The sequence below is a fragment of the Alnus glutinosa genome, chromosome 6 (genome assembly GCF_958979055.1).
Source record: "Alnus glutinosa chromosome 6, dhAlnGlut1.1, whole genome shotgun sequence".
Classification (NCBI taxonomy): domain Eukaryota; kingdom Viridiplantae; phylum Streptophyta; class Magnoliopsida; order Fagales; family Betulaceae; genus Alnus; species Alnus glutinosa.
In genome coordinates this window covers 3143801-3208967 of record NC_084891.1, presented here as the reverse complement: position 1 = coordinate 3208967, position 65167 = coordinate 3143801, and the positions used below count along the sequence as shown (strand labels likewise).

The 65167-nt window shown below is 39.1% G+C and overlaps 4 protein-coding genes across 8 annotated transcripts in view; 2 read left to right on the top strand and 2 right to left on the bottom strand.

The window, feature by feature from the left end:
- The first annotated feature begins 31100 nt into the window (after nucleotides 1-31100).
- Nucleotides 31101-33542, top strand: LOC133872041 (small ribosomal subunit protein uS17). The gene is made up of 6 exons (XM_062309548.1): nucleotides 31101-31207; nucleotides 31326-31366; nucleotides 31649-31749; nucleotides 32759-32903; nucleotides 32988-33077; nucleotides 33255-33542. The coding sequence occupies exons 1-6, from the start codon at nucleotides 31196-31198 to the stop codon at nucleotides 33343-33345; spliced, it is 480 nt and encodes a 159-aa protein (XP_062165532.1). The 5' UTR covers nucleotides 31101-31195; the 3' UTR covers nucleotides 33346-33542.
- A 4475-nt stretch (nucleotides 33543-38017) lies between these two features.
- On the top strand, nucleotides 38018-55730 carry LOC133870389 (uncharacterized). Of its 3 annotated transcripts, none has more exons than XM_062307500.1 (19): nucleotides 38018-38490; nucleotides 39340-39994; nucleotides 40087-40175; nucleotides 40273-40371; nucleotides 42279-42981; nucleotides 43112-44146; nucleotides 44238-44358; nucleotides 46363-48173; nucleotides 49050-49179; nucleotides 49384-49504; nucleotides 49594-49677; nucleotides 51212-51679; nucleotides 52110-52205; nucleotides 52800-52964; nucleotides 53089-53268; nucleotides 53497-53610; nucleotides 53692-53874; nucleotides 54440-54484; nucleotides 55396-55730. In XM_062307500.1, exons 1-19 carry the CDS (start codon nucleotides 38407-38409, stop codon nucleotides 55528-55530), a joined length of 6318 nt encoding a protein of 2105 aa, XP_062163484.1. In that variant the 5' UTR covers nucleotides 38018-38406; the 3' UTR covers nucleotides 55531-55730. The 3 variants fall into 3 exon arrangements, with proteins under 3 accessions (XP_062163484.1, XP_062163485.1, XP_062163483.1); XM_062307501.1 differs by having other exon boundaries at nucleotides 43109-44146; nucleotides 53500-53610; XM_062307499.1 differs by having other exon boundaries at nucleotides 43109-44146.
- A 1139-nt stretch (nucleotides 55731-56869) lies between these two features.
- On the bottom strand, nucleotides 56870-61269 carry LOC133870785 (hydroxyproline O-arabinosyltransferase 1). The gene is made up of 8 exons (XM_062308005.1): nucleotides 60597-61269; nucleotides 59856-59923; nucleotides 59537-59738; nucleotides 59352-59449; nucleotides 59182-59251; nucleotides 58495-58566; nucleotides 58143-58256; nucleotides 56870-57154 (listed from the first exon to the last, which is right to left on the bottom strand). The coding sequence occupies exons 1-8, from the start codon at nucleotides 61017-61019 to the stop codon at nucleotides 57095-57097; spliced, it is 1107 nt and encodes a 368-aa protein (XP_062163989.1). The 5' UTR covers nucleotides 61020-61269; the 3' UTR covers nucleotides 56870-57094.
- Nucleotides 61270-63140: 1871 nt separating this feature from the next.
- LOC133870141 (uncharacterized) overlaps nucleotides 63141-65167 on the bottom strand; it is an 11526-nt gene continuing 9499 nt past the window's right edge. Inside the window, exons 16-19 of one of the 3 annotated variants that reach the window (XR_009900644.1) lie at nucleotides 64165-64328; nucleotides 63874-63928; nucleotides 63416-63521; nucleotides 63141-63276 (exon numbers count right to left, since the gene is read on the bottom strand). Coding sequence is in view for 1 of the 3 variants with exons in the window: in XM_062307198.1 (XP_062163182.1) it covers nucleotides 63466-63521; nucleotides 63874-63928; nucleotides 64165-64328 (275 nt within the window). In the remaining 2 variants the exon portion in view is untranslated. The other 2 variants (XR_009900645.1, XM_062307198.1) reach the window with 2 other exon arrangements.

The following is a 65167-nucleotide window of genomic DNA, read 5'->3' as shown; positions in this document are numbered from 1 at the left end:
GTCTAAGAGTTGGGAGACGTGAGAGGATAGAGGAGAGAGAGTGGATTTTTTTTTATGATTATAATATTGAATGGGAAGTGAACAGTACTTTTCAATGCATTGGGAAATACTGTTCACTTTCCATAGAATATAAAATTGTAGGGAAGCTGCTGTGAGATGGTTTTTATGGCTTTCTTAAAATTTTCCCTAAATTTTAGGGAACAGCTCCCCTTTAGAGCACTAGCACCAATTCCCAACCATTTTCCCTATTTTAGGAAAAATTTAGGGAACCAAATCACTTTTTTTTTTTCCTATACAAAAGCACCCCACAACAGTTTCTCTTTATCTTACCCTATATATTAAAATATTATTATTCTTTAGTTTCACTTTTTCTTTTCTTTTTTTTTTTTCTTTTTTTTTTTCATTTCTTTCTTTTATCTCTCAACATCTATGTCTCATCTCCGACGCTCTCATCTCCATCTCTCTCTCAGCTTTTCGTCTTCTTCCTCACTCCCATTTCCATTTTCACTTTCTGGGTTACTGATTTTTGGTTTGTAGTGGCGGCGTCACTGGAGATCGGAGCCGTGGTTTCACATTCGATGGGGTTCTCAGCGACGGAGAGGCGTTCAACGGGGTTCTCAGAGTTCTGGCCACAGATCGAACTGAAACGCCGCCGTTTCACACGCCGACAGAGATAAGAGCCGGCCGTTCTGGATCTCCGAGCCCTCCCTCGTCTCCGAGCGCCGCTCCAGCCTCCTCTGCCAGATAGGCCTCAGCAACAACCCCCTTTATCTCGAACCAGTGCGTGAAGGAGAGATGGAGATATCTGTTTTTGTTGTTTGGTGAGAAATTTGAATAAGATTTAGGAATTTGTGTTTGCAACTTTGTTTGGTTCATGAGAAAATGGAAAAGAAGAAGATTGTGCAGAGGTTCTGTGATTCGCGGGAAGAAAGAGAATGAAAGAAAGATGAAAAGGAAGAGGAGTGAATCGATATCAAGGAGAGAGAAACTTTTTTTTTTATTAAAATAACTTGTTGGGAAGCTACAGTGCTTCCCAATACATTGGGAAACATTGTAACTTCCCAAGGGTGACCATCTAAAATAGGGTAACTATTGTGGGTTATTTTTTGTGATTTTTTTCAAATTTTCCCTATTTTAAGGAATATAACTACTTATAGGGCATCTACTACTAGTACTCTTAGGAAAGCTGTTGTGAATGCTCTTGGTGTTTACAATTGCTACGAAAAAAACACCCTAAACATCCCTCTCCTTCGTGTAGGTCACTGCCCAGACGAACGCCGCCGCCCACGTGCGGGAGCTTTGAGAATCACCTTCTAAAGTGCGCATTTTCTGTTCAAATTTGGCCCGTGTGGTTATAATAGTGGGTCTTGGGTTTCAAGGGTCACCAAAGCTTTTTTGCCTGGACTTTTCATTCCCCAACTAATTTAATTTGTTTCCAAAAATTGGTGTTTGATCCAAAAGGTGAAGTGGGTTCTGCTTGTTTCACGCTGTAAGCACCAAAAAGTCCCCAATTTACATTATCAAGATAAGTTGTTCAACGAACTGTTGCCTTTCCTTTGATGGGTTGAAACATTTGTCCATACAAAGTGTGATTTTTATTTTATTTTTTGGAGAGAAAGAGATGAAGATTTAATTAGAGAGGGAGAAACAGACGTTCTGGAGCAACGACGTCTGGGCAACGGGTCTGAGCAGGGGGTATGGGAACAATGGTGGCTGTGCGAAGGAGAGTGAGGTTCAGGGTGTTTTAGCAGATGTTAACACTAAGAGATCAGATTCAGTGTTTTGAAACTATTTTGTTTTTTTTGTTCCAGGCTGACGTGTCAGCGTTTCATTAGAGGGCATAAAATATCTTGTTTAATTATATAAAAAGTTAACAGAAAATGATATCCCTATCATTCCTCCATTTTGGACCAAACGGCAAAGGCATGCATGCATGCATCCATCCTTATGTCCTTTTCCCAGGTATTTAATTCAACCGAACCAAACACGTACTGTACTGCATGTCTGTTCCGTGGATAACCAGAACTCACATTTACTTTTTGTCAGTATTAGTAGGAAAACAAATTTCAGGGGTAAAAAGTTATGGATTGATTATAATATATAATATATATTATAATAATATAATATCCCCTCCATTTTTTGTTTTCTTTGTTTCCAAACCAGTTCACCATGCACACTGAATTTGAAAGAAAATATCTAACACGTACGCTCTGAAGATCTCAAATGGTTGTTTTCTTTGACTTAGAAATCGCAGCAGAAGACAACGATATCCACACATGCAGTACTGAGGCAGCCCACCAAACTAAGAAACAACACAGTGGGATCGATGCATTCATAGGAAAAATACTGGCGCATGCAGCGGAATTCACCGGCCATTAGGATCGAAGACCGACATAAGTCAATGGCTCTCATATAAAAAAATATATATATATATATATAATTGTAGATGAAATTACAGAAAAAGGCGGAATTAAGAAAATAGACACAATGATTTACGTGATTCATTTTATAATTTACGTTCACAAAATAAAATCTAAAGAATTACATTTTTCTCTTATTCACTTAATTGGAAATGTACAATAAAATATTCTATATATAGTTGAATGGGGTCAAAAATAAAACAATATATAACGTATGAGAATAATAAGACCGAGTTACATAATCGATACGTAACATACGAAAACTATAAGAATAATGTAAGAGGGTTGCATAATCATTATATGTAGTGTGTGAGAATTATGAGATGATAAAATAAATAATACTTTAACAGATCATTGACTCGTGTACGTAAGCCGTTGTGTTGATTTTGATTTCTGCATATGATCTGTACCTATAAGGCTATATATAAGTAGCCAAGTAGGCTATTAAGCCATCGATCTTGTTTTATATAGCTAGGAAGCATATATGAGCTGGGCCAACAAGACTTTTGGACTTTTGCCTTGTACTCACAATTCACGAAATTGGTGTTTGATGTTTCAGTGATCGATCATCAGGATTCACGAATAATTTGCCTTATATACTTTAAAACCAAATACGCGAATACAGGGGGCGGAGCCGGCTTTTACGTTTTGAGGGGCTAATTTGAAAATAGGGGTAAAAATTAAATTATTATTATTTTTTTTAGATTTTTTTTTTTGGGGAGGAGACCTTTGGCTTGGGGCCCTATAGCTCCGCCCCTGTGCGAATACGAATTGACACCCTTAATCTATATGAAATTTAGTGACAATCAAATTTGTTGGGGGTGAGGTATTGAAGAGTGACAAGTGTTAAAATCAGGTGTAAACTCAGAACACAAGATCACTCCCTCAGCTAGAAACTCAAACATTTTTTTTCCTTACAAAAAAAAATTAAAAAACCAAAAAGAAAAAAGAAAAAGAGAGAGAAGTACTGTTAAATATTGCAATATTGATACTTATGGTTTCACTACAAAAAAAAATGACCGTTTCTAGACGGTTTTTAGAACCATCTAGAATTAAAGTTTTACAAACGGTTTTTTTGAAAACCGTCTGTAAAAAATAAATCAAGACGATTTCAATCAAACCGTCTGGAAAAATATAGATGGTTTTAACCAAACCGTCTTTAAATTTATATTTCTAGACGGTTTTAATCAAACTGTCTGAAAAAATATAGACGGTTTAGACCAAACCGTCTGCAAATTAAAAATTTCCAAACGGTTTGGTTAAAACCGTCTGGAATAATCCAGACGGTTTGATTAAAAACCGTCCAAAAATAGAAATTTAAAATTTTTTCCAGACGGTTCGATTAAACCGTCTGGATTTATTTTTATGAATTTTTTGAATTTTTTTTCCATGTTCTTAATCTCCTGCCCGCGCGCCTTCCTTTACTTTCCCTGCTAAATCCCTAATGTCCCTCCGACCCTCCCCATACACTCGGCCTCCTTCCCCCAACGCCTCGCTCTCTCTCCCTCTCTCCCGACGGTTCAACGACCCAGCGACCCAGGTCGACCACCATGAGGTAACTGCAGGTAAGATCTCGAGGCTCTCTCTCACGTCTCTGATCTCGAGTCTCTCTCACGCTCTCTCTTTTCCCCTCAGCAGGGTCCTACCCCTCAGTCTGCCCACCACCGATATCCGGCGTCATTTCCAGTACAAGAGCATCTAAGCACAGATCTGGGACACAGCTGGCCAAGAACAGTACCCCCGCCCAAGATCTGGGACACAGCCTACCAGATCTGGGCTCTTGTTTATTTGTATGTTGGTTTGAGATTTTGTGTGTTAATCTGATTTGTAAAAATTGGGAAATTAGGCGAAGTTTGTGAATTTTTTGGTGTTTTGAAAGTTTTTCTTGCATTTTCAACTTCGAGAATGAGCTTCGGTGCTTTTGGTTTATTTACTGCAAAGATTGATTTTTTATTCGGATTATTTGATGTCTAGCTTCTCATATTTTCTCTACTTTGTTTGGTTGCTAAGAAAATACATTTGCATGATCAGATTGTGATATATATCTTAGGTTGTTCATTTCAGGTGAAACAACTAAAAACATCTGATTTTTTTTTTTTTTACAATTTCTTCAGGAGTACTCTCATTCTCGCCGAGTACCAATGGGAAAAGGAGCGCAAGACTGGAAAAGGAGAGAAATTTGATGGAAAATGAGAGAAAATTTGATGCAAAAGAGGTTCAAGAGTGCGTGGAAAAGGAGAAAAAATTTGATGCGAGATTGATCTTCAAACCAAGAGAAATTATTATTATTATAAAAACAAAATTATAATTAAAAAAAAAAAACAGATTCTGGACGGTTTGGGGCAAAACCGTCTGGAATTGCGGACAGTTTTACCCAAACCGTCTGTAACCCGAATTAGCGACCCATTTTCCTGGACGGTTTCAAACCGTCCAAAAAAAACCGTCTGAACTGTTTTCCAGATGGTTTTTTCCAATTTCTGGACGGTTTCAAACCGTCTAGAAATCCTGATTTTTTTTGTAGTGTTTGTACCATTATCAAATCGCCAACTCAATTTCAAATTTTATCACATTTGGTACTTGTGGTTATCTTAGTATCAATTCGAGTACTTTGGTTAGTCTTCGGTCTACCTACTTAATGAAAATCCATGTCATGACCTATTAGAGTCTAACATGTGTCCCAAATGTCACATCAATTATCCTAATCACCAAAAAAATAAAATAAAAAAAGAAAAAAAAAAGTATAAAGATATAAATAAATAAATAAATAAACAAAAAAAAACTAATGGGTGGCCGAGCTACCCCCTCTAGCTGTGGCCGAAATGAAGATTTGAAATCATGGTGATGATTTGATAATGGCTCAAACCACAAGTATCAATATTACATTTAACCCACAAAAGCTAAATATATATATATATATATATATATATATATAAAAGGTCAATATTTACTTTTAGTGTGATCCTATTTAATATATCAAGATGAAAATCCCAATAAATGCTCAACAATTCGACATGTCAACAAAAGTATAAAGCAATCGTCAATTTTTTTTTTTTTTTTTTTTAAGATAAAGCAATCAATGTGTTCTAAAAAAATGTCATTATCAATGAATATGGTTAACAAAAACATATATTTGTTTGCAGAAAATTAAAAAAAAATAATAATAATAATGAAAAATGAAAAATTGATGTTAAAAATAACATCCAAATAATAACATCGAGTTGTTGCTTCAGATCTATCCAATATCCGAGCAGGCTCTTTTCGTTAACTTAAGGTGAAGCCCAACTCATGCCAACATGGTCAAACTATTGCCTTAAACAATTGGTCTTGTTCCTAATTGACTTAGGCCCAACAATTTAAATATTGCACATATGTCCCCTGACATACGAATATTATATATATATATATATATATATATTGTTGGTACAGTTTCCGGTATGGTGACGTGTCGCCTAAAGATTCGCTGCTGATTTCTACCGAATACCTCAACCCTGCAAAAAGAACACACAACTCGTCAGGGGTGCCGACCACGCCCACTCCGATGCCTAAGTCAGTCTAAATCAGTTTTCTGCAGAGTATTCTGAATCTTAATCTCAAGAGCTTAGAGAATTCGTGATCTCATACCTGGTGTGACGGTCTTTATTTATAGGCCGGACCTTCTTGACACCTAGTTGGATTAGGAGTTTGAGTCCTAGCCTGGTTGAACTTTAACTATATCTTCAGGGAATTCGAGTAGGAGTGTGAAGTCCGTAGTTGATCGCGTTTGTACTTCTTTAAACTTGATTCCGTATCAATAACCATTTTATCCCATAAATTATGGATCTGTAGTTTATCCCTGATCTTCTGGGATTCTATCCTTATCGCACTCTAAGACGAGTGTGGCGCATGGCACCTTTTAGAAGACTGTAGCACATTTCAGCCAACCTCCGAGGCGATGATATCCGAGATGTGTTCGCTCCGACCTGGAGATCTCGGGATATATTCGTACCACAACGGGGTTGTGTAAGTCCGAGATGTTTATACTCCGAGATGTTGACACATCCAATAGATATCACCCCGAGGAGATATCACACCGACTCGATATCATACCGAGGCGTTATTACTCCGAGACACAAATATCCGAGATATGCTCGCTCCATTCAGACTAGGAGATCTCGGGATGTTCCACATACCGTAACCTGGAGTGTTAAGACCGAGATGTCGTTATGCCTCCGAGATGTATTTGTACCGAGACGTCGTTATACCTCCGAGATATATTTATACCTAGGCAATCTTTTCTTTGCTGGCCGAAATAAATGTCCGAGGCATAGATCCGAGATGTTTCTGAATCCACGTGTCTCTAGGGTTAATTTTATCCCTAACAGTTGAGGTATTCGGTAGAAATCAGCAGCGAATCTTTAGGCGACACGTCACCATACCGGAAACTGTACCAACAGTTTGGCGCCGTCTGTGGGAACGATCAATTGTTCTTACGAAAAACAAATCCGCGATGGTGACGACAAGACGTTCCAAGTCGATCCAAAACGAAGTACCGCCTACCAGCCGAGACGATGCTCGTGGAGAAGCAGAATCTGCAGGACCAGAGGCCCGGATAACCCAACTGAGTCAACAGTTGGCCCAGGCGCAGAAGAATGTGGAGGATTTGCTGGCTCAGAATGCTGTGCTCCTAGCCGCACGAACTCCGCCGCCGTTCAATCATGATGCAGTCGATGGGACAAACCTTGAGGGAAACCCCGAAGGGTCAGGAGAGAGAGACGGACGGAACGAAAATCATGAAGAGAGAGACGGACGGAACGAGAATCATGGAGAGAGGAACGGGCGGAACGAGAATCATGGAGAGAGGAACGGGCAGAACGAGAATCATGGAGAGAGGAACGGGCGGAACGAGAATCACGGAGAGCCCATCAATCCGGTTCCACCCACGGAGGCAGAAAGGAGGTTGCAGAAGATGGTCTAGGATCTGGGCGCAAAATATGACATACTGTCAAAGACGATTGACCAGAAGCGTGATGGGAAGGAGTCCCTTGTTGACAACCTCTTCCAGCACAAGGAGTCCATATTCACCGAAGAAGTCTCCAACTGCGACTTACCTGGAAGATTCAAGGTACCTGACATTCCTGTCTTCTCAGGCAGTGAAGATCCAGTGGAGCACTTGGACAATTTCCGGTCCCATTTCTCCCTGCACAAGACACCAGATGCTGTGGCATGCCGAGCCTTTCCTCTCACCTTGTCAGGAAAGGCCCGAGACTGGCTCAGGAATCTCGCACCAAGGTCGATTGATTGCTTCGACACCCTTGGAAGAAAATTCCTGGCCCAGTTCGTATCTGGGAGAGCTAGAAGAAAACCCCGAGGATACTTACTCTCTGTACAGCAGGGACCGAATGAGTCTCTAAAAGACTATCTGTGGAGGTTCAACCAGGAGAAGCTGGACACAGAGAGTGCACCAGACGACTTCATTTACGGTGCGATTTTTCAAGGTTTGAAAAAAGATGGACCTCTGATGGCAGAATTGGCGTTGAAACCGCCAAAAGATCTTCAAACCTTTATGGTGAAGATGGACAGGTACATCAACCAGGAAGAAACGCTCCGAGCCCTCCTCAATAATTCCCAGCAACAACAACAGCCGTCCACCGAGAAGCCTAAGAAAAAGAAGAATCCTGAGCCCATACAGGATGCTGGACCCGCAGAGTATAAGAAGGCGAAGAAAAATTTCGGAGATTACAAGTGGACACCGTTGAACACCTCCATCACCGAGGTGCTCATGGAACTCAAGAAAGATCCGAATTACCAGAGACCGAGACCCATTCAAGGAAATCCCCCTCCGCACTTGGCTCACAAGTACTGTGCCTTCCACGATTCACGCAGTCATCTGACCGAGCAGTGTGTCTCGTTGAGGCAGTTGATCGAGAAATTCATTGAGAATGGGAAGCTAGTCCGATTCCTCGTCAATGAGAGGAATCAACAGGAGCGAGATCACTATCCGAGGGCTAGGAGGGAAGAGGATCGGGATAATAAAAGAAACTATCAACCGAGACAAGATGAAAGAAGAGAAAGAAGCCGAGAGCCAGCACCTCGGCTTCGGAGGGATGAAAGAAAAGAGAGAAGTAGAAGCAGGCCTCGGGGGGCGCAGCAAGGCAATCTCCCTACCATTCACACCATCTCGGGAGGATTCGGAGGAGGAGGTGAGTCCAACTCGGCTCGGAAAGCGTATGCCAGGCAGCTAGGTGATTTCGAAGTTTACTCGGTCCAGAAGCCCCCAAAGTCTCGGAAATATAACCCTCTGGTTATAGGGTTTTCTGATGATGATTATGCTGGAGTTTCGCTTCCGCACACAGACGCCCTTGTGGTCACTTTGACCATAGCAAATTATCAGACCCGGCGGATCCTCATTGACACTGGGAGCTCGGCTGATATTCTTTTTAAATCAGCTTTCGATCACATGGGTGTTCCATCAGAAAAGCTGGTTCCAGTCTCGTGCCAGCTGCAGGGTTTTGCTGGAGAGAAGGTGTTGCCTCTCGGTTCTATCGATTTACCTGTGACAGCCGGGACTTATCCAAGGCAGAAAGTCATTATGGTGAAATTCCTAATAGTCGATAAGGTCTCGGCCTACAATGCCATTATAGGACGTACGGCTCTCAACAACTTCAAAGCGGTGACTTCAACACCACATCTCAGCATGAAGTTTCCAACAGAAGAAGGAGTTGGAGAGGTAAAAGGATACCAGAAGGAAGCTAGGAGATGCTACAATCTGTCCTTGAAAGATACCCCGAGGCAGCACGGTCGGGGAGAGAAAACTAAGGAGGATGGAAAATAGCAATCACCGTTGGGGGAGCCTGTAGAAGCCTTGGAGTTCGAGATAGGCGACTCGGGAAAGAAAGTTCATATAGGCTCACAACTCCCTCAACCCATAAAGGAAGATCTGGTGGCGTTCTTGAGGCGCAACAAAGATGTATTTGCCTGGAGCCATGAAGATATGCTGGGTATTGATCCCTCGGTTATTGTCCATAAGCTGAATGTGGATCCAAATTATCGCCCTGTGAAGCAGAGAAGAAGAGCTTTTGCTGCCGAACGAAACATGGCTGTTGCTGAAGAAGTAGAGAAGTTGCTGAAAGCTGGATTCATCTGAGAGGTGGATTATCCCGAGTGGCTGGCCAATGTAGTGCTGGTGAAGAAGTCTAACGGGAAGTGGAGGATGTGCGTAGATTTCACCGACCTGAATAAAGCATGTCCGAAGGATAGCTTTCCCCTGCCTCGGATAGATTTATTGGTGGATTCGACGGCCGGACATGAGCTCTTAAGCTTCATGGATGCCTTCTCGGGGTACAATCAGATCTGCATGGAAGAAACAGACTAGGAGAAAACTGCTTTCATCACAGACCGAGGACTTTACTGCTATAAGATGATGCCCTTCGGGCTGAAGAATGCTGGAGCCACATATCAACGACTTGTGAACCGGATGTTTCAAAGTCAAATTGGCCGAAACGTTGAGGCATACGTAGATGACCTGCTGGTTAAAATTGTTCGGGCAAACAGACACATAGAAGACCTCTGAGAAACTTTTCGGACTCTAAGAAAATACAACATGAAGCTCAACCCCGTGAAGTGTGCCTTCGGAGTTTCTTCAGGCAAGTTTCTGGGGTTTATGATGTCACAAAGGGGCATTGAAGGTAATCCAGAGAAGGTCAGAGCTGTCCTCGAGATAGAGGCCCCGAGAATAACAAAACAACTCCAACGACTGACAGGAAGGATTGCGGCCTTGAACCGTTTCATATCACGGTCGACAGATAAGTGCCTTCCCTTCTTTAAAATTTTACGAAAAGCATTTATATGGAGTGAGGAGTGTGAGGAAGCTTTCAAAAAGTTGAAGGAATATCTAGCCAACCCACCACTGTTGAGCCGCCCAACCGAAGGGGAGATTCTTTATCTCTATCTAGCAGTCTCTCCCTCAGCAGTAAGCTCGGTGCTAGTCCGAGAAGATTCAGGGGTTCAGAGACCGGTTTACTTTACAAGTAAAGCACTGCATGGCGCGGAGGGGAGGTATCCTCGGATCGAGAAGTTGGCATTCGCTTTGATCATTTCAGCCAGAAGATTGAGGCCATACTTTCAGGCTCACGCAATCAGAGTTTTAACCGAGTATCCGATGAAGAAGGTGTTGCAAAAACCTGACCTCTCGGGAAGATTAGTCAACTGGGCGGTGGAACTCGGACAATTTGATATCGAGTTTCATCCTCGGACAGCTATCAAAGGACAGGTTCTAGCAGATTTCCTGGCAGAATTCAGCAACATTCCTGAAGCAGAAGAACTTCCTAAGGAGTCAACCTGGGTTGTGTTTGTAGATGGCTCTTCTACACAGAGCAGAAGCGGAGTAGGAGTTCTCCTCAGGAATCTCGAAGGGCAAGAGTTCGGTTTTGCTGTAAAACTGGACTTCGTTACGACGAACAATAAGGCTGAGTACGAAGCGGTGATAGCAGGTTTAGCATTATCCCGAGAGATGGGGGCAACTAATGTCGAAATCCGGAGTGACTCTCAGGTGGTCGTAGGCCAAATCCAAGGGCAATTCGAAGCACAAGAAGATAGAATGGCTAGGTATTTGGAAGAGGTACGGCGATTCCAATCCTATTTCGAAAGGTTCGCCATCACAAAAATACCTCGGGAGGAAAACATCCGAGCCGATGAATTCTCAAAGATCGCGTCGGGAACAGAGGAAGAGATTGAAGCATCAAGAAGGCAAATTATTGTTCTGACCGAACCTTCGATAGCCCCGAGGACCAAGGTTATGGAAGTAGACTCAGCACCAGAGGAGCCAGAGTGGGCAAGGGACATTATCCAGTTCCTCAGACATGGGTTGCTGCCCGAAGATAAAGTTGCGGCTCGGAGGGTGAAGATACAAGCAGCACGGTTTTGCCTTCTCGGGGAGATACTGTACAAAAGAGGATATTCCGAACCCCTTCTCAAATGCCTCTCCAAGGCCGAGTCGAATTATGTTCTCAGGGAAATTCATGAAGGTGTGTGCGGAGACCACTCAGGAGGAAGGATGCTGGCACAAAAAACCATCCGAGCAGGTTACTATTGGCCTACGATCAAGAAAGATTCAGCTCTTCTCGTCAAGACCTGTCACAAATGCCAGAGATTTGCAAGAATCATGAAAGCTAGTCACGAGAAGCTCACCCCCCTCACTTCTCCGTGGCCATTTGCGAAATGGGGAGTGGATATAGTTGGTCCAATGCCGATAGGAAAAGGTGGACGGAAGTTCTTGATTGTAGCTGTAGACTACTTTACTAAATGGGCGGAAGCAGAAGCATTAGCAGCTATAACTACAGCGAACGCCATAACTTTCCTCTGGAAGTCAGTGGTGTGCCGGTTTGGGATTCCTCATGCTTTCGTCACAGATAATGGGAAGCAGTTTGACTGTGAACCATTTCGGAAGTGGTGTTCAGAGCTCCGTATCCGAAACCATTATGCTTCGGTACAATACCCAAAGGCGAACGGTCAAGTAGAGGCGACGAACAAGACCCTGGTAAAGATCCTGAAGAAAAAGCTTGATAAGAAGAAAGGAGCATGGGTTGAATACGTTCCAGAGGTGTTGTGGTCGTACCGAACCACCAGAAGAACTCCAACGGGCGAGACACCATTCTCACTTACGTATGGAACTGAGGCAGTAATACCTGTGGAAGTGGGATCTCCAAGCTTTCGTGTGGCTCACTACAATCCAGGACTCAACGACGAGAGTGCTAAAGTACACCTGGATCTGTTGCAGGAGAAAAGAGACGACGCTCATGTCACATGGGCGGCGTATCAGAATCGAACGGCTCGGTACTTTAACAAGCAGGTGGTGCCCAAAAAGTTCCAGCTCGGTGATTGGGTACTCAGGAAGGTGAGCTTAATGACGAAAGATCCAATGGAAGGCAAAATGGGACCCGTATGGGAAGGTCCCTACAAGGTAATAGGATGCCATCAGAAGGGAGCTTATCGCTTGATGACCGAAACAGGGAAGATACTTCCTAGATCATGGAATGCCGAGCACCTGAAAAAATATTTTATGTAATTTATTGTTTTCTTTTTCAGCTTTTTACAAACAATTTCATATTCAATAAAGAATGTCTACTTCCAGTATTTATTGACAATCGCAGAAATCCAAGAATCAATCCGATTCATACTTAGGAAAAGTCTCTCGGTTTGTCAACACCGAGAGCAGGAAAAGTCTCTCGGTTTGTCAACACCGAGAGCAGGAAAAGTCTCTCGGTCATTCAACACCGAGAGCAGGAAAAGTCTCTCGGTTTGTCAACATCGAGAGCAGGAAAAGTCTCTCGGTCATTCAACACCGAGAGCAGGAAAAGTCTCTCGGTCGTTCAACACCGAGAGCAGGAAAAGTCTCTCGGTTTGTCAACACCGAGAGCAGGAAAAGTCTCTCGGTCATTCAACACCGAGAGCAGGAAAAGTCTCTCGGTTTGTCAACACCGAGAGCAGGAAAAGTCTCTCGGTTTGTCAACACCGAGAGTAGGAAAAGTCTCTCGGTCATTCAACACCGAGAGCAGGAAAAGTCTCTCGGTCATTCAACACCGAGAGCAGGAAAAGTCTCTCGGTCATTCAACACCGAGAGCAGGAAAAGTCTCTCGGTTTGTCAACACCGAGAGCAGGAAAAGTCTCTCGATCATTCAACACCGAGAGCAGGAAAAGTCTCTCGGTCATTCAACACCGAGAGCAGGAAAAGTCTCTCGGTCGTTCAACACCGAGAGCAGGAAAAGTCTCTCGGTTTGTCCAACACCGAGAGCAGGAAAAGTCTCTCGGCTAGTCCAACACCGAGAACAGAAAAAGATATTCTATTCCTCAGAGGATACGAAAAGACTACATAAAAGAAAAATGCCTAAGTAAAAGGCTTCTTCGAATGCCACGATCAGAAAAGAAAGAATTAAAAGGTAAAAGTTTCATTCAAAAGATTTCATATTCGAAGTTTTGTACAGGTTAAAAAAAAAAAAAAAAAAAAAAAAAAAAAAAAAAAAAAAAAAAAAAAAAAGGAAAAGTTCAGGACAAGGCACAGCTTCTAGCGGGCAGGATCGTCAAGAGGATCTTCTCGGGGATCTGGCGCGTCAAGACCCCAATTCGGAACATCAGGCATGAAGTCCTTACCGAACTCCTCCATCTCCTGGATGGCTTCTTCAGGAAAACCCATAAGCATCGGTCCAACCGTCTTGGGGTCAAATTTATATTGGGGATTTGTCACCAAGGTTCGAAAATTTTCGAAACCCCAATGGCAACCCCGAGCCCAACTCTGATCCCGAAGATGTGGTGCATAGCTCAACTGCTTCAAATAACGCTTGAGCTTTGCCCGATCTGCGTCATATCTAGCCCTGAGCCGAATTAAGAGACTCTCCGAGTGATCCTGCGCCTTAACAGCTTTATCTCTCTCGGCCGCAAGTCTTTCAACTTCATCTTTGAGCTTGTCCTTTTCGGCTTCGGCACTCAAAGCATTTTTGCACGCCTCGGAGCATTCGTTCTGCACGGCCGACAAACGGATAGACAATTGATCTGCGCGATCCAGCTCGGAAGAAAGACTTGCAACAGAACGCGTGTACCGATCATTGGCATCCAGTACTTCGTTCCTCAAACGAGCATTGGCAGAACGCATCTCGGATATGATCGAGTCCCGAGAGGCGAGTTCCTCGTCCTTGGACTGAAGAAGAGACTTCAGCGTCGCGACTTCGTTCTCTAAACCCGAGATACGAGCTTGCACTTCGGGGGCAGGAGTAGGCGGGGGCGCAGGACGATTCTCGTACTTCTGCCAGAGGGCGGTCATCTTCACAAGGAGCTACGTAGAGAAAAGTAAGCAAAGTCAGAAGCAAAATGCAAACAGAATGAAAATGCCTAGCTCCAGAAACTTACTTGATAATGGGAGATAAGAATGCCTTGAGCAATCTTCTCGGGAGAAGACGCCCCTGCATTTCCCAGATACCCTTCGGGGATTAGGTTCTTTATAGCCTCCATCGGATGACCCAGAAGACTCCTGCTTAAAACTTCGAAACCGGCCGAGACCCTAGAGGAAGAGCTAGGACCCACATTAGGTACAGTCCCTACACTTGGAGCCGCTTCGGACCCATCAGATCTTAATCTAGACTCGCTCCTAGTCGAAGTCTCGGGAAGCACACCAGCTTCAGGAAGGACACTCTCGGAGTCGATCCGAGACTCCTCAGGCACTCCGAGATGGGGAGTCACTTCGGGTTGACCCGCATCTTGAGCTTCAGAAGCAGAGCACGGCACCTCCTGATCAACCACTTCCCGAGAGGGGCTAAGCTCTTCGACATTGTCAGCCTCAGGTACTCCGGTATGAGTTCCAAGTTGCACAGACGCTTGGGGGGTGGCAGGCCCCGTTTCAAGGTTTTCCTCAGGAAGTGGTGGTGTTTCTGGACGTTCCGAAGAAGGAGTTCGGGGAATACCTTCAACTTCAAACTCCTCAACAAGAGGCTCAGCTCGGGGGGTGCCCACTTCTTCACCCATCTCTTCTAGAGATTCACCACTTGAAGCAATAGGCTCTTGACGCACTTCCTCGGCATCAGAAGGTCTTATAACCTCCTTGCCCCACATCCGCTCGGCCTCCAAAAGCTTTTCAGCGATTCGGTCCTGGGCTGTGAACTTCCGCTTCCTGGCTGGATGCTTCACCCTGCGCGCGACGGGAATGTCTCGGGCCTCAGGTACATTCCCATCTCCTTCTCCAGACCTCTCGGGTTCCGGGGCGTCCGTTGTCGACTCGGGTTCCGGGGCATCCGTTGTCGAAGTCCCGAGAGGAGGTTCAGCAAAAGAAGTTTCCGCACATTGTTCACCCTGGAACGAGGCCTCGGAGCCAGACTCATCCCGTAGAACAAAGGACGGAGCAGGACTAACCTCGGGTGTAAGAGAAACCTCGGGAATGAAACCCCGAAAGCTTGCAGATCCCTCTTCAACGTTCGCTCCAGACGACGGAGCCGAAGGAGGAGTTCTCCTTGCACCCAAGGCAGCCAAAGGAATTTTCTGTTTCTTTTGCACAGGGACATCCCCGAGAACTTCTTCGGAATTTTTGAACGACCTCTTCTTAGTAGCAGGCCTCGGAGATGGAGGGGCGTCATTCCTCTTCTTAATAGCTCCCCTCTTGGTAATGAGCTGTTTGTCTCTCGGGATGTCGTATCCGAGAAATTGCCTTAAATTCTCCTCAGTAACAAGACTGTCAAAATCGACTTCTTCAAACCTTTCGGCCTTGACCCTAGCAGCTGACCACCCACTTATCTCCTTGACATCCTCCAGTTCGGATACACTGAGTGAAGGGGGGTCGCTTCGGTCAGGTCGTAGCAATTGCCAAGTCCGAGGCATCATACGGTCTTCAGGAAGAAGAGTGCCTTCGGGGCATTCCCACTCCCCGGAAACTCTGAAAAATTGCATCTCCCAGAATTTGTTGTTCGTTAGCCCACTCTTGAGCTTGATGAAGACAGGCGGGTGATGAACACAGAGTTCAATCATCCCCTCTGAAGTCTGCCTCGGTCTGTAGATATTGAAAAATTGCTGGATTTTCATCTCCTTCTTCAACACAAGCCTCCAAAGGATGTAAGAGGCAAACAGATACCGCCAAGCATTGGGCATTATTTGACTGGGTGCGATCATTAGAAAAAGGACGAAGTCACGAGCAATCTCCGGAAATGGTAATCGGAGCCCGGTAAGAAACATTCTCTCATACAGGGTAACGTCGCCACCGTTGATGATCCGAGCTCCAGGCGCCTGATAGAACAACTTCACTATTGGAGAAATTTCATAGTTTGAACGAAGGACACCCTCATGCTTCGCAAAGATGATGGTGTCGACCCTGCTCTCCAAAGGAGAAAGATCCACAGAGCCGTCAGACCTCTTTGTCCGAGCCCGAGATGAGGCGGCAGCAGTTGAGACAGTCTTCTTGGGAGCCATGGAAGAAAGAAGAAGGGTAGAAACAGAAAATACAGAGAAAGGAAAGTTTAACAATGGGGATCGAGAGAGAGAGTAGGTAAGTGACGAGGAATGAACAGTAAAATGTTCAAAACTTTAAATACCCCTTCCCCTACGTGTCTGAAATACCAAAAGGCGCTGTCGATTCAAAATTTTCGAAGGTGAAAAGGCGCGCCTTCCGTATTCCAGGATTAAATGCACTGCCTCGACAATACCGTTTCATGATGACAAAAGGGCGGCGGTACAGAGCTGACGTCGTCATTGGAAAAAGAAGCGGTAAGATTTAAATGTTTGAACTGTTGAAAAGACGCGCCCTTCACAGTAGCAAGTACAGAGTGGCAGACGAAGAATAATTCCCTTATTTCCCTTATCTCTGAAATCAGAGAATTAGGGGGGTAACTGTTAGGGATAAAATTAACCCTAGAGACACGTGGATTCAGAAACATCTCGGATCTATGCCTCGGACATTTATTTCGGCCAGCAAAGAAAAGATTGCCTAGGTATAAATATATCTCGGAGGTATAACGACGTCTCGGTGCAAATACATCTCGGAGGCATAACGACATCTCGGTCTTAACACTCCAGGTTACGGTATGTGGAACATCCCGAGATCTCCTAGTCTGAATGGAGCGAGCATATCTCGGATATTTGTGTCTCGGAGTAATAACGCCTCGGTATGATATCGAGTCGGTGTGATATCTCCTCGGGGTGATATCTATTGGATGTGTCAACATCTCGGAGTATAAACATCTCGGACTTACACAACCCCGTTGTGGTACGGATATATCCCGAGATCTCCAGGTCGGAGCGAACACATCTCTGATATCATCGCCTCGGAGGTTGGCTGAAATGTGCTACAGTCTTCTAAAAGGTGCCATGCGCCACACTCGTCTTAGAGTGCGATAAGGATAGAATCCCAGAAGATCAGGGATAAACTACAGATCCATAATTTATGGTTATTGACACGGAATCAAGTTTAAAGAAGTACAAACGCGATCAACTACGGACTTCACACTCCTACTCGAATTTCCTGAAGATATAGTTAAAGTTCAACCAGGCTAGGACTCAAACTCCTAATCCAACTAGGTGTCAAGAAGGTCCGGCCTATAAATAAAGACCGTCACATCAGGTATGAGATCACGAATTCTCTAAGCTCTTGAGATTAAGATTCAGAATACTCTGCAGAAAACTGATTTAGACTGACTTAGGCATCGGAGTGGTCGTGGTCGGCACCCCCGACGAGTTGTGTGTTCTTTTTGCAGGGTTGAGGTATTCGGTAGAAATCAGCAGCGAATCTTTAGGCGACACGTCACCATACCGGAAACTGTACCAACACATATATATATATATATATATATATATATATATATATATATATATATATATATATATGAAAAAATCTTAAACTATCACCCTATGTCAATGTCCATCTCTTCCCAAACTACTAATTGTGTCAATATCTCTTATAAACTACCAAAAACTATCAATATCCCAACCATTAACAAAAATGCCCTTCATAAATTTAAAAAATAAAAAATAAAAAAATCTTAGAATTATAGAAGAAAAAAAAAAATAGAGCCATCCCTTGGTTTTTATTTTTTAAGTTTTTTAATTTTTTTTTTTTAATAATTTTCAGTTAGGCAGAACATCCCCCATATTTTTTTTAAAAAAAAAAATAAATAAATAATCATTATTTTTTTCATTTTAGTTTTTTTTTTCGAATTTATACATATATTTTTGTCTTATTATAAAAAAATTAAGGTCATTTTTCTCTTTTTACTGGGATTGGGAAATATTAACATTTTTTAGTCATTTAATGAGGACATTGACACAATTGATAGTTTGATAAAAATATTAACAATTAAGTGGTAGTTTAAGAGGTATGTATAAATGTCACTATGTATATAATCACAAGAGAGGATGCCTAAAATTGTGCCACATGTCACTTTAAAATTAGGAGGTCCGTTTGGTAAATTTTTTGAAAGAGTTTGGGGTTTTGAAAAGAGTTTAAAAAATGGTAAATATAAAATAAATCCATGGGTTTTCGCAAAAATCCTGAAAAATCCCTCTTTCTTTCTTTTTTTTTTTTCAACATTGAATCCTTTTAGTTTTTCGTGAATTTGAAACATGTCATTTTGTGAGTATTCCGTCCATATTTCTAAGCTCCGTTAGTGCCATGTCAGCATCTTCGCGCTACATCATTTTAAAATATTATTTTTTGATTAATTTTTTATTAAAAAAAAAAAAAAGGAAAGAGGGGGTTTGGGGGTGGCTGCCACTAGTCCTGTGCAGATCGGCCGCCTGCCGCCCACCGGCCGCCCACCGTCCGTCACCGCACCGACACCGAGCCGCCACAGACAACTGGCGGCCGGAAGGCGGTACTAATTTTAGCTACCGACGTAGGTTCGGTCGGTAGGCGAAATAGATGCCGAGAGGTTGATTTTCGCACCGACCGAACCGACAATATTATTTCTGTAAAAAAAAAAATATTATATCATAAAAACGAGACCGTTTTGCATTTACAAAGAGTAAAACACACGCCTTCTAAGGACTAGAAGTTCTCATTGAACTGAATCATAACTTTTCTCACCGTATTCGGCCTATATATTCATCACACTTAGAAGTTAGAAAAAACTCAAAAACCTAACCTAACCTGAAACTTTTATAAACACGCCTTCTTCGTTCTTTCATTCTCTCTTGCGGTTGCCAAACTCTGAAACTCATTCTCTCTCAGATCTCAATCTCTTGCCGAGCGGTGACGAAGTCTGAAGGTAACAAAAGCCTTCTTTTATGCATGCTTTATTTCATCTTCTTCTTCTTTTTGTTTTTTTTTTTTAAGTTTTATGTCTGATTTTTTATTAACTTAAAACACACTTACACACGTCTTCATAGGCTCATAGCTGTTGCCACACTTTTTAAGACTGACAAGCCTTAGGCATAGGAGTTGAACGTTCCAATCTACTTTTTCTTTGTTATTGTCTCATTCACTGTACGAAGTAATGTTACTTTAAAAACCAAAAAAAAAAAAAAGAAAAAAAAAAGAGGAAAACTATGCAGCAAAGCGACTTTATTAATGGTGAACAAAGGAAAACTATGCACACTTTTTAAGCTGCCAGCAATGTTTGACTCGTCAAGACCATGACTCTAGAAACTTTCTAGTCTTTTTCTTTTCTTTTCTTTTCTTTTAATAATACATTAATATTAATCATCATACACAAGACTCCCACGCCATCCTCTTTGGGGTTGTGCAATGTGGTCGACTCTGGACACATGCAAGTTTCTGTATTTTTTTTTTACTTTTCACGCAATGCCAATCCCACATGCAGTGTGTCAAATTGTCAATTTTAATTTTAATTTTTTTTTTCTTTTTTTGTCATGAATTAACTATGAACTAACTATGACTTTCTGTTAAAAAGCTTAAATCAGTACATATTGTGATATTGTATTAAAAGGCTTAAATATTTTTAATTTATTGTTAACCCATGTCTTTGTGTTAAACCAATACGACATATTTTAACAGTAAATATTGTTAATCAATATTGATCTAATGATTTTTTTATTTATTTATTTAGCTTGTATTTTATATAGCTATTTTTTTATTATTATTATTTTTTATATTTTTTATATTGCTTATTTTAATGATTTTCTAGTGCATCATCTTTCCTTATGTACTTAACTGCGCTTTACATTTTTTTAATGATATTTTTCTTACTTACAAAAAAAAAAAAAAAAATGTGTATCAGGTTTGTTCACCGTAATAAAAAATACTATTAATTTTTAGTTGTTAATCAATTACAGATGGATTCACCTCTAGGCACACCTTCATTGGATAGTGCTTCTTGTCATTTATCTTCTCCTTTGAACACTCCAGTGACTCCCATAGAGATTGAGGACACTCCAATGACTCCAATAGAGATTGGGGATGTAGAAACATCTGCTACTGAATCTATGCCAGTTGGTGGTCATGGTCGTGGTGAACGACCACCACTCCCTAGGAAAAAAAGAAATGTTTCAAACAAATCTGCAGCATGGGACCATTTCACTAGAGATAAAAGTACCCCTGATGATGATCCCGTGGCACATTGCAATTATTGTGGGACTTCCTATAAATGTCATCCAAAAATCAATGGCACCTCATCTATGCTGTATCATGTGAACTCATGCCAAAAGTACAAGAGCCTAAAATCAAAACAAGATAAGTCTCAATCTAAGTTCACTTTTGGGGCCGGGCAGGGTGGTAGTGGTAACAACCTCATGATTGCCAAGTATTCTGAAAAGGTTATTAGGGAGGCACTTTGTGAAATGATTATTATTGATGAAATGGCTTTCATCACCGTGGAGGGAAAAGGATTTCAGAAATTACTCAGGATTCTTGAGCCTCGATTTAAGGTTCCTTCTCGATACACAGTGATGAAGGATTGTGTCAAACTGTATATGAAGGATAAAAATATACTGAAGAACATGTTTTTTACAACTGGTCAAAGGGTTTGCTTGACCACTGACACATGGACTTCAATTCAGAATATGAATTATATGTGTATCACTGGACATTTCATTGATACTAATTGGAAATATCACAAAAGAATATTAGCATTTCGTCAAGTGGCAGATCATAAGGGGCAAACAATCGCAAGAGAATTAGAAGAGTGTTTGGTTGAATGGGGTATTCATAGGATATTGACAATATCAGTTGACAATGCAAGTGCTAATGATACTGCAATTGATTGGTTTAAAAAAAGAACTATGGCCAATAAGGAAGTTGTTTGTCGTCATGAATTTATTCATGTGAGGTGTTCTGCACATATTCTTAATCTAATTGTACACGAGGGTCTGAAAAATGTTGACGATTCAATCATAAAGATCCGAAATATGGTAAAGTATGTGAAGTCCTCCCCCCAAAGATTGGCCCTCTTTAAGTCTTGTGCAGAAAGAAAAAATGTTGAGTGCAATGCTTCCTTGACACTTGATGTTCCCACTAGATGGAACTCTACTTATACCATGTTGGAGGTGGCAGAGAAGTACCAAAGGGCATTTGAACTTATGATAGACGAAGATGGACATTTTTTAAACTATTTATACGAGGATGGTGCAGGAAAAAAGGGATTGGGTTCTCCGACAGATGATGATTGGTATAATATTCGTCATTTTATTAAGTTCTTGCAAGTGTTTTATGATGTCACAATGCAAATCTCTGGTTCCTTGCATTCAACTTCCAACTTATATTTCGATATACTTTGTTCTATTTATTCATGTTTGACAGAATATTCTGAAAGTAGTGATCCGTTGTTGAATACCATGGCGAACAGAATGAAAATGAAGTATGATAAATATTGGGGAGATGTTGAAAAGATTAACCCGTTGTTATTTGTGGCTAGTTTGCTTGATCCACGTTACAAGATGGCTGGTTTGGAATATTGGTTCCGGCTTAGTTTTGGGGCTGAGAAAGCGGAAAGAATTGATTCTCAACTGAAGTGGGTATTGGGTCGGTTATATGAGCACTACGCATGTGGTTCTAAAAATGTTGGAAGTGGATCTATATTATCAAATGATGAAGTGCGAAGTGGTACAACATTAGTTGGTAGTTCTAGGTCTAGAACTACTTTTTTACAGAATTTTCATTCATTTCGGGCATCTCGAAATTTGATGCAATGTAAGACAGAAATAGAACAATATTTTTTGGAGGATGTTGAGACACCTAGTGAAAGCTTTGATATTTTAATGTGGTGGAAGGTAAATTCGACAAAGTTTCCAATCCTCGCTGAGATAGCGCGAGATGTATTAGCAATTCCAATTACCACGGTTGCTTCTGAGTCAGCATTTAGCACTGGGGGTCGCGTGATAGATCCTTATCGGAGTTCCTTGGCTCCAAAAACAGTTGAAGCTCTTGTATGTACTCAAAATTGGTTAAGATCTTCTCCCATTAGTGCACATGAATCATATTTGTCTAACGTTGAAGATGAAGAGAGCTACAAACTTGATTCAGGTAATGGTAACAAAATAAATTTCATATTTTGTTAATTGTTTCAATTATTCATTGATTTTATTAATTCTTTAAATAATTTATTGTGGTAGAAATAATGTCCAATTCCATCACATATGACGCGGATTAAGGGCTTGAAAGATGTACTTTGTCGAATGATGTCTTTTTTCAGGTAATGGTATTTTTTTTTTCTTCCATATTTTTATTTTACTTAATGTTTAGTTTGTAATATTTTTTGATTGATCACTATGCTTATGTTTTGATTTTTTTATAATTGCAGGTATCAATTGAAAGGAAATAAGGAATAGAATGTTGTTTAGTTTAATTTGAAAATTGAAGTGATCAAATCGAATGTTGCTATTTACTATTTAATATGGGCACTAAAGTATTTATTTTGTGTTTTGAGAAGTATGGATATTAAAGTTAAGTTTAATTGTTATATAATATCTTTTGTATTATTTAGAATGTGTTTTTAATTTTTATTATTATTATTATTATTTTATTTTTTAAAATGATTTTTTTTTATGATAACTGTATATACATGGTTAGTTGGATAAAACCAAGTTTGGTTTGACTCTTTACCCTCCTGTTTGTTGAGTCTTGTATCCACATAGTGATATTTGTATTTTTTCTTATTGTGAATACAAGCTCTCTTCCAAAAAAAACTTTTTCATGTTTTTGTTCATGACGAACCTGTATGGCTTGATTATTCTTTTTCTTCATGTTTTTATTTTTATAACAAGAGATGGATAAAATTTTGTTTAGAAAAGAAACCCTTTTTACTAGCTGTACCTAGTCCTGTCAATTGCCCATTATCACGAACGTATTTGCTTGTCAAGATCCAGCAGGTTAGAAAAAAAATCCTTTTTAGCTAGCTGTACCTAGTCCTGTCAATTGCCCATTATCACGAACGTATTTGCTTGTCAAGATTCAGCAGGTTGAAGATATCAATGAGTCTGCAATTTTCCACAATCCAAGCTACAACTTACTTTTCTCATGATTACCTATAAAAACTAGCTACAGCCTACTTTGAAAATAAATTATAAAAATGTGTACTCGACCTGCTGGCTGCTGCATGTGTCTTCGTCTTGACTCTTGAGCCCAGATTAAAAAATTTCATACCCATTTTGCCCTTAAACTTTCATGAGCAGTTCATGCCGAATTTGCTTGTCCAAGGGTATTTGAGGGAGGCAAAGAAGCTTCCCGAAATGTGGAAATTGCAGACTCAGTCGTCTTGCGTTTTCACTTGCCAAACAGAACTACAAAACCAGTTCTCACTTCGTCTTCTTCATTTTCGTCTTTCTCATTTGCTCTTTTCAAGCAATAATCAGATCAACGAGCAGCTACCAGTGCCAGCCCACCGCCACCGTTGCCACCACTACGTTCAAAACTAGCGACGTGGAAGCCATTTTTCTCGTCGGTCTAACAGCAAAGCCTCCCCCATTTTCGTCTAGCTCTGTAACCGGTTACCGACCGTTACCTTCGCCGGTTAACCGGCGACGGTAGCAGTCGAAATAGACCATGTCGGAAAGAAGTCGGTGAAATTACCGACTTCACCGACAAGGTCGGGACGGTAGGCGAAAACCCCCCTACCGTCCCCGATTTCCCCGATACCCACCCCTAGCTGCCACCGAGAGGGGGTGGCTCGCGGCCACCCCCTAAGGTTGAGGGCAGCCGCACGACCACCCCTATACCCATTTGGGGGAGGCCCGAAGGCCACCCCATGGCACTAGGGGTGGCATAGTGGCCACTCCCAGCCGCTAGGAGTGGTCGCGCAGCTACCCTCAGGCTTTGAAGACACTATCTTATGGCGCTCTATATTTCCAAAGTGGCGGTGTTGCTCTTATCCCCGATTACATTGCTGTAGAAAAGTCTCATGCAGCAGAAAGTGTTGCAATCTTCCAACTCCTTCATGCCCAGATTGCTCTTGCTGCATATGGAGATGCTCATGTCCTAAATGTCCAAAGGTACGCCCTTGTTGCTGTTGTACAAAAATCTGTTGAAACCCTTGCTATCTATGTTACTAGCATATTCATGTAAATTCCATCAGAAGCAAGGGTTAGATTGAACCTAATAGATAGCAAGGGCATTTTGCTGCACTCTATATTTCCAAAGCCCTGGGGCTGGGGGTGGCCCAAAATATTCATTACAGTAATGAGATGTGGTGCATGCAGGGTTAGATTGAACCTAACAGAACACAATGAAAATGTGACTGATGCTAGAATATTCATCTTATGTAGTTTTTGAATTCAGTAACTACCTCCCAACTTTCTAATTCCTATATATCATAAAGATGAATATAAGGAAAATTACAGGATGGAAGAAACGGGTCTCCTTTCTTCTATAGACACTCACCTTTCATGCTTACCATAAAAGGTTCAACAAGAAGACATGAATCCTTCCATAAAAATCCAATTTGTTGTGATGAATGATGCAAGGGCCTTGTGCTTTTATTTGATCTTGATTTCAATTAATAAAGGTGTGCATGATGATGAAACCTATTCTGATCAGAAAATTTCACAGATTGAAACTTTATTCCGGTATTTGTCCCTTATAAGTGTTTCTGCTCAGATTACTCTTTCACTACACATAACTGATCAGAAAAACAAGCATTTTTTGTCTGCCCCTTAAAAGCAGAATTTGCCAACTCAGGCCTTGTGTAAAAACTTGCATATGTAATAGGAGTGGCCTTTTTGTGCAGCAAAATGCCCTGTTTTAACCTCTCTTGGATTGTTAAGTATGACTTGATTTTTTGGTGTGGGCCCCTCTTCAATGATAAATTGGTGAAACTTGTTGGAGAAGTTGATGATGTCATTTGGTGGCTTCTTTAGTAAGCTTTGGCTTGACTTGTAGCAGAAGTTGGCTTCTACAAGAAGAAAGTGACGTGGAGCCTTCTTGTGGAAGAAGTTGTGGTGGCTTCTTTAGTAAGCTTTGCTTCCTATATAAGAAGCACACGGCCAACTGAAAAATTAAGGGGAGAAGAAGTGAAGCAGAAAATCTAGGAATCTCAAAGCAAGAGAAAAAGAAAGAAGCAAAGAAGGAAGTTTATCCTTCTTGGTGTGCGGTGCAAAGTAAAAGAAAGAGAGGTTTTCTCTTCTTGATGTGTCGTACAACAATACACAAGTGAGTGAAATCTGGGTGTATTGGGGCTTTGGGCTTTGAGTGATTTTCTCCCTGTAACTATTTTTAATAGTGAATTTTCTCTGCGTCTCCTACAGTGGATGTACCTCGGTTTGAGGGAACCACTTAAATCCTTGTGTCATTTGTGGGTGATTTAATTTCTCCCTTGTCTTCTTAATTTTTCGCTTCTCACGGGTCCTGGGAAATAGGACTTATTTCCTAACAACTGGTATCAGAGCCATTTTTTCTTGGTTAGAGCCAAGGTTTGGTTTGTGTGGGAGCGATGGCAATAGAAGAAGGGAGGATGGTAATCGAAAAATTCAATGGCACAGATTTTGGGTACTGGAAAGTGCAGATTGAAGATATTCTTTATGGGAAGGATCTCCATCAACCGCTTTTGGGAGAACAACCTGACGACATGCATGATAACGAGTGGGCCCTGCTTGATCGTAAGGCCCTGGCAGTTATCAGGTTATCATTGTCAAAATCAGTGGCGCACAACGTTGTAAAGGAGAAGACCACAGCTGGTCTAATGGCGGCTTTGTCAAGCATGTACGAGAAGCCGTCGGCTAACAACAAGGTGCACCTGATGAAGAAACTGTTCAACCTGAAGATGGCGGAAGGAGCTTCGGTGGCGCGACATCTAAATGAATTCAACACCATCACAAATCAACTATCCTCGGTGGAAATTGATTTTGATGATGAGATTCGCGCGTTGATCGTCTTGGCGTCTTTGCCAAATAGCTGGGAAGCCGTGAGAATGGCTGTGAGTAACTCTGCAGGTAAGAGTAAACTTAGCTATGAAGATGTTAGGGATTTGGTTCTTGGTGAGGAGGTCCGCAGGAATGATGCTGGTGAAACCTCCGGTTCTGGTGCAGCCTTAAACCTTGAAGAAAAGGGCAAAGGTCAATAAAGGAACTCTGGGAATGGCAGATCTAACTCCGGAAAGGACAGAAGCAAATCCAAGTTAGGGCGACAACCTGAGTGTTAGAACTGTGGCAAGACAGGCCACTACAAGAAGAATTGCAGAGAATTAAAGAAGAAGAAGGCTAACGACGATTCTGCAAACGTCGTGGTGACAGAAGAAGTGTATGATGCTCTACTTCTTTCTGTTGATAGTCCTCTTGACTCCTGGGTTTTGGACTCAGGGACCTCAGTTCATACCACAGCCATCCGTGAAATTCTTGAAAACTATGTTGCTGGAGATTTCGGGAAGGTGTACCTGGCTGACGGATCGGCACTGGATATTGTGGGCATGGGTGATGTTCGCATAAAAGTCCATAGTGACTCGGTATGGAAGCTGCAGAAGGTAAGGCATGTCCCAGAGCTGAAGAAGAACCTGATCTCAGTGGGGCAACTTGATGATGAAGGACACTCCACTAACTTTTATGGCGGTAAGTGGAAGGTCAGCATTGGAGCCAGGATTTTGGCTCAAGGATACAAAACAGGTACTCTCTATATGACTACAAACATTAGAGATGTGGCATTCGAGTATAGGTTTTGGGATGATCAAAACCGGAAAATAATTAAAAGTAGGAATGTTACTTTTAATGAGAATGTTGTGTATAGATATGATTCTAGTGTAAAGCCAGCACGTATAGAATCTGAGGCTGAAAAGCCTGAATTTATCAACCTAGATGGAATTCCTAAAGGCGCAGCTGCTCGAAGAAGGAATTCAGAAAATGAAAAGGGTCTAGATGTTGATGATACAACAGATCAGCAAACTGAACAAGGTACAGCGACAGTGGCTGTCAGTAGGTCTCTCAGAAATGTTAGACCTCCCCAGCGTTATTCACCCTCCCTGTTTCATATTTTGTTGACTGATGGCGGTAAGCCAGGGACGTTTGTTGAAGCCTTGCAGGTTGAAGATCCAATCAAGTGGGAGTTAGCAATGAAAGATGAGATGGACTCATTATTGACTAACAAGACCTGGGAGCTGACAGAGTTGCCAGCAGTTAAGAAGGCTTTGTTCAACAAATGGGTGTTCAGAATGAAGGGTGAATATGATGGTAGCAAGAGCTATAAGGCAAGATTGGCAGTCAAATGGATTGTACAATATCTGAGAGGAACTTCAGATATATCCCTTTGTTTCACAGGTGCAGATTTGACGCTGCAGGGTTATGTGGATGCTGATCTAGCGGGTATTGTTGATAGCAGGAAAGGTACTACAGGGTTTGTAATTATCCTATGTGGTACAGCTGTCAGCTGGGCTTCAAAGTTGCAGAAAAGTGTAACTATTGAGGAACTGAAGTTGTGTACAGCTTCAGTTGGTCTTCGAGCTTGAAGACAAGTGGAGGAGACATCTTGAGAAAATTCGGGACTTGATGAAAATCAAGTCAAGTGGGAGATTGTTAAGTATGACTTGATTTTTTGGTGTGGGCCCCTCTTCAATGATATATTGGTGAAACTTGTTGGAGAAGTTGATGATGTCATTTGGTGGCTTCTTTAGTAAGCTTTGGCTTGACTTGTAACAGAAGTTGGCTTCTACAAGAAGAAAGTGACGTGGAGCCTTCTTGTGGAAGAAGTTGTGGTGGCTTCTTTAGTAAGCTTTGCTTCCTATATAAGAAGCACACGGCCAACTGAAAAATTAAGGGGAGAAGAAGTGAAGCAGAAAATCTAGGAATCTCAAAGCAAGAGAAAAAGAAAGAAGCAAAGAAGGAAGTTTATCCTTCTTGGTGTGCGGTACAAAGTAAAAGAAAGAGAGGTTTTCTCTTCTTGATGTGTCGTACAACAATACACAAGTGAGTGAAATCTGGGTGTATTGGGGCTTTGGGCTTTGAGTGATTTTCTCCCTGTAACTATTTTCAATAGTGAATTTTCTCTGCGTCTCCTACAGTGGATGTACCTCGGTTTGAGGGAACCACTTAAATCCTTGTGTCATTTGTGGGTGATTTAATTTCTCCCTTGTCTTCTTAATTTTTCGCTTCTCACGGGTCCTGGGAAATAGGACTTATTTCCTAACATGGATCTGCTGTTGCTGCTGTCTGCTATTAGGTTTGGTTTAAGCCCACCCTTCAACATGTCTTGAAAGACGCTTTTATTAGTGTCAAATTCCACTTTCCCTCCTTCGTGCATGCACTAATTATAGCCTACATTAATGAATCATTCCCCGGTTCAAATCCATTTCTAACCATCTCACTGTAAGCTGTCCCGAATTCAAGTTGATTATGTTTCGCCTCTTCCTCGGAGAAACACGATCAAACAATTCCCAATCATGGTCCTTGCGGATCGGATCATCAATATAATATACAAAAAGAAACTCCAGATATTTGATATCTTTCTCTTTGAATGAGATCTCAATTCCAGCGGCGGTTTCATTAGATATCTTATAACTAGAATCCTTCTTTTTTCCGATCCAGTTCCTCCACCACCGCGAACCCCAGTTAGATTCAGGCATGATACACTTTTTAGTTATTGGGAGAGCCCAGGTACTCTCTTTCGGATCCAGGAAACGGCTCTCAGAGATCTTTTTTCCTTTTGGAAGATACAGGAGCGAAACAATCAACCTATTGATATTGGAAGAGCCAAAAGATTCTTCCAATGTATCATTTCTGGGTCCAATGAAATTCATAGGTATAAGAAGAAGTCCTGTCAAATAGAGATTTTTTCTTTCGACCATCTTTCGATTGTTAATACGATATATAAGGACCGCTACTACAAATAGTACTACACCCTTGATCGTGAAATATCAAGAGCCAGCTCATTTTGACCGCTATGAATAAAATTGCTAACTAAGAGGCAAGTAACTCGTGTTGCACAGCGCCCATTTGCCTCTCTGTTTCAACCCAATTGTTAACTTCACCACAAGTTGTAATAATTGTGTTATAGACAATTGCATCAAAATCCTTCTTCTTCCTCCCCCCCCCCGGGCCAGTGACTGCCAGAAAGAAGGCAAAGGTCCATCCGTCCATGCATCAAGTCACAGGATCATGGATGCCATCGGTTAAGGAACTGATAGCAGGAGAAATTCTAGACGTTATGTACATGTTTTTCTAATAATTATGTGGTGTTTAAAATAATCATTTGATCAAAATTTAATAATGATTAATCACAAGTCCAATGATAATTTTAAAAGCCAAACCATGCATTATTAGAGTGACATGGGTATAACGTCAATAATTATTCTGATAGTATCGACACTTGTGGGTGCATGGTAGTTAGCTTTGGGAGTTAATTGAAAATGAATAAATTTAACATGAGTTTTTTCAAAGTGAAAAAGGAAATTTGTGTAGAAATTAGTGACGTAAAGTTTTGCATAATTTCGGATAAAGCTTGTGATGAATTGATGATGGAAAAAATGGCTGTAATTTTAAACTTTGTTGGCAAATATGGCTTTGACTGAGAACATATTTTTGAGCTTGTTCATATCCCTGATATTTCGACATTAACCCTAAAACATGAGATATATTTTGTATTGTCTCATTATAATCTAGGCATTCAAAACATTTGATGGCAATTAAGGATACGACGGTGCAAATAACACGCTAGATAGGTAAAATGGGTTATAAGCTTTGGTTTCAAATGATTGTCCATATGCCTTCTACATCAATTGTTCGCACGTCGTTTGCAATTGATATTAGTGGCAGCATCAAATTAAAAGAAGTAATTCTCGTTCATCAATTTTTACTAAATTGATTTCTATTTTCAATATTCTAGTACCTCTTGCAACTGTAATGAAGAACTAAAGGTTGCTCAAGCTGTTGAAATTGGTCATATGATTAAAATTGAAATTGGTACCAAATCTTCGAAAACCCTGTGGAGTTGCTCTTCTTGCTGAGCTCCGCCTTTCCGTTGGGCGCCTCCTACTTTGCCACCACCGAGACTACAATTGTTAGATCATATTACATAATTTACTTTGTTATATATACACTTAATTATATCACATATGAATTTTTATATCATATCCATATGAATTGTTAGATTATATCACATAATTTACTTTATTAGATCATACTTAGTTACTAGTCATACAAAATAAGTGTTGTTGTCATATTGATATAAATAATGAATCATATGTTTATTACATAATTTATATTATATAATGAAGATACACTATGTTATATCAGTATATCACTTAAATTATAAGATTTAGTATCATATAAATGAGCGAGCCGAGTTTGTATCGTTTAATAATCGAGTATAGTTTCGTGTCTACGAAGACTCATTTAATAAGAGACAAAAATTTCCTATAAACCGGTTTGTATGAAATTTCATACAACCCACATATAAAAGTGACATGTGTCCTTTAAACGTGTGAATTTTTATTTTTATTTTTTATTTTATTTTATTAATCCTATTAAAAAAAACATGTAAAAAGTACATACTATTAAAATAATATGTGCTTCTCACATGCCAAATGATACATGTCAATTTTATATGTGGATCGTATAAAATTTCCTACCAACCGATTTGTAGGAAATTTTTGTCTTTTAATAACCGAATCGCTCACGAATTTAGCTTTATCCAACCGAGTCAAAGCGAGCTCACGGGTAGCTTTACTTCATTTACTGCCATATATTTCTTAAACAAATTAGAAAGTGAGGAATTTTTTTAAATAGTTATTAAAATTTTCAATATTGCATAATTACTAATTAGCTTAGACCGAGGGTAATTCGGTAATTGAAGCAGATAGGGTTCACCTTATAAGCTTCTCTAGACTCGGTTTGCTTGGACTAGGGTTTTTCGTCATCGCCTCCTTAGCGTCGTCGGCTTCTACCAGTCTCCACAAACCTTAGTCATGGCGGAACAGGTTCAGATCTCTCCCTCTCTCTTTCTCTCCTCCTCTTTCTCGTTCTCTTAGAGAGTATATTATGATTCACTATGCTGTTTTGTTAAGCTTCTGAGGTCATCGTTTATGTACATTGCAGACGGAGAAGGCATTCTTGAAGCAGCCCAAGGTGTTCCTCTGGTAAGAATTGAAATTTCCTTTTGAGTAGACCTATATCTGTGCGCCTTTTGTTTGCTCGGAAAACGAATGATAAGAAAATTAATGACATTAATATTTCATTGCTATTAGTTGGATTATCGAGAATCGGAAACGGGGTTTTTGAAAGCTTTGTAAACAAAAAGTAAATTTTCTCGGCAATCTTATTGGGGGCAGACTTGGTTTGTGAATATATATATATAGTGAGAAGTTTGATATGCTGGTATCGTACGTAGAAAGATTGTGACGATAAATTGCATTGCGCAGCTCGAAGAAGTCGGGGAAAGGGAAGAGGCCAGGAAAAGGAGGGAACAGGTTCTGGAAGAGCGTTGGGTTGGGGTTCAAGACTCCCAGAGAGGCTATTGATGGTATTAACTCGGCGTGATTTGTTTTTATGATGTGATTTATGCGTTGTTGATTTTGTTGCCATGTTGTATTTTACCTTTGTTTAGTTGTTTCCCTGATAAATGGGCTTGCTGGAGCATTTTTGTAGGTGGTGGTGTTGATGTTGAAGCTTTTAGTATCCAATATGTTTAGTCTGTGTGAACAATGTGTAATTGGTTTTGTTCGGTTTGCTTGGCTGGTTTCAATAATACTGTTGTTATGTAATGATGTACGATTGCATTTGTCTTGTAATTGTGTGTTTTCAATGTTGGGTAGTTGCCTGCGAGTGCAATTACAGGGGAGCTTCTTTATTGTCTTGGTTGTTTACGCTTAATGAACTTTGTGAAAATCTAGTGATAATTTTTAGCTCAACTCTTTTTTGATTTCCATGGTACATATTCAGTTTGGTGTTGTAACTATGATCTTTTTGGAAATTCAGCTGAGATTGTGGTAAATCATGCTTGTGTGGTATATACCCAAAATATTTCTCAGTTTGTGTGGTTCAATTTTCCATACCTGCAATGTATACTTTTGTTGCTCAAGATATGTAGAATATGATGATTTGATGCTATGGTTTTTCTTTCAGTTATAAGATGTATACTTTTGGTAACTATATCTTGTGAATGGTTTTGTTTTGTTTGGAGTGAATAAAAGGGGTAGGGGGTGAAGTTGGAAGTTGGTTTGAATGTCATACTGCATTAGTTGTTGTAAGGTTTTCTAGTCAAACGGTATATCATGGGCTATGTTCAAGTCCTTGTAACCGCATGTCTGTGGGATTTAAGTCATTATCAATTTATAACTGCGACTGTCTCCATGTATCATTCCTAGATTTGATCCCTGAATTAGTTCGATTTAGTGACTATTGGCACATTTAGTTTTGTGGGTGATTTGCAGATTTGGAGGGGATTTTCCATATTTTTTGTATGGCTAGCTCTCTGTGTTCTTGAAGTTATTCTAATGTTAAGTAAATGACCATCCGGTATGTCTTTGCAGGGACATATATTGATAAGAAATGCCCATTCACTGGAAATGTTTCCATCAGGGGTCGTATCCTTTCTGGTACTTGTCACAGTGCCAAGATGGTGAGGACCATTATTGTTCGCCGCAACTACCTTCATTTTGTTAAGAAATACCAAAGGTAAACCACTCACCTACATTATGAATTTAGTTCTCCATTCTTTTTTGTTTGATGAGAAAATTAAATTTTTATGTTAACTCTTAGATATGAAAAGCGCCATTCAAACATTCCAGCGCACATATCCCCATGTTTTCGTGTGAAGGAGGGGGACTATGTCACTGTTGGCCAGTGCAGGTTAGATTCTAAATTTAATATCCTGTTATAAGTTTTGTGATGAATATTTAAATATTGTTTTTTCTGGAAGTATCATTTGTTTATTGTAAATTGATGAAAGAACTACGGGGTTTGGGTAAATTGTATACCTTACTCCCCCAGAAATTGTAAATGTGTAATAGTTGTTATCTTTTGCAGGCCTTTGTCCAAGACGGTGAGGTTTAACGTTTTGAAAGTGATTCCAGCTGGATCTTCTGGGGGTGGTAAGAAGGCATTTACGGGAATCTGAGTTTCAGTTTGTGAGTTTTCTCAGAAGTGTTTGTTACATTTGAACGAGAATGAGCTACTCCCTACAGACGAGACTTTTTTGTCCCTTTTTTTTTCCTTAAAATATTAAATCTTTGTATGACCCTGTTTATGTTTATTTTCAACTGGAGTTCCTGAATTTTGCTAGGCTAATCATTTCTTTATGGGTTCCTTTTGAAATTGTTTCTATGATATGGTTGTGTTTGCCCAAGAACCTTGTGAATGTAGTTTGGCTAATTAGTTTTCATGTCCTTGTGCAAAAGTTTTAAATACCCATGTTTTGCCTCTTCCAGGATTTTTTTTGAACAGTTATATGATGTGGTTTGGGCAAGGGTTTATCAAAACCGTGTTAAGGTAAGGTAATAACCAAAGGTTTCTAGGATGGTGGATGCCGCTTGTATCCTCCTATGGGTGGATGTATTTTTTTTACTATCTGCCTGTCCAGGATGGACGGCCGAGACTCAAAACAACCACCTTCTCATAGTTTTGTCTTCCACTTTTCCCTCAGCCCTCTTACGGTTTGGGTTATATGGTAATAACCAAGGTGGCTTTGATTTTGATTGGCTTTTCCAAGTTGCCGCACTTTGTTGTTCGAACACATTGCCTAACTAGACTATCTCCATACTGGCAACATGTGGGGGATCTACCATTTGGTTTCCTAAATCGTAAATTATAGGCAATTTGGACAGTCCCTGGGGTTGGGAGTTATTTAGATTGGAATCTCATTGCTAGTTTGTTTCGGCGTAAAATGTTTTTTGAAAAATGTTTTTAGCATTTTTCGGTGTTTGGTGAGAGCAAAAATAATGGTAAATGAAAATCATTTTCAGTTTGACTGTAAAAATATTTTTAATTTTTGGATTAAAATCGTAAATTGTTTTTTGAATTTGAATCCTTCTTTCTTGTATGCACGTTCGTGCGAATCAACCACCGTCGGGTATTGAAGTTTGTTGGTAGTTTGACTTTATTGCTGAAGATCTTCGAATTTTGGTATCTAATTGTTGGAATTCGACAGACCAGATTTTGGCCAAACTGGCCGGAATTTGACTAGCATGGTTGGAATTTGAAAATTTCTGTCGGATTCTGGTGGACCAGATTCTTGCCAAACTAGTAAGGTTGGAATTTGGCCAGTACAGCCCGGATTTTGGTCAAACTTTGCCAGATTTCAACAAAACTGTTCTAGTCGTACCGGTCAAATCTGGTTCTCTGAAATTTGGAGATGGCGGTTGGATGTTGCTGGATTCCCGCGGTAGTTGTCGAATTATGTTTTACACCGTTCATGATTTTTTCGTACTAGCCTAATGCCGGGAAATATTTTTAGGAAAATCATTTTTTCTGAAAAATGATTTTGTCGAAAATATTTTACGACAGAAAACATTTTACGTCGAAATAAACGGAGTATCAATGCGATTTGAGCACCCCAATTGTAGGGATATTAATTTGACCCACCTCCCAAATCTCGGCAAGGGTAAGTTGCCTGTTTATTATTTATTTAAGTAATGATTCAACACCACTTAAACATATAACTGTCTACTATCTTGGTAATGTGGCAATGTGGTTTTTTCTTAATTTATTTATTTTTTTTTTTAAAAAAAAAAAAAAAAAAAAAAAAAACTCAGAGAGTAGTGGGGGACCACCTTGATATATATATAGGCAAAGTGGTAAAAAGTTGTATCTTTTAGTGGTGGTGAATCATTACCGTATTTATTTTTATCACTGTTTACAATATTCAAGGCCAAGAAAAAAGAAACCATAAATATTTTAAGAGAAGTGCTACACTTATCAAATATATTTTTTTCAAAAATTGGTTTTGTAGTAATGTGTCACCATCCCATGAGATTGTGATATTTCTCAAAATAATAGATCACAAATGATTGTGACATGTCGTTTGGAAAGAAAAATTGTTGAAGTGTATCATCTTTCATGTTTTAGATGTATGGAAAATTATGATTGTGGTACATATTCATACTTCTACCAACGTTTTTAGGCTTCGTTTATTTGAGCGTAAAATATTTTTCTAAAAAATATTTTTCGTATTTTTCATTATTTAGTGCAACCACAAATGATGGTCAACAAAAATTATTTACAGTTTGATCAAAAAAGTCTCTTTAATTTTTGAAAAATGAATTACGGTTTTTAAAACCGTAAATCATTTTTTGAATTTAAACTTCTCATTATTGCACGCACGTTTGTGAAAATTCGCCACCTCCAACCACTGGAGTTTGTTGGTAACTCGAATTTGTCACCGAAAGTTTCTAGATTTCGAGATCTGATCGCTGGAATTTAGCACAGTGGCCGGATTCCGACTACCATCGTCAAATTTTGGCAAATATGCCATATTCCAGTGATACTGACTGGAATTTGGCCTACTAAATTCCAACAAAATTAGTTGAAATTTGGCCAGTTGATGCCGGATAGGGGTGGGCAAAAACCCGACCACCCAGCCTCGCCCCGCCTCTAAATTAACGGATTTTGCCTTATAAATTGCGGGTACGAGTTTTTTTATGTTAAAAATTTTCTAGGCAGGGTGGGTAGTAGGTTGAGGTTTTAAAAAATCCCACCTTATAAATTGCGGGTACGCTTGCACAAGCTCGAACAGTGTGTCTACATGCCGCATAGGGCAGCAATTACGTAGCCTTAAGAATTCACTTATGGTAATGTAAAATGTTAGGTATATTAGAGCTTTTATAATCTCTTAAAATATAATTTAATGTAGATCGTTATGTGATAGTCTATATTTTAAATATGGTAAGTTTTGTCTATGTACATGGTAGTTTGTATTTTTGTGGCTAATCAAACAAATATCACATGGACTGACTTCTGAAAATTGTTGAGATAAATGTTGACTTCGTGCAGGGGCAACATTTGGACAAATGGGAGTGATGGACTTACAAACCCAACATGAACATGACATGAAATTACAAGGTTAGGGTTAGGATTTAGGTAAAACAAAATAATGGATTAACCCGTTTACTAACACGATTATAAACGGGTTGGCGGGTCAATTCGTAAGTTTACCCACCAATCCGTTTACAACGCGTTTAGTAATCGAGTCACCCGCTAACTCGTGGGTCAATAGGTTCAACCTGCTTACTTATTACAATTTTTTTTAATTAATTAATTAATTGTATTTTTAAATCAAAATAGTAAAAATGTCGGTCTTTAAAAATTTCGGGTCATGTTAGGTTAACATGACTTGCTTGTTTAATCGTGTCGTGTTCAATTTATGGGTTTCAACCCGTTTAATAATTATGATGGGTTTGGGTTTGACTAATCGGGTTGGCGGGTCAAGCCGCTTGACCCGAACCTGACACGACAATCTAAATTACCCACCCTAAGAAGTCATGGATCAACCTAATGAAAATAAACTTGTGTGATTTGTTTTTGTTTTTAATCCGAATATCCGGGTTCTACCCTTACTAGATCCATACCATACAAAAAGCCCATTCCACACGAATATTTTTTTGTTAAGCTAACAATGCCGTTCCACACCAGTGGGCAACACATGTAACAAGAATAAAATCAATGATTCGGTTTTATATGAGCTTCATTTTTGTTAAAATTACGACAAACACAATCAAAAGGCAGACAGCAGAAAAGGCAAGTACTTTTTCGATGCTCTATAGCAACCGGCTCTTTTAGGGCATTTTTTTTTGGGTGAAGAAACCAAGACCAAGTGGTACGTACCCCCATGTGAAAAGAACGAGAGTATCAGACACCTTTATTTCTTTGGGTCGGATGCACACTACCCCCGGGCCCCCTTTTGGTATGAACTTTTAATTTTTCTCTCCAATATTTTAAACACTAAAGGTATAGTTGTCTTTTTTACATTTTTATAGAATATAAAAAGACAATTATATCTTCACTTTTACACTAAATAAAGAAGATTCTTTCCATTTCAAATGAAAAGGATCCAAATTCAATATGAACCTAAGACATCTAGATTCTCAAAATGTGCTTCATTTGTCTATTCTAATTCTTATGTAGAAGAGCAACTTGTACCACTGGGGTGGCTGCACGGCTATCCCGGCCACCTCTGGTGGTGACAATATTGATATCAAAGGAAGTGATTTATAATTTAGACTAATCATAAGAATCAATTGTGCAATTATCACTTAAAATTATTATGACTTTTATTACAAATTTTTGTAAAGTGATGTGACGGTCCATATAATATTTATTATGTCAGTCATTAAAATGTAGATATTTATCATAATTGGTGATACTTAGTATATCTATCTATTACAAAAATATAAACTATAACATGTGACATTTTTTTTTGGTAGAAAATGAAGGAAGAAAAGAAATTTGAATGGAAAATTTATCTTGCGATGATGATTATCGAGGAAGCTGAATGGAACTGTTACATATATATGGCGTAGAAGATTGGGAAAGTACAGAAAAAATCACATCCTGAACAAGAATTCTTCCCCAAACATGGGAGATAAAATGATTGTACTTGCCTGGAGGCATATATATATCTATGCTAGCATTATACAAACAATACCTCTTGGTGGCCCCCACCGCTACTGACCCACCCAACAACCACTTCACACGTGTCAGCCTTCTACTCGTACTCTCGTCTGGACCCCACCTCAACCCCACGCCTATCCTACCCGCCTTGTGACGCTGCAGTTCCTGAACACCAACAAGTCCACACTCTCTCTAGCACACTCCAGCTGTATTCACAATCAACGGCCCCAGATCAATCATCAGCACGAAATCTACGAATCGACGGTCCGCGTTTCATAAATCCCACTACACGCGACGTCCCCAGTTGCCAATGTCAGTGTCCGCTCAGTCCCGCCTCGAAATAGCACACCATCAATCAGATGCTCTCATCACTCTCCTTCTCTGACTTCTCTGCAACTCTCTCTCTGGAAATCTAGGGTTTCTTTACTGGTTCACACAGCTCTGATCTCCTCTGCCTATCTTTATACATAGCTGTGGAAGGGCATTTCTGTGATTGATCGCGGGGACTGTTTGTTTTGAGGTTTTTTTTGGCGGCTTTCATGGAGGAAGGATAGGGTTCTGAGAGCTCAGAGAGATGGAAAACTCGTGGCAGATCAAATGTGGTTCATCATCGACGCCGTCCATGGCTCCGTCGTCCTCGCTTGAGCCTCGGGATCAGGTAATTTTACGGTGCTGTTTTGCTCTTTTTTATTTATTTTTTTTATTTTTTATGTTGAAGCCATTTACAATCGCCTGCATGTACTTTATGTGATATTGGAGAGGTAATGGCTTGCGCATTTGTTGCTTTTGATACAATGAGCTGGTGGAAATGATAGTTTTGAGAATGACACGTGAATGATTGATAGTTATTAACATTTAGAGTGGGTATTTCGGTATTAATGGGTGTCTTGTAGTATTGGTCCACTATTGGATATTGGCTATGGCTTTAAGATTTGGGTAGCATTCGGCTTTTATCATCTGCAGCGTGTTTTCTGTCTTGCTGTTTCCTGCATATGCTGTGTTTTCTGTCTTGATGTTTCCTGCGTATACTTACGAACATACACACAGAGACATATATGTATGTGTGTGCGCGCACGAGTGTGTCACGTGTGCATGTCGTGCGTGCGTGTTGCGCGTGTGTGTGAACCAAATATCTTAGCCTTTGAACCTAATATGATTTGTAGTAAGTATTGCTGGCGAGGCTGCTAATTTTAAGTGGAACCAGGGAAGCTACTCCATAGTTTTGACAAAATGGGAAATGAATTAGTGCATAAATTGGGAAACTATGATTAGCCTGAACAAGCATGGATATGGAGATTGGAACACTTGAAGAACTCTTTGACCTTATTCTTTTGTTTATTTTGATTTTGTTTTGTGCCTATGGTGTGAGTTCTTCCTCTGATGATATAGTTTTACATGATTTAGAATGTGCAGATACACGTATGCTCTGTTTACAAGTTCGTACTAGTAATCAATAATTGAAATTTTTTAATTAATTTATTTCCTGTTTTACAAAATATATATTCAGATGAACACTGGCTACCATTATTATCCGCATGTTGGATCAGATTTAAGATCAACGGTCCTTGGAAGGATGGAAGATCCTGTTTTCTCCAACAGTTTGAATTTTAGTATCCATAGGCCTGGTTGTGCAGATCTAGGGAATTCGTTTCTGGCTCTCCTATCAGGGCCACCATCGCTATTGCAGTGTGATTTTCAGGAATTATCATATCCAAAAGCGTCTGGTTCCTGTGGTAAACTTCCTTCTAGTGGTACCGGTGTTACTGCAAATGCCTTTGGAAGTGATATTCCACTGATATCCAGTGGCCTACTATCAGAAAATCTAAGCAACCAAAATCCGCGAAATGGGGCAGATTTTTGTCCGGTGGTTTCATCCAGGGCAATGTTGAGTTCCAATTGTAGTGGCAATTCTATTTTGCATGATCTTCAGGGATCGGACTTGGCTAAGGCAGTTATCAGTCACATAGTTCCTGGTAGTGAGAAAGTGAAGGGTCCTTATTTGAGTGGGGGATGGCATAGTACAACCCCTGTAAATACTGGGAAGCTCAACAGCATGAATGTTCAAAGCTCACAGAAAATGCCTTTAGAAGCAAACTCTTCCATATCGAAGCAGTCATCTACTTTAATGAGTGGATGCCCTCGAGTGTTTTGCTTGGATACAAGTGAGTGCATGTTGTTTTCTGTAATATGTTAAATGATTCACAATGTTTGCTATTACATCCTGATATCTTATTATTTGTTTTTATTTGAAAAGCTGGGTATCTGCTTCTCAGCAATACAGGACTTCTTGGTATTGTTTGCTTGTGCCATTGCTTCCACATGTCTGTCTCTAAATTTTGTGAGGTAACATCTGCTTTGATCTCCTTATCATGAAACACATTTGCATCCATTTGGTATGTTTTTGTGCTTAGTAAAAGGTTTAATTGCTATGACTTTGCAGCATTCAGGATTATGTGATGTTAACCCTGGGGATGTTGTTCATATGGACAGTGGAGAGACCATTGCTCAGTGGCGTAAGCTGTACTTCCAGAAATTTAGGGTAAGATGTGTTAAACACTCTAGTTTTGCTTCTTTTCATGTACAGGCATGTGTGTGCATGTGGGTAAGATGTACATATTGGAAGACTTGAGTATGTGTGGGCATCGGTGTGTTGTATGTGTCACGTCCCAAACCCCTAATCCAGATTTGCAGACATGACCGACATGTTAATACCAAGCGTAACCCAATATTCACACGATCCAAACTGAATTCATGGACAAACATTTTAGTTCTTGATGTTCAGAGCATCTAAAATTTTCTCCAAACGGCTAGAAAACCATCAAATAAGAAAGACCACAAGTCTATTAAAATATCCAATACATAACAATATCCCAAGTCCTAACCACTGCAAATAAACAGAAGATTCCAGACGCAACAAACTCCAGAATTGCCTCAACTCGGGCCTAACACGTCCAAACAAAAGAAACTGAAATACAAACTGACTCAAGAATCGAGTGCAGCCCTACCGTAATTGAAAGCAAGACTGATCTAATCCAAGACACAAAGATAACCAACAAGCTCCTTAACAAACTTAACCAAGGCTTCTACTGACCCAAAGAATAATTTGCCCACCGAAGACGTAATTAAGGGTGCCCTGCAAAGTTAGTAAATTTTAGTGTGATGTGAAATTCATAAAAATATATGCATGTTAAATATTCTTAGATTGTGGCTATGCATAAAAGTTTTATCTACATATCGTGAACAATATCTCATGCCAAATAACCATTATGTAGTCTATGTTATGTGCAATCCTTGTAAGCCTGGGGTATGGCGGTTTATGATCAAGGGACCAAGTGATTATCTGGTGTAAAAGGCCTTAGTCTTCCTTTGTATACTTTTGTTTGATTTATAAAGGTTGGGAGGTATTGCTCCCATGAAATTATGTGTTGTGTGCTTGTGCTTGCACTCTAAATGCTTCCAGGGTGCTGGGGTGTTTGCTGAGACTAAGCATAGACTGTTTATTGCCATCACAAGGTAGATTGTGGTGTGAAAAACATTTTGCTTTGTGAAAATCAGTCATGTAGCTTGTTTGAGGCATTACAGTATGCATGTGTGTATTTCTAGATAAATATGCACCTGAATAATGCTATTCTGAGTTCCTGTTTGTTTCTTGTGGCATATATTCTCTTCTTCTGGCTGCTGTTTTCTGCATGTTAAAATAGAAACTCCTGCCTTTGCTTGTCCAACTAAGATCTGCTGCATTCTAGAAAGTGACAACATCTTTGCTCATTGTTGGTATTAACTAAATCATGTTAGCATCTTGGCATCTAATTTCTTGTCCCTCAAGTGCTACTGATATTTAATTTTTCATGCAGAACTGGTAGCATGAAATATGTGCATTTATAAGACTAACAGACCATTTTGTCTGATATTTTCTTAGCACCCGAATGTCCAAAATCTTGAACATTGCCTTCATACTCCCCAGTATTTGTCTAAAGTGTGAATTTGAAAATGATGGTGCAGTTTGCCTTGATATGATGTGATAGCTTCTGATGGTAAGAACCATGACATGTTTCCAAAAAGGGAAAAAAAAGGGAGTTGTGAGTTGCCTCTAGCTAGAAGCCTGTTGGTGAGGAGTTTGATGTCCAATTTTCTCATTAAGATGGCTAAGTAAATGTTTTGCTTCTCACAAGAAAGCCTAGCCTTATAACATAGGTTGGTGTCTCTAGATGTATAGATAACTACTCTAATCCAGGTTAAACTTTGCTTGAACTGGATGGTGCACATGCAAGCTGGCTTTTAACTAGGACGATGCAGTTGGACTGAAGTATTTATTGCTATAAATAGTAGGATATATATTTTAACAGCTTGTTTTTCCCTTATCTTTGGAATTGAGTGTTGTATTCTTATTTGCATGTGTTTGAAGCAACGAGAACACTGGATGGTGATGTTTTTATAATGCTTTAGATTAGGGTTCCGGAAGACCAGAGTGAGTGGGACTGGCCTGAAGGATTATCAGTGACTGCTGGCTTTGTCAAATCTAGAGTGACCAATCCCAACTTGTGCAAAAGCTCTGACCTGTCTCATCGGGTTGGTTCATCTGGAGGTTTAGTAAGGTCTAGACAACCTTTAGACCGTGTTCACTTCCCAAAGAACCCTCATACAGACCAGAAGTCGCTTGTTGATGCTTTGCAAAATGAAAAACAGAGGAATTTTCAGGATGTTGACAACCTTCTTCTCAAGAGCTCTGTTGGCACTTCCTGGAGAAATTTGCATGCTGCAGTCGATAACCAGATGATGGAGTGCCCTGTATCTAGGTGCTCGACAATGCAAAAGCTTGTTGGTACAGTAGTGGACAATGGTCGTCAGTCCATTTCTGCTTACATCGATGGTATCATGAAGAATGGAAATCCATCCACCTCCAACTCTACTTTGCAGAATGTAAAAGACCTTAGTAAAGATTCTGATGTTAGCAAAACAAAAAATGCAAAAGATAGTGCAATTGTGGGCAGGGATGCTGCTTCTTCAAACATTGAGTTGAGGCTTGGGCAGCCATATCAGCCTAGTCGTACTTCAGGAAACTCAATTCTACCTGTCATAGGACCACAGCTATTTGACAAACTTGGAAATCCACCGAAGTCATGCTTCCCATGGCAGATGATTCATAATGGTTTGTTGGAAACATATTTTTACTTAGCTCATCGTCCATGGAATATATGTTATTTTCTTGTTCGACCAATTTTCTCCATTTTCACTGAGCAACCATATAATGGTTACTTATGGAATTTTTGTTGCAGCAGCCAACTACAGGGAAGAGGATTATAGGCAATATCATCACTGTGCTGCTGACCCCTTAAATTCGAGCCTAGAAAGAGAACCAAGCCGGTTGAACTTTGGGAACCATGCATTTGGAGTCAGTCATGCTATGGATGCTGCTAGAGTAGAAAATTTCAAATGCAATGTGGCCAAGAGTTCTGTGGTTTCGCCACTTATGGACTTTAATAATCCAGCTAACAGTGTACACTCTAAAGCTAAAGATAATATGGTAAATGGCAGCGAGCATATGATGCACAAGGCACTACATCGTTCATCTCATGCTGCTGATTGTGATCCATTCAGTGTCTGCTGGAATGGTGGTAATTGTTTAGAGAGGCAATTGAATAATTCTGATTTGGACTCCCTTAGACTTACGGACAAGGGTAAGGGGGTGGGATGTGTTGCTGATGCGTCCTATGGTGCAACAGATACAGGATTTGGAAATCATAAGCAGGTGCCAAATTCAGTTTTAGGTGGAAACAGTGAGTCAGCTGTAATTGATAAGAGCCGTCATTTACATCAGTTGTCTAGTGTACCGTCAAATGCATCTGATGCCAGAAACTTATTTAGCTATGTTGAGAAGGATCCTTGTCTTGGAAGTAGCGGACAAGGTGATCATGTTCTTAGATCAAATTTGCCATTGCAAGGAGTCTCAAGGGGCGTTCCTTTGGTAACTTCAACATCTAATCTGGAAAATACTCGAGCTTTGTTGAAACAGGAGGGCACTTGTCTAAGCCCTTATTTACTTGATGAGAATCTGAGATTGCTTGCATTGAGGCAAATAATGGAGTTATCCAAGCAACAGCATGCATTATCTTCTATAATAAACCAAGAGCGAGGCAAATACAGTAGCTCTTCTAATGTACATCATTCTATTGTTGACCCTTCAACTTCTCAAGAGCAAAGGCATGGGCCTGATTTTACTAGTAAACAAGATGTTTCTGAAGCCACCATGAATTTGCTCCAATCTGCTCCTTTCAGGGGAAGTGATGATATTAAAAAAGTGCCTTCTGTGACAGGCAAGTGCATGTTTTGTTTTTTCTTGGTGAAGCAGGAATCCTAGTATTCCTCTTGTTATAAAGGAGTCATACTAATATTTTGTTTATGTAGGTCTGTACGACTGTTGCAACATCTCAACATTTACACCAGGAATTCCATTTCATCCAGAAGGTATTAGTCTGCCATCTGAACGTTCTGATGATCCTATTCAAAATGAGCAGCCTTCATTAAGGTTAGTTTCAAATATTATTGGAAGGCAAAATATTTTTACTTTGCTTCACATGTATTCTCTTGGACATTGATCCACTAGTCATAGGTCCCAATTTTATCATTTTTCACCCTATTCTTCTTAAAACCTGATATTCTTGTTACCCTTTTCTTGTATATGTGTTGCAGTCTGGTTTTGCAGTCTGTTCTGCTTTTAGAAATGCTTTGGATGGAAACACTCCACACATATTTTTGGTTCTTGTTTTTGCCATATAGTTCTTAACGCTTTGATGTTGTCTGATTTGGTTGGTTTGTTTCATCTTTCTCTTGTTCCTTGAGTTTACAGATTATGCTTTATTTAGTATTTGTCACTAGAGGGCCACACAAGTTTTGGTCAAGAGAAGAAAATCGAAAACTAATGAATGCATTGGGATAGAATATAGTCGCTGAATGGCAAAAATGCATTTGTAACAACTAACCCAAGTAATCAGAGTCTAGAATTTAAGTTGAGTTGATATGTGGAGAATAAGCTATTGATATTGTTGTGGTTTCTGGCAATGTAGAAATGACAGATGTCAAAAAAGAATTGGAAGAGCAGTGGTTAATAATTTGTAGTGAAAGCAATGAAACTTATGAAATGCTAATCGTGACTATGATGAGCAGTTTTGTACTGAAATATCATAAATGAGATGTGGCAAGTGATTAGTAGGCATGGCAAATAAGAGCCGTAGTCTTCTTGATTAGAACTTTCTCCAATGTGTGTTTCTTTTGTTTGGGAAATATTTTGTTCTTATTGTCAGAAGAACTAGTGGAAGGAAGCACTGTCCCTTATAATCGTCCTTGGGCTTTTGGATCAGATTGTCTTCTAACAAGATTTGTGATCATTTTATTAGTGGTTTGCACTCTTATGTCAGCCTCTATGAATTGATACAAAGAATATATATATTAAATGTACATATACATGTGTTAAAATTTGTGTGAGAGGGAGTCAATCTTTATGAATTGATCAAGGACTTGCTGGTGGTAAGAATTTGTCACGTGATACTTGTGTACGTAAAAATAGATATTTATTTGTTTATACATTACTGAATTGTGTATGTCCCAGGAGAGAAAGGGTGAGAGGGGGGTGGGGAGCAAGCTTTAAGAGATCCAATCACATAGGCAGACTTCACTTTTTTCTGGGGCCTTGTTATTTCTCTACTAATTTAAGTTAACACTTAGCGGGATTAACTGTTTACCTGGCTACATTTTCTCTCTCTCTCTCTCTCTCTCTCTCTCTATACCTATGTGATTGGATCTCTTAAAGCTTGCTCCCCACCCGGAGAGAGAGAGAGAGAGAGAGAGAGAGAGAGAGAGAGGGAGGGAGCAGACTGACAATATTCCCTGAGACAATTTTGATTCTGTTTTTGTGTAGATAAAGAAAGAGAGAGAGAGAGAGAGAGAGAGAGAGAGAGAGAGAGAGAGAGAGAGAGAGAGAGAGAGAGAGAGAGAGAGAGAGAGAGAGAGAGAGATTGGTTCACATTAGCAGACTGACAATATTCCCTGAGACAATTTTGATTAGGGAGGGAGGGAGGGAGGGAGGGAGGGAGATTGGTTCACATTAGCAGACTGACAATATTCCCTGAGGGAGGGAGGGAGGGAGGGAGGGAGGGAGGGAGAGAGATTGGTTCACATTAGCAGACTGACAATATTCCCTGAGACAATTTTGATTCTGTTTTTGTGTAGATAAAGAAAGAGAGAGAGAGAGAGAGAGAGAGAGAGAGAGAGATTGGTTCACATTAGCAGACTGACAATATTCCCTGAGACAATTTTGATTCTGTTTTTGTGTAGATAAACAAGTATATCTGAACTGGTGAGGCTCTAGGTATGCCTTTTAATCCATATCAATTGTGCTCTTTAAAGCTTATAAACTCGCTGCCTATTTGTATTTTTTCTACTGGCTTTGTAAAAATGACAATATAGATCCCTGTTATATGTTTGTCTGAGGTCTGTTGCCACTAACTTTTTGTTCTGGTATTTAATCTTTCAGATTTTGCAGAAGCGATAACAATGTAAGCAGACCAAGTGAGCATGAAATATGCTGTCAGAGAGTTCCATATACATACTATCAGGGCAAGTGCAGCTGTGAAGCCCGCACAAATTGCTTGGGAAGAAATGTTGATCCAAAAGTTGGAAGCTCTCCCAATGCTTTCAAGGAACAGATGGGAACTGGCAGTGGTGAAGCCTCGATGATCTTGACTTCCAGATTTGCTAAAGATCCTTTTCTGCTAAGGGATACAAGTATTGCCTTAGATCAAAGTGGAAAGTTGAATGGGAAACTTAATAAGAACATTGTCTGTCATGCTTCTCAGTGGAGAGACGTGCCAACCAAGGTGAAAGGGGTTTGTGATGCTACAGTTGTAGCCCGGTTGGCTAATGTATTCGATCGAAGAGAACATGATGGCTGTCAACTTGGAGATGCTTCTGCTAAGTACTTCAATGAAGCGATGCAAATAGCCGACTCCTTGAAAGACCAAGAAAATTCAAATGTTTCTTCGGGATGTTCTGGCCCTGCTGTTACTCAGGCATCCATTGAGGTTAACAATATAGACTTTTCTACCATTGATGCTGGGGATACTGGAGATGTAAGCAATCATATAGTCGATGAAGGATCAGGCATTGATAAATGCTGGTCATCAGATGATGCACTTGGAAGTGAAAGAAGTGCTGAGTTCCTTGGCTCTTCTTGGAACATTAAATTGAGAAAAGAAGGATCTTCCCATATTGTAAATAATCAATCTCGTAGTCTTCTTGATGAGCTTAAGCTCATAGATTCCTTGACATGGAAGAAAAGCCGAAATCAAATCCATGGTGGGCATCCAATCCATACTGGGCTTGCTATTGGTGGAAAAAGTAATTCATCACAAAAAACTGAGAGTGGCTTGAAAATGGGGAAGAGAAAGAAGGCAATAAAATTGAAGATGCTGAGCGCATCATTTCTCTCTGCTGGACCTTCTCTATTACCTTATGAAAATCCCACCTGTGTTGCCACTGCCGAGTTGCCCACCCGTTCATCCAAAGATGGCCATACTTCTGGTGCTTGTCTTATTCAACCTAAGTCTAGAAGTAGATTGTCTTCAGCCAAAACATCCTCTCGTAAAAGAGGAGCGAGGGAAGATGATTATCAGACAGAACTAAATTATGATACTGACTTTGGTAAAAACCCTGAAGTTTCAGCAAGAAAGAAGTTGAGAAAAGATTTTGCTTCTGATGCTTCCAGGCAGTTTCGGATACAAGAACCGACTCATGAAGAAGCTGAAAAAACTGAGAAGTATAATTCAGTAGGTTGTATAGACACATCTTCTAGTCCACAAGTTAATGTGTGTTTTTGGAAGGCAAGACCCGTAGTATCTGGAAAATATGGTGAAATATCTTGTGGAAAAGATGTGTCAAAGCCAGCAAAAATTGTTCCTCTCAGCAGGATTCTTAAAACTGCCAGAAGATGTACTCTCCCCAAAAGTTGCAAACCTAGATTGACTTCCATGAGGGAGTTGAAAAAGACAAACTCTACTTTAATTGATTTATCCTGTGCTAAATTAACTGGTTTGAAGAATGAAGAAGACAATGGAAGTCATAATGTTGCAGTTTGTGATAAAATGAATCGCGACTCTTCTATGGAAGAAACATACAAGGCATGGTGCAGTGATAAGCAATTTGCTAAAAAGTTGTCCATTTTGGAGAAAGAGAGAGATGATAAAAGTGAGAAAGATCGTAGTATTCTAGACAGCAATATTCATGCTCAGTTGAAGCTCAAGTGTAAGGAAATTCGCAAGCGCAGCATTTATGAGCTGACAATTAAAGGTAAAGCTAGAAATGTGTACTTTTTATTCTCTCTCTTTTTTTTCTTTTTTTTTCCTCAATCACCATGTTCCGCCGGATTTAATAGAAATATTCTGTTTAAAGTCTAGGATTTTAGCCTAATTGACTCCTAAGTTGGTTGGTCTGAAACTGACAGTTGCTTTTCCTACATGTACCTTTTAAAACAGATAGCAAATATTGTATGTTTTTACATAGTGCTCATGGAATGATGGATTACTTGAAGTCCACACCCCCTCCCTTTTGTTTTTCTCTCCACAAGGAAAAATAGATTAAGTCTTTTATGTATTTTCACCCTCCTGATTTCTTCTGATATATTCCTCTCAACTATCTTTATTTTCATATATTTAGATTGGATTTCTGGAATCAGAACTTTCTTTAAGAGAGCCAAAGAACTTATCACTAGTTTTTTGAGTTGAAAATCTCTGGACCTGAAAATGGGTCCCTTTTTTTGAATTACTCTATATATTGATCATGACAACTTTAAAAATCAAGTTGTATACCCGTGTGACTGTTTAGGTATCTGACATATTAGCAATGTGCATTGCCTTCACCCATTATGGTGAATGCCTTACTACCGCTGCACTTGCCCTGTTGCTGATGCTAACACTTCTAGGAGGGTTGACTAGGTTGTATCACTAGTTGGTTGATGAACAGTTGTTTCTCTTTTTACTAGCTAAAAAAAGGCTTCTTTGTCAAGTTGTATGTGCGCATGACCTATCTTTTTTGATAAGTAAAATTTAAATCTTTTGATAAGTATATGCGCATGCCATATCAATCTTTTTATATTGATATTCTATTTTCTGGGCCTCTTGCTATGGGCTGTATCTGTTTACAGAATTGATATTTGTTCATCATCAGGAAAGAAATCTATTTCCAACACTATTCCCTTTACGAAGATTCCAGATTGCACACCAGAAATGAAGGTGCCAAAATTTTTGAAGAATGCTGAAGATAGCAACCATGATTTACGCACAGTTTGTTCTAACAAGTAAGCAGACGATTGATCTTAATTTGAACAAAATTGTGTTTTATGTACTCGTAACATATCAGATGTTAGAAGCTAACATAGATTTTGATTTTGGATGCAGTTTATAATTTGGGATAGTTTACTTATGAGCTGCAGTTTTAGATCTGGAATAGTATAGTTATTATTTGATGGATATTGGTTTGGTCTTAATGGATTCTGGTACAGATCTATTCAAGAGCATAGGTGCCTGTCCATTTCAAATTCGGATGCATTCTGCTGTGTTTGTGGAAGCTCAAACCAAGATGATATTAATTGTTTATTGGAGTGTGGTCGATGTTTAATTCGAGTATGTTTCCATTCGGATCATGTCAATTTGAGTTTCTTCCTGGTGCTTCTAGCAATGATTCAATGATATTGACAATGCATGCTAAGCAGGTGCATCAGGCTTGCTATGGTGTTTCCAAAGTACCTAAAGGCCGTTGGTTTTGCAGACCGTGCAGGACAAGTTCAAAAGATATTGTAAGAAACATGAATATTAACACTATAGTTTGTTATCTAACTCAACTTGTCAACCCCCTTCACTAGTAGCTTTTTTTGTGCTCTCACTCTCACACACACCTACCCAACCCACCACGCGCACTTGCTCACTCTTGCTTATTGATATGTAAGTATTGTTTGTTATCTGAGGTTCTTTCCTGCCATGATTAATGCTGCATCAGAGTGGTCAACTGTAGACCTATATGGTAGGCACTGCTACATTGTGGCTGCACGCAACTGTGTATCTAGCGTTTTACTTTTAATTTCACCTTTCATAATGGAAATTCTAGTCTCAGTGATTCTATTTAAGTTGTATTCAGTAGCTGTATTTCTTTTAAAACTCATTCCAAAAGTGGTATCCACAATCCGTGTTTTTTTGTTTTGTTTTGTTGTTTTTTTGTTTTGTTTTTTTTAGGATTATTGTTGAATTGTATTCAGTAGTGGTTTCTTTTAAAAATCATTCGAAAAGTGGAATCCAAAATCCACGTATTTTCATTTATATGATTACTGTTGAATTGGAAATCCGATAATCAATTCCTATATCATGCACTTGTAAGTTGAATACTTGATGGTCTGTATTGGGTTATGCCTAGGAGAGTTGTAGGTTTATTTGCTTGTTGGTGGAAGGCAGGCAGGTCAAGGAGTGATGTAGTTTGGAAGATAGTGCCTATTTGCATTCTTTGGTGTGTTTGGAAGGAGAGAAATATTAGGTGTTTTGAAGACTTGGAGAATTTCATGGAGGATATTGTTGCTTCGTTTTTTCTTATGTTGTATCTTTGGACGGAGGCTTTTTTGTCACCCGTGTCTATTAGTTTCTCTGATTTTCTTGTTCGTTTTTCTTTGCCTTCTTAGGTGTTTCCTTGTATATACTTCCAGTGTACTTAGAGGGGTACCTTACGCTTTTTATAAAATTTCATTTACTTATCAAAAAAAAAGTTGAATACTTGAATTTAATCTTAATATCTATATGCATGTTCTACAAACCCACAACTGCCACCTTCTATGATGGTTACTCAAGCTCCTATCCCCTTGCTGGCTGATTATTACCCATCCTGTTAAAATGTGGTAAGAATTCACGCTTAGTTTACTGATGCTCAGTGGAGATAAGTCTGGGCTTGGTGATCTCAATAATTTTTTTTTTTTTTTTTTTTTTTTTTTTTTTTTTTTTTTTTTTTTTCTAGTTTCATGTGCAAACTGATCTATAGGAGCCTTTAACCCTGTTGTTTGTCTATGTTTCCAAGACTTCTTTCCACTTTATCTTGCTATGTTAGTCAATTATGAGAACTTAGCTACTAAGTTTCTCTTAAATCTAGTGACCGGAGGGTAAGGATCTGATAGTTTGGTGATGAATAATATGGAAATCAGTAAACTGTTTGCTTTTTGTATGTAGTTTTGCTTATTGTTGACACCAACTTAAGATAGGCAACCTAACTGCTAGGTGAATTTGCTTTACTCTTCCATGTATGTATTTTGTGGTTCTCTAATGCCTTCGTTATTTTGATTTATTGTCACCCAGGTTTGTGTACTATGTGGTTATGGAGGTGGGGCCATGACTCGTGCACTGCGAAGTCGCACAGTTGTGAAAGGCATTCTGAAAGCTTGGAATGTTGATACAGATTGCAGAAACAAGAAGATGATTTCTTCTGCTGAATCTTTACAGAAGGAACCTAGTGTGTTGCATTCCTCAGGTTCTGTACTTGAAGGGAATTCATTTTGTCTTGTACAACCTGTAAATATCAAGTCGTCAGCTATAGAAGTGAGGAAAATGGATGTGGAAAGACAATTGGATGTTCAGAAGGACTCCCTTTGTTGTGTTAGTAATTTAAAAGCACATAATAGCATTACAGCAGGACTACTTGATTCTACAGTTAAGCAGTGGGTTCATATGGTTTGTGGGCTTTGGACTCCTAAAACACGGTGCCCAAATGTTGACACCATGACTGCTTTTGATGTGTCTGGTGCTTCACATCCCAGATCTAATGCGGTGAGCAATTAAGCTTAAGAACACTTTTGGAAAGAGTATGGTAGCTTATGCTAGTCCATACTTAAGAAGCTAACATGGATTTGGAAATAGTTGTTAAGATAACTTTATTGTTATGGTTAGTGAATTTTCATGCTCATATGGAAATTGCCTTATGCTCTAATCATGTGCATTTTCTGTATCTCATGATACATAATGGTAAATTTCGTATGTAAAATCCAGCATCTTGACTGTATTCATACTTGTGTTGAGATTAATTAGTGTACTTGTACTTGAGAAGTCTTTATAAATGAATTAGAAATAAAGAATTCTAACTCAATCCAATACACATTTATGCTTCTGTCACTTCAATTTATTTTTCAATAGCTTTTTCCTTGTTACATGGTCAGAATGTTTTAGTAGTGCTCTGTATGTTTATTATTTGTTTTTCCAGGTTTGCTCTATGTGCAATCGACCAGGTGGCTCATGTATAGAGTGCAGGATTGTGGGTTGCCATATTCAATTTCATCCATGGTGTGCTCATCAAAAGGTTTGTACTCTTCTTTAATAGTTTAAACTTTACATTCATGTTGCATCTGACGTTTCTTAAATTGATATATTAGGTGGCCGTGTAGGTAATGCTTTTCTTTAAATCTAATGGTTCCTTTCACATCTTCTCGACATTTTCACATAGGTGGCATAGGACTTTGCTGAGTTGACTTGTCTCTATTATTTCTTGTGGGATAGTTTCTATTATAAGTGGCTTAATGGTTTTCATCAGTTATTTAGTTATGCATTCTGAATAGATGTGTATTAATCGAATAATTTAGCTATGGTAACCTGGAAAAGCTTTCCTGACATGCTACAAGTGACTGATTTATAGTGTGCTTTCCGAGGAACAAGGTAGCTTGCGTATTCAATATGCATCTATTAGCATGTCTTGACCTGCCATTTTCGTGAATTTCGCTTACATGTTTTAAATTTTTATTTTGTTAGTATGTTTCCTGTTGCTTTTCCTGAACTTCTTTCACTTTTTAGTTAATGTCAAGTTTATGCAGAATAATTTATTTCCATTTATCAAGAAAAATGATTGTCATTGGTTCTCTTCTTTAAGTCCCATTCACCTTTTATGCATATTATGCAGGGTCTTTTGCAAAGTGAGATTGAAGGTGTTGCTAATGAAAATGTTGGTTTTTATGGAAGATGTGTTCTTCATGCCACATATGCCACTTCTGAGTCTTACTGTGATCCCATTAACAGTGAGATAGGTTGTCAGGGAGAAAAGGAGTTAACCTGTGCTAGGACAGAGGTATTTTGTCAATTCATTGGGGTATTCTTTTAGAGGGTTGTTGGGGTTGGGGGGGTGTGCACTCTTCTCTCAGAGGACTAAGGCTTATATTTTATTTATTTTATTTTTTTTCATACTGTTGTAGGGTTACAAGGGTCGCAAGCAGGATGACCACCAATGTGATCTTTATGGTAAATCAAAAGGCAAGGGTGGATGCCTTGTTCCTCAGGAGCAGTTAAATGCTTGGATTCACATTAATGGGCAGAAGCCATGTACACCGGGGCTCCCAAAGCTGGCAATATCAGATATTGAGTATGATTGTCGGGTACATTCAATTTCTCAAGTACTACTCCATTATGTTGGTATATAGAATTAGTTTTGTAGAAGATAGAGTTGTGTAAATATTCCCTTCCATATTGTCTCTTTCTATTTTTATTGCAGATTTGCTAATTGAAATTTAAGCTCGTTTCAAAACTAATTCTATTGGCAGATGATTATATTATGTTTTACCCATGTGGCTATGTCTGCTATAGCTTTTTCTATTTCGGTGCAGAAGGAATACGCTCGTTACAAACAAGCAAAAGGTTGGAAACACTTGGTTGTGTACAAGTCTGGCATACATGCCCTTGGTCTTTACACATCTCGGTTCATTTCCCGTGGTGAAATGGTTTGATCCTTTTGTCCCTTAGGATGTAGAACCACAAATATGCTATGGATGGAACTATGATATGTTTTCATGTGTCTATAGGTTGTTGAGTACATTGGTGAGATTGTGGGTCTACGCGTGGCTGATAAAAGGGAAAATGAATATCAATCCGGGAGAAAACTTCAGTACAAAAGCGCGTGCTACTTCTTCAGGATAGATAAAGAGCACATCATTGATGCTACCCGCAAAGGCGGGATTGCTCGTTTCGTGAATCATTCATGCCTGGTAATTGTCTCACTTCTACAGTTCAAGGTGAATTTGCTTAGGTATTTAGCTATAAGTTAATGATTCATGACACGCTATCCATTATGCAATAACTTTAGGATATGTTAAAATTTCTATCATATATCTGAAATATGGATTTTTAAATTTTACTTTTGTTGAACTAGTCATAAACTAGTCTTGGCTGGTCGTATTGGGTTCCAGCTGCTTGTTAGGTGATCAACAGTAGCGAAATAAGACTAACTGGACGAAGAAACCCACTTGTTAGGCATTACCATTACGAAATCTTAAAAAATTGTAAAATTTTGACCAATCAAAATTGTGTTTCCATAGAAAGAACAAGAAGGATTATAGAATTTGGATCTATATAGTCGTATTTTTTTGGTAAGTATATTCAGATGATTGTAAAGTCAAGGTTTTCTGGCTTTCCTGAAATACTTTTGATTGAAAAAGGTTTTTCTTCAATAAATTGGCTTTCATGAACTTGTGCTAAGAAGTTATTTTTGGGGCAACCATTCTGCGCTTTTGAGCTCAATTTTCTTACTTGATTTTGAATTTATGTGAGCAGCCCAATTGCGTCGCCAAAGTGATTTCTGTGAGGACCGAAAAGAAGGTAAGTTGGGATTCAGTTTTAACCCTCATTATTTTCTCCATGGCTGCTATAGTTCATTTTTTTCTGTAGCTATGGTGTGGAAGGAAGAATGGCACGGATTTTTCTAGGTGCCTTATACTAGTTCACATGTATAGTTTGGACACCATGGTTAACAGGACTCCAAACTATGCAGGGAAGACAACACTACTTTTGACATTATTTTTATTGTGTTAGACTTGTTTCGAGCTCCATTACCTGCTCATATTAATTGGAGGTCAAAAATCTTGTATCCTTAGATAGCACCATTTGCACTTACAAAAATAAAAAAATAAAAAAAAATAGCACCATTTGCATTCTAAAAAAATAACTGCCTCTCTCAATTGAAAGATAAACCTCCAATTAATGTGATTATGGCCAAATTTATCCATTTCAACATATTTACACTTCATAATTGAAGTCCCACAGAAATATGGTTGGTAATATTATTTCTTTAACTTTTCAATAAAACTTTATTTACTTATCAAAAAAAAAAAATTAAAAAAAATAAAATAAAATTATTTCTTTAACCAAAACAGGTTCCCCAAGCGACCATGGGATGTCACTATTAGATTAAATTGCATTGTAGGGATGGAACTGGAAGGGGGTTGGTAAGGGCTGTCGCCCCCTCCCTTCTAGTTACAAATTTGTGTAAATATATAGTTAAAATATTTATGTGTTTATGGTTATTTTTAGACCGAAAAATATATAGTCAAGGTTTTCGGCCTAAAAATTAAGTTTGGCCCCTATCAATTTAGACTTATCCCTTTATTAATGTTATGGCCCCTCCTGATAATAAATCATAGTTGTGTCCACCCTAACATTTAGTTTGTATTATGTTTTGAAGCTTTGGTAAATGCCTGGACACCGGATTCTTAATGGTTTCTTGTTTGCAGGTTGTCTTTTTTGCAGAAAGAGATATATTTCCTGGTGAAGAGATCACTTACGACTACCATTTTAACCATGAGGATGAAGGTAAGAAGATTCCGTGTTTTTGCAATTCAAAGAATTGCAGGCGCTATTTGAACTGAGATCGTATAAAACCCAATTCCTTGTAAAAAGAAATGTCATTTTTTTGAAAAACCATTCATATGGGTTGTTAACTTTTGGCCTCTGCTGGCATGAAATAGGATAGGTTGTCCGTTGTAGTCCTGAAATTTTCTTGTGGCAAGTAAATATGCGCAATTACAAGCAGAAGCTATCCTATCTTTGAGGGAATCTTTTTTGATAAGTAATCTTTGAGGGAATCTTATGGTAGATGTCCCACTCAATTTCCTTCTCTTTGGTGTGCATGTGCGTGCGTGCGGTCATTTTCAATGCAATTCACAGAATGCCAATGCTCATTACATCTCTATCGTTTGTATTAAGTTCCTTTATTCACATTAAGAGAATGTATATGCTTAAATAAATACTTCACAGAAGGGTAGACCCCCCCCCACCCCCACCCCCCCCCCCCCCAAAAAAAAATAAAAAAATAAAACCCCTATACCTGTCAATGCTGTTGTATTAACTGTTTACTTTGAATTCCTTGTTCACATTTGGTTTTGTTGCTATGAGGAAGTCATCTAGAGAATCACAAAGAAAATGGCAAAAATGTAGAAAAAGTATCTCTGTTTCTGTGCTAGGTCATTCTAACCCTCCAAATTTTTGCCTTCACCCCCTCAAGAGATCATAAAAAGAGTAATGCTAGAAAATAAAAGGTAGGTTGGTTGGAACTGTCGAATCAGCCGTGTGAGATAAAAATATATGATATAGGATTACTCCTTAGAATGCGCCACCTGCTAGGAGGCATCTCTTCTGTTCCTTATGTCGATTACCCTTAGATTTCCAGTTGCACCAGTGTTGTGTTAACTGTAGCTTGCATTAATCTGGTTTTGTCAAAATATTTCCATATACTGTACGGCAAACACAAAAATGGGTCCATATGACATGAATGAGATTTCTGAATGATTTCGATTACAGATTATTAGGTGGCAGAGAAATTAGGTATTTCATCCTTGATAATTAATCAGGGGTTCTCATTACGTCAATGACATCATGGAATTAGGTGGTGAACAGCACACGAAATATCAAATATGAATGGCCGTGAGGCCCCTTTATATGAAACACGAATTCAAATCTCACTTTTTATAGAAAAACAATTCATCAGATAAACATGCAATAAAATGGTTTAAAATAAGAGTAGTGATTCACTACCACCTAAATATACAACTTTTCACCACTTTGTCTATGTGGCAAGGTGGTCCCCCACTTTAATTTATTTTTTAAAAATAAAAAAACTCAAAAAGTAGTGGGGGACCACCTTGCCACATAGGCAAGGTGGTGAAAAGTTGTATATTTAGGTGGCATTGAATCATTATTCTGAAGAAAAAAGTGAAAACAATAATTTATTAGCATAATAAACTGCATAGATCTATACGTAACATTATTATACATGAGCCAATTTTTGGACTTTCCAACCATACAAGGGGGAGAATGTGATTGCAATCCAATATTAGAAAAGAGATAAAAAGCCCACAAGCGTGTTCACATATATGGCATCTGTACGTATACCAAGCACCCATACCTTCCTCAACCAAGACACAGACCTCTTCTCTACGACCCCCAATTTGGAATGTTTGCCGTGGCCTCGTTGACCATTTTCACCAGGGTAACCTGCAACGCATAAACTTGCTTATCGAGGGTCGATGGTGCAAAAATAAAAACTTTGAAGAAATGCTGAAGCCTCATAAAACAATATAATTACTTGAATCTCTCCTACCACTGTTGAATGACAACTATATTTTGTTGGGGTATATACGAAAGAAGGAAAGAAAAACTGCCATTGATCGCCCCCCACCCAAAAGTAAATTGAAGGAGTGGATGAGACCAACTAAATAGCATCTGACGCCCACTTCAAAAATAATACTCAAAAGAGTCAAAACCATAGTGGAGCTGATACGAACGAGAACACTTATTTCCAGCACTCTGATCGGGATCCTATTCTTTTTGCTATTAGGGTCCTCTCCATTTCAAATGAAATTTATTTCATGGTCAGAATTTAAAGTTGGTGCATCTAACGGTGTACATGATTTCACATTATTTAAATTTTTTAAAAGACGTGCTAATATTGACTTCATATATACTATTAAGATGCATCAACTTTAAATCATGACCATGAAATAAATACTATCGAGGATCGTTGTACATTGGAAGTACCTAATTTTGTATGATTATGCCAAAAAAATAAAAGGGGTCAACAACTGCCTTTTTGCCCCTTACTCAAGAAAGATTTATTTAAAAAAAAAATTAAAAAAATTGTCCAATACTCTAGGCAGAAGTGTTTTCCAAGGAAGATGAATAAATAAAAAAACAATGGGACTTCTGCATACGATTTTTTTTTTTTAATGATGGGAACCTCACCAAGGCAAGGCCCTTTGAACCCACCTCTGGGGAGTAAACCCCAGATATATGACCCTATCCGCCAGAACGTGTATCGGGTAATCCAAGGAGAACTCCTAGTGCAGAATCAAACCCAGGATGTCCGAGTTTGCGGCTCATCCCAAGCTTGCCTTTTGACCACTAGGTTGCACACTCACAAGTGCTTGTGCAGATGAATTATACAGCAATAACCTTGGGACTTAAATAGTAAGATAGAACATACCACGCTTTCTGGAACACCATGTGGAGGTGGCGGAAGGTTTCTTGGTGGTGCGATATTATCATAAGATCTTTTGTCAAACCTCCATTCCCCTATCTTTCCATAGGTTAATTCCCCCTGAATATCAGAGCATGCAAAGTAGATAACATAAGCCAAATAAATAATACACAAGTAAAACATATTTATCTGCTCTTTTCTCACAAACTGTAGACAGGAAAATTGTCAATAAATCCAAAGCTGAAAACCACTTTCTTATGCCTTAAAAAAACCTTCAAAAAGAAATCCTGAAGTATTTCCTCTCTCTAAAGAAACATAATTTGCAAAATATATGAAAACTCAGTCCCAAAAAGCCTACCTTCATATTATAATCGCATCCATAAGTGTAATGAATTATGAGCTTCGTGCCAACTTCTGTATCCCATGGGGGCTGATAAACATCACAAAACAGGGAACTGATAGTAACTCCAACAGTAGCAGATTAAATACAAAGAAATATTAGTATAGCAATCTTTTTTTCTACCGGATCTTTAATTACCCTTTATTGTACTATTAGAAAGACAGATGCCCAACATTAAGAAATGGCAGAAGATGCCAAGGCAATTAGCGCGGTCAAGCTTGTATCCACAAAATCAAAGTACACTAAAATAAAGAATAATTCCTTTAATTCTCACCAGAGTTCAAAGGTTCAGGATTAGATAACCATAAAGGCAGCAGGAATCAAACAGAACTTGGAATAAAAATAGAAAATTCAGCAATGATCTCAGAAAAGTTCAAGATGACTAATATTGGGAAAAAGAAAAGAAAGGAGAAAATGTTGCCATTCTCGAATAATTGAGAATGTTTTTGAAATAGAAAACTGCAGTAATTACTAGTAGATTAGTGAATCTTTTGAGATAAACAAGGTATGTGCACCTAATAAAATGAGTATCTTCTGCATTAACTTTCCTATAAACTGTTCTGGCCTGAGAATTAGTAATTAACTTTCCAAATTAATATATTCTACATTATAAGCTCAATAAAAGGAATGATAATCTCATCGTACCTGAATCATGAAGTCCTTGTACAAGATGTTACCAACGCCATGCCAAGCAGATGCAACAGCATAGGCATACCTATATTTAAAGTAAGTTTGAGAGTAGATGTCAGTTCAGGATCCTCGGCAGGGCCACCCAAGAGACCAACAAAATATTGAGTTGGTTAGAGAAAGCTTACATTTCAAGCACCCAACCAAAAGCCTTATCTGTTTCAGGATCCTTCTTCATTGCCAAGGAAACATTCATCCAAGTGGGAGCAATCTTCTTGAGAGCTTCCTATTAATGTTTCATAAAAATCAAGAAAGAACAAAGAAACCAAAATAAACTACCATTACTTACATTAAGCCAACTCGCGATACATACCTTCCCAACTATGACAGGAGAATTCCCTATTGGGTCGATGTTAGTTATCGGTCCCTTGTCCTCAGGAAAGTACTTCCTCAGTACTGACTCATACTTCTTAGGTTCAATATAAAAGAAAGGAAATGCAGCTCCAAAACCATCTTTTGATAAGTTCGGGATGGGCTTGACAATGATATGATCTGGCTCCGACATCAGTATGTAGCTAGATACATCATATGAATAGTGTACATTAGGTAATATCTTCTTCTTAAAAAAAAAAAAAGGAAAAGGAAAGATCAACTCATCAAATATTAAAACTAAGTTGTTATGAGTCACATACTCTTCTTTAATGTCGGCTTGTTCAAGCCATTGCACAAATGCCCATGGTCTGTTGAGGACTATATAGCCCTGTGATTGTGAGACAAGAGATACGAGGCAAATAGAAGGTAAGTTCTTGTAGCAATCAACAAGAATAGAGGTGAAAGAAAAAGAAAAAAGAAGTCGTAAATCCTCATTTTCGAGTTCATAGTTTACCGCTCACATCTATGGAGAACTCCTATACTTGAGTTAACCAAACAATCAGTGAGAGAAGGGCTGATGGACAGATGACTTGGTACTCATGGGCCAAAGAACTTGAAATGTCAGACATTACAAGGCAGCAAATTCTATAATCTCCCATATGCACAAGATGTGGTTCTCAAGTTTTGCTAAACACGCCTAAGTTCCTCTAATGTTTTGGATTAAGAATAAAACAACCCACCATCCCATTAATCCAGTCGTTTTGAAGGTAAATTTTATGCATCTACAATTAGTTTGCAATATTTAACAGACTTCTGCTCTTTGCAACCATGTCTCGCATTTCTAAATCCTAAAAAATAGAAACTTTCCATTTCCTGCCTTTCATCAGCAACCAAATAGAGCCTCAAGCTTTTCAAAGTAAAAACCATTCGCATTTCCCAACAAAATTCAACAACCTTCCAAGCACCCATGAATATCTACCTCAAAACTAAAACCCCCCCACAACACAAAACCCAATTAACTAGAAATCTCCGAGAAAGACACTTGTAAAAGCAAAACAAACCTGGTCCAACCCAGAAGGGAGAGGCTGGGCAACAAAGGTGGGGATCTCATCCATATGCTTGTCAGACTTCCCAGAGTGCAAGATCCTGGTGAACCCACCCATGTCGGAGTTGGGTCTGTCCTTGAATTTCTTGAACCAGTAGTACATCACCCTGCACTGCCATGTGTTGTACACGGAGTCCGAGGCGGTGACCGCCGTGTGGAACAACCTCCTCTTCGAACTGGGCCCACTGCCTCTTCCCGATCTGTCTACCGGCATCTTGATTACGGGGTCCACGGAGATCCTCGACGAAGAAGAAGAAGATCGTGATGGGCCCGGGAGCTCCTGCTTGAGAGGGGCATTGGCTGAGATGATTATGTTGTATGTGATCAGAGCTATCGAGAAGGTTACGAGTAGAGTGAAGAAAGTGTTTCCACAACCCATTTTTTTTTCTCTCTCTCTAATTCCACTCACTCCGTAGCTCTACTCCTCTTTGTGTAACTGTCTTTACTGTATATATTCTCTGTACAGAAATGCAGGGAAGGGAAGATGAAGGTGGCGTGTGCATAGAAAAGTCGTCGTCCTTAGCACTGCAGTGGTTGGAGATACTCGCTGACTCGTTCGATTTTCCTCTCCCCCTGTCTCTCTCTCTCTCTGCATTTATTTATTTATTTTCTTTTTTCGTTTTCTCCTTCAATCATTCTATCTCTCTCGAATTACAGATATTTACGTCCTTCAAAAAAAAAAATTACAGATATTTACGCGTACGGTCCAATGATTCTTGGGCTTCACAATATTTTCACCCTATTCATATGAGAATGTTCTCTCATTGGGCGAGTCGGCCCTAAATGACACCAATAAATCCGAAGAACACTTTTGTCCTGCAGACCAGAAACAAGAAAAAAAAAAAAAAAGATATTGTAGATTCTCAAATGATATAAATTAAGGCCGTTTATTGTATCGAACAGAATTAAAAATACTACTTCTTAAAAAGATGACATATTGTTAATGAGAATTAAATATATTTTATCAATATTTCGCACTTTTATATCGTTAAAAAGCTTTAATCAATTTTTTTTTCTTCTATTTACTAAAGATAAAACATCTCTTTAAAAATAAAGAAAAAGTCTTTTTAAAGGAAATAATTGTTTAGTTGCCTTCGCAAAATATGGCATTTTTCAGCACGTCCAATACAAAGATCAACCAGAATTCACTACATTTGAAAATCTAAAGAAATTATAATAAATCCTAATCGACCCAAGGAAGCAATACTAGTATTTGCCATGAAAGACGTCAATGGGTAAATCAAGCTAATTTCGGCATTTTGAAACCGAACAAAGCTTCTTTTTTTTTTTCCTTCAAATTAGGTTAGAAGAATTAAACTGCATGTACTCATGTGTTTAATGCTTCGTTTGGTTTAGCGTAAAATAATTTCGGCATTTTACGGTGTTTAGTAGAGGCGAAAATAATGATCAACGAAAATCATTTTCGATTTAACCATAAAAACTTCTTTAATTTTCGAAAAACGATTTACAATTTTTAAAACCGTAAATCGTTTTTTGAAATTGAACTCTTCGTCCTTACACGCACGTTTGATATCCGATCGTCAGAATTTAGCAATTGTTGATCGTCGAAATCCGGTCGGCGCTGGAGTCTGACAACATCCAGTCGCCGGTATCCGACCATCGGCGAACCAAATTCCGGCCGGAATATTGCCGGATTTCGGCCAAGCTAGCAGGATCTGGCCAAAATGACCGGGATCCGACTGGATATGACCGGATTCGCCCGGATCCAGAAGATTCCGACCGGATTTGGCCAAAACAGCCAAGATCCGGCCGGATATGACCTTATCCGGTCATTGATCCGGCCGGAATCCGGTTAAACTTTCTCACCGGAATCCGGCAACGGCGACCGAATGTTGCCAGATTCTGACGGCATTTGCCAAACTCTAATTTTTGCATTTCGTAATTTTTTCGTGCAAACCAAACACCGTAAAATATTTTTGAGAAAATCATTTTTTCCTGAAAATGATTTCGTCGAAATTGTTTTACGGCGGAAATCATTTTACATCGAAACAAACGGAGCATAAAATGTAAGTAATTTTCCGGTACATTTTTAATAGAATCACATGCATACAGTTTAAACACATCAGTTTAATAACCTAAATTGAAAAAATTAAAAATTAAAAAAAATAAAAAATAAAAAAAAAAAAAAATTCCTTTACTTTGGAATAAAACTTACATTATGTTCTCTTATCCGTTTAAATTGGATCTAAAACTTGGTGTTCTACGTAAGGGTTGACCTACCTCCCATTGGATCCATGGTCATTAGAAATAAGATCCGTAAGATCGCATCACGTCGATTGGAAAGCTGACTACTAACTTCTATTTAAATCAGAAGAACCAAATCATGTTTTAGTGACAAAAATTACTGAACTTCTCATGGTTTCTGTGTGCTCATTAGGTGGAGTCATGGAAATTTTTTCTTTCTTTTTTTCCTTTTAAATAAACTCTCTCTCTCTCTCTCTCTCTCTCTCTCTCTCTCTCTCTCTCTCTTTCTTTTTTTCCTTTTACACAACTTGCAAATGCAAGCAAAGGGACAGAAGAAATAGCTGCGCTACAAAAGAGAGTGAGCCATGCTAGAGCCACTGCGTAGAGCGGTAGAAAGACAAGGATGGTCCCTCCCTCCTGACTACCTCTATCTATCTGATTAATTCACAAAAGAGAAAGTCAAGAAACAAACAAGTTCCCCAGTTAAAAAAATTCTTCCATCTGTTATAGAGTACGTATAATTCAGAAACTTAGAACCTCCAAAGAACTTTGAAAGTATAGCCAACCTACCTCAAGCAGTTGGCAACAAAATAAAGTTTCACTTGAGAAGCAGGACCAGTTTATCTCTCGACTGCCGCTCTTATATGGGGAAACCTCAGAGCCCATCGAGAGTATCCTGCAAGAAGACGAGGCATAGAAAACCCCCAAACCACTTAACTATCTTGAATTAAATAGATGAAAGTTTCAAAATGGGTCAATAGAGTAGAAATCCAACAATTCTGGAGTGATGGGAAAGCTGGGTTAGAGGAACCCAGTCTATAAAAATGTTATGAGTCTTTGAGTATGTGAAAAGTATATGCTTTTTTAATAGCATGGACAAAGTTTGAAGAAATTTTATTTAAAAAACAAGTACTTCTCACATGCTAAGGGACACATTGCAAGAACTTCCTCCGACCTAGTTTGGAGGACTGAGTGGACTGGTCTGAGCTAAGAGATGCACTTATAATTTCAAGTCATTAAATACAAACCTGCATTAACAATCTCAAGAAGATCTGCTTCTGCTTTCGCAGCATCAGACATCTCCTGCAATTAGATCAAGGGGCGGCAACTTAATAAGTAGACAATGATAAAACCGTGAAACAATATTTCCAACAGAAAATAATACTACAGTATTCTACTAAAACCAATTGAATGCGGGCTCCCAATCCCATTTTCTGTGCAGCACATAAGGTTATTCATGTCCCAAAACCAAAATTCTGGCAATTTGTTGAGCCCTTAACCCCCATCTAATGAGCATGAGAACTAGACATTATGTTTACCGGTCCACATGAAGCCAAACTTCTCGCAATGAGCCTAGAAAGACTATTAAGAGAGCTACGATCAAAGTTTGGATGCTTAAGAAGAGCCTCCTCTGATGTAAAATCCAATATCAGCGCACCAATGCTCGAAGCCATCATAAGAACTGATGGATCTTCAATAGCTTCTGAAACCAAGTTCAGGAATTTTAACTAAGATGCAAAAATAATTACAAGATTTATTTCCAAAGGGTATAGAATGAAATAGGAAGTTCAAGCTTGAACACTAGCAGAAATAGTATGAGCAAGAATTAAAGATAAAAGTTAAAGATATCTCACAGAGCATATTGTTAACTTTGCAACACATGTGGGACCAAAACAGCCTAGTACTCTGAAATATGTATTCCTAATTTAGTGATAGTACCCCTTGTTTCCAGTTTATAAGATTGGAAGTCATTTATGTATCCTTTTATTGAAGCTTTCTGTCATATTTCATTCATTTTCACAAAGCTTCTGAATTCTGCACCCTGGATTTAAGTATAGGCTCCAAACCAGTTTCTAGTTGAGAAAGAGGTTAAAATTTGGAGTTTGTTTCAAGTGGGTTGATGATGACAACAAAAATGTAGATCAACACAAATTTAGACAAAAAGTTAATGAATACAGATCTGTAGGGAAGTTAATGTTGGGAGTACATAATTTTACAAATAACAAACCCAAATGAGGAAGGAGAGCGACAATCATTCACTTTGTTACATTCTTCCTTTACCAATTTTTAGCATGAGTTCTAGCACCCCACCAACTTTCCGACCAACCAAAAACAATGTTATCAAGTGTTCCACCACTCTATTCTGACAGCTCTCAAAATTATAATTTTCCAAAAATACAGGACTATTTTACTGAGTTTTCCGTCCATAAACCATAAAACTATATCTAGCCCAGTTACTTTTCAGGAGTCATGACCACCTCGTGTTCAATTTGCACACTATGCTACATACACAAAGGTAGCAAAAACATTGGAAAGTATTAA

Excerpts from the sequence above, each read along its gene's own strand:
- LOC133872041 (XM_062309548.1), top strand. Across the intron at positions 31,750-32,758 it reads TCCCAGAGAGGCTATTGATG|GGACATATATTGATAAGAAA; the intron begins GTATTAACTCGG and ends ATGTCTTTGCAG. Across the intron at positions 33,078-33,254 it reads GTCACTGTTGGCCAGTGCAG|GCCTTTGTCCAAGACGGTGA; the intron begins GTTAGATTCTAA and ends TATCTTTTGCAG.
- LOC133870389 (XM_062307499.1), top strand. The coding sequence starts at position 38,407 with ATGGAAAACTCGTGGCAGATCAAATGTGGTTCATCATCGACGCCGTCC. Across the intron at positions 48,174-49,049 it reads TTATGAGCTGACAATTAAAG|GAAAGAAATCTATTTCCAAC; the intron begins GTAAAGCTAGAA and ends GTTCATCATCAG. Across the intron at positions 54,485-55,395 it reads CTGTGAGGACCGAAAAGAAG|GTTGTCTTTTTTGCAGAAAG; the intron begins GTAAGTTGGGAT and ends TCTTGTTTGCAG.
- LOC133870785 (XM_062308005.1), bottom strand. The coding sequence starts at position 61,019 with ATGGGTTGTGGAAACACTTTCTTCACTCTACTCGTAACCTTCTCGATA. Across the intron at positions 58,567-59,181 it reads ACAAGGACTTCATGATTCAG|CCCCCATGGGATACAGAAGT; the intron begins GTACGATGAGAT and ends GATGTTTATCAG. Across the intron at positions 57,155-58,142 it reads ATGGTGTTCCAGAAAGCGTG|GTTACCCTGGTGAAAATGGT; the intron begins GTATGTTCTATC and ends TATGCGTTGCAG.